General features: G+C 38.3%; 2 protein-coding genes and 1 long non-coding RNA gene across 3 annotated transcripts in view; all 3 read right to left on the minus strand.

The window, feature by feature from the left end:
* Window positions 1-247: 247 nt before the first annotated feature.
* LOC121244770 lies at window positions 248-1,195 on the minus strand. The gene has a single exon (XM_041142977.1). It carries the CDS (start codon window positions 1,193-1,195, stop codon window positions 248-250), a length of 948 nt encoding a protein of 315 aa, XP_040998911.1.
* A 37,297-nt stretch (window positions 1,196-38,492) lies between these two features.
* LOC121244771 (TMV resistance protein N-like) lies at window positions 38,493-60,362 on the minus strand (the record flags this gene model as incomplete). Its single annotated transcript, XM_041142979.1, has 12 exons — window positions 38,493-38,557; window positions 38,925-39,012; window positions 39,446-39,625; window positions 43,520-43,783; window positions 43,901-44,164; window positions 44,297-44,410; window positions 47,144-47,158; window positions 47,225-47,941; window positions 48,040-48,318; window positions 54,113-54,486; window positions 54,530-55,206; window positions 59,848-60,362. Coding segments are annotated over 12 exons (3,552 nt in total), but the record flags the coding sequence as incomplete, so codon positions are not given.
* A 2,579-nt stretch (window positions 60,363-62,941) lies between these two features.
* Window positions 62,942-72,089, minus strand: part of LOC121243981 — an 11,280-nt gene continuing 2,132 nt past the window's right edge. Inside the window, exons 2-3 of the long non-coding RNA XR_005936358.1 lie at window positions 66,446-66,448; window positions 62,942-62,952 (exon numbers count right to left, since the gene is read on the minus strand). This is a non-coding gene — a long non-coding RNA (uncharacterized LOC121243981). The remainder of the gene's footprint in view (window positions 62,953-66,445; window positions 66,449-72,089) is intronic.

Raw genomic sequence — 72,089 nt, forward strand, 5'->3', positions numbered from 1 at the left:
AATGTGTGACAGGCATGCAAGTGCCATTGGGCAACTTGACATTGTATGATACTTCTGTGGCTTTATATGTGAAAAATAAGGGGCTACAGATCATATGATCTGTAGCCTCCTGAATCAATAATCCAAGGAATGTTGCTTGGATTAGAAGAATTAGAAAGAAAAGAAGTGTAGCAAAAAGACTCGATACCAGACACTTTGGAAGCTTTAGGTGCTGTTGAAGTGGCTTTAAACATAGTTTGTGCCTGGTTCACTGAAGGAAGCGAGCTGGGAAGATCCTTGTGTTGGAGCAAGGTAATAAGTTGCTGATATTGCTCCTTAGTAAAATTAAACTTGTCCTCGTGTACTTCCTCCTCGATGCAAAAGTTGCTCTGATTTGCAAAAGTGTTTGATCCCTTGCCTTTGAACAGTTTGTGACTAGGGGGATATCCGTGGAGTTTGTAGCATTTTTCAACAACATGTTCTGCCATATTATAGTGGGTGCATAGGGGGCTGGTGCATTTCCAGCTTTGAAGCAATTCTCCAAGGTATGCCCCTGAGCTTGACAATGAGTGCAGTAGAGTCTATCCATTCTTTGAGTCATGAGGTTCTTTGTGTTGTTTTTAAAGGAAGTTTTAGTAGCCAATGCCATAGAGTCAGAAGTTGGAGAAAAATTTGTGAGTTGGTGATGTTGTTCTTGTTGTTGAATTAGGGAGAAAACTTTGTTAACAGTGGGTAGTGGTTCAATGAGCATTATCTGATCCCTGGCATTAGCATATTGGTCATTAAGGCCCATAAGAAATTGTATGACATGGTCTCTCTGGTGTCTATCATTCAGTATACTCAACTGACCACAAGTGCAAGCAGAAATAGGGTCATAAATGGCTATTTCATTCCAAAGAGTTTTGAGGTTACCGAAATAAGCACTCACTGAGTCTCTGTCTTGTCGAAGGCTGACCAAGTTCCTCTTGAGCTGAAAGATGCGAGGACCATTCTGTTGTGTAAATTGGTCGTTCAATTCTGTCCACACAGCTTGTGCATCATCAACGAATGCAATGCTGGATCTGATATCCATACTTATGGAGTTTTGAATCCAGGAAACCACCATGTCATTACATCTCTCCCATAGATCAAATAAAGGGTCATCTTCATCAGTAGGTTTAGAAATGTTCCCACTAATGAAACCCAGTTTATTTTTTGCTCTAAGTGCTCGACACATTGCTCGGGACCAAGTAGCGTAATTATCAGTGGTGAGGAGGTCTGTAACAAGAACAAATGTTGTGCTATCTGCATTTTCGACTCGGTAAGGGTTATTTGGATATGTGAGATTGAGGTAAGGGGAAATCTATTGTTGGTTATTTTGAGGTTTTTCCTTTTGAGGCTATTCTGCCATGTTTGAGAAAATGAAAGAAGGGGAAGAAGGTTATCAGATTCAACGAACCTGGCGCTCTGATACCATGTAACAAGGTAAAGAAAGAAAAAACAAAAGAAAAGAGAAGACAAAGATTCACACCATTGATGTGCAGAGAATTCTCTGTAAAAAGGTGTACTACTGAATTATCAAGAAGAGCTCATATATACAGCATGTCGTGCATAGCCTAGCTGACACTTTCTAAAACTAACCAACTATACAGCTCACTAATAAAACAAAATAGCAAAACAGAATGCTAAGAAGATTCTAGTATCAACAACTTGTAGCTACATCAGCTTGAGAGCAACTTGTAGCTGACTCTTTAGAGACCACACGACCTACAGCTTTAGTAGGCTGCAATAGGTACAAGGATGGGACTTGGAGTGGACTTGCTCTAGGCGCTTCTTTTGATGTCCTTGAGCATTCATCAACTAACATAGATGGCGATCCGAATACACAAGTTCCTAGTAAGTATCACCTTACTTTGTCTTTGAACACCGATATGGGTAGTCTGGAATGTTTCCAAACCTATTGCCTCACTGAAGAAGATCTTGCATTGTTACAATATTATTCCAGCATGTTGAAATGGGGATGGTTGTGTTATATGCCGCGTGGGTTGTTTCCAGATTGGTTGAGTGGGTGCTCTTTCATTGAGGCTTCAATTGGAACCAACTACCCCGGCTAAACGATGTACTAGTGTGGGTTCCGTCTTGTGTTCCAACATGACGTTTTGTTTCAAGAAATAGTACAAATTCTAGATGCATGCCCTGACAAACTCCGGCGGTTTATTAATCCTAAGGTTGTAGAGTTATTGTAACATTGATACATATTTGAAAACTTTATGACAAGCGTTACAATTACTCATAGCTGTCACAAATCTTGGAATGTATCAAACTTTATTACAGATATTATAGTACTCCAGTACTTATTACTCCAATTATTAGCGCACTTGCACAACATAGCCATGATTTCCATTAATTATATCGATATGTAATCGCAATGATCTGTGCAGTTTTAAAAGTATGTAAGTCATACATATTTTCTTTTAAAAAAAAGTTTGATAAATTTAAGTTCCACTCGAAAAAATCTATTTTTAATAGAAGGTATGCACGAAGATTTACATACTTAATATCTAGCATTGCTACTTATTGAGGAAAATATTTTCCACGCTTTGCAGTTTTGTGGACTGTCTTATTAATAGAGAAATACAAGTATACTGGCAGTAGGAAGCATAACAAACAGATAAGAGGAAATTCAAAACTAGATTACAATTGGATAACTAAGTCTACTAAATTTGAAACTCTAGTTTCCTACGGCTTCATCTTTATCTTCTATAACTGCCTTATCCTTAACATGCCCCTGCAAGCCCAATGAAGTGGAAACTACATTGAGCTTGGATCGAAGTGCTGCAAATCTGAATGAAGAAAGAGGTTTTGTAAAAATATCAGCTAGCTGTTCCTTTGAGAATAAAAACTTTACTTCAATAAGTTTCTTGGCTATCAAATCCTGCACAAAATGAAAATCAATTTCGATGTGCTTCGTGCGAGCATGAAAAACTGGATTGGATGATAGATATGTGGCTCCGATATTATCACACCATAAAATGGGAGGAGCTGAAGTTCTAAGACCAAGTTCCTGCAGCAAAGATTGAAGCCATTGGAGTTTAGCAGCTGTATTGGCAAGTGCTTTATATTCTGCTTCAGTACTTGATCGCTCAACTGTTGCTTGCTTTTTACAACTCCATGAGATAAGGTTTGGCCCGAGAAACACACAAAAACCTCCAGTTTAGCGTCGATCATCGCAAGAGCCAGCCCAGTCAGCATCTAAAAATGCTTGAAGAGTTTTGTTGCTTGACTTGCTAAATACAAGACCATGGTTAATAGTCTGTTTTAGATACCTAAGTAGTCGTTTAGCTGACTGCCAGTGAGCAAGTTTGGGTTTATGCATGAACTGAGATAATTTGTTAATAGTGAAAGCTATATCGGGCCTAGTGACTGACAAGTACTGAAAAGCACCAACTGTGTTACGAAAAAGTGTTGGGTCACTGAAATCTTCACTGTCAAAAGCACTGAGATTAGTAGAGGTAGCCATAGGGGTACTAATGGGTTTAGCTTCATGCATTTTTGTCTTTTGAAGTATATCCATGATATACCTATGTTGAGATAATATAAGCTGCCCATCAGACTTAATAGCTTCAATACCAAAAAAAAAAATTCAGACTTCCCAAATCCTTGATTGCAAAGTCACTCTGTAGTGATTTCAACAACTCATCAATAGCATGCTTGTCTGAGCAGGTGATCAAAATGTCATCCACATAAATGAGAATGTACATAGTGAACATGGATGTAGTATGAATAAATAGAGAAGTATCTGAACGGGAGCCATGAAAACCAAGGTCTAGAAGCCGATTACTGAGGAGCGAGAACCACGCTTGTGGGGCTTGTTTTAGGCCATACAAGGCCTTTTTCAATTTACAAACATGATTTGGAAATTGAGGATGTGTATATCCTTGAGGTTGTGTCATGAAAACTTCCTCTGTGAGTGTACCGTGTAAGAAAGCATTATGTACATCGATTTGTCTAATTTCCCAGCTTGAAGAAATAGCAATAGATAGAACGGTTCTTACTGTGGTGGGTTTAATCACCAGGCTGTAGGTTTATGAGAAATCCACTCCAGCTTGTTGAAGGTAGCCCTTGGCTACTAGACGTGCTTTGTAGCATTCCACCTCACCATTTGCTTTCCTTTTTATCCGATAGACCCATTTGGACCCAATTAGATTTCGGGCATCAGTAGGAGGTACAAGAATCCAGGTACCATTGCGGAGTAAGGCATCAAACTCCTGGTTCATAGCATGTTGCCAGTGAGGATGCTTAGCCGCGTTGGTGTAGCACGATGGTTCGACCATTAGAGACTCGGTTTCGGCAATTAGGGCTTTTGGAAGAGGATATCTGATGGTGCCATCGGCACGGGTTTTGGGTTTGGTGATGTTATGTTTTGAGCGGGTGGTCATAGGATGGTGGGATGGAAGGAAATTTGAGGTGGATTGGGTGCAGGGGTTTTCAGAAATATTCGGTGCAGAAGGATCGGGTGGTGGGGAGGAAGAAAGGTTAGAGGAGATGGGTTGGGAAGGTAAAGGACTCGGGTGGGCTGGAGCGGTTTGAGATTGTAAATTGTTTGAGCGGGCCAGAGAAGCTTGGGCTTGATTGGAAGGAACCGATACCAACGAGGCCTGCTCTGCTGCACGTGATGAGTAATCAGGGGACATTAAATTGGGTATCATGAAAGGTGTTGAGGGAAATTTTTGATAACTCAGAGGGGAGGACTGCGCTTGATACGGGAAGATTGACTCTTCAAAAATAACATCGCGAGAAATAATTATTTTTTCAGTGAGTTGGTTGAGACATTTGTAACCTTTGTGATTGGGACTATACCCAAGGAAGATACAATGTAATGCCCTGTTCCCGAGGGTCCGGAGAGTTAACTCATGTCACTTAAAAATCATTTTCCTTCCACATAGTACATATTCTAATTTTTCTCTATCACACAAAATACTCATATAAACCTTCTATGCTTAAACCATCATTGTTAACTCTTCTCACCCATGCTCCATATCCTTGATCCTCAACTGAAACATTCGAATCATCTGAAAAATATTGTGGAGATAAAGGGTGAGTTATCAACAACTCAGTAAGCAGAGAATATATACTAGTATGTAAACATGAGCCTTTTCAGAAAGTTCAGTATGCAGAAACAAAAAATTTTATTTTTATATGCAGATCTCAGAAAAACGTGTTATCAGAAAATCAGAGCGACTTTTCAATCTTTTCATACTCAATATCAACAATTCATATTTAAGGATCCATTTCATATTCAAAAGCGCTTTGGCATAACATAACTGAACATCTTGATTTTATCATATTATATCATATACCATGTTTAACCCCCGTGATAGGGTTGTGCTATCCCTGATAGCCAAACTAGGCATGTATCATGTGGTGAACTTCCCATTTTTCAATCTCGGAGTCCCAAGTGTGCACACAGGAAAGAACACGTAAAAAGACCACTTTATTTTCAAAGTGGGTGCACTCATATCATATCATATCATGGTGGTACCAACCATATCACGTGAACCAGTATCATCATATCAGAACCATATTCAGAACAGATAAGTATGCCAAAGTTTTATCATATCCATATCATATCAAAACACGTGCGAAACATATTCATATCATTTCCATTTGATAAAAAACAGATCCAAATCATTTCATATCACATGCATAAAAATGTCAATGATATCATATTCACTCTTTTGCATATTTTAGAAACATGTTAAATATTGTTCATGTCTACACAATGCATGTCAGAAAATATTTTCTTTTTTTCGTACAGGTTTCATGAGTGATGCAAATAAACGATCGTGGTTGACTTTTCTCAAGTTTTCATCTCATCACAAAATATGCAGAGTTTTTAAAAAGTCAACCTCAATCTCAATAGTCCGTATAAAAACCTAGCATAGGAACCCCGCTTACCTGGACGATTTAACTTTTCCAGAATTTTCCTCAATTATGTCGAGTCGACTATAAATCGTCACCTATAAAGATAATCACGTAATTTTCGTAAGTTTCCAATCAATCACGTATTTCGATATTTAAGCCTAAACTTAAAAAATAATCCATTTTAATTCCTTGAAACTTAAAACTCTCACTTTCTAAAATTATCAATATCCACCATAACCAAAGTGAAACTCAAAACACCAATATTTAAACTCGAAACTATCAATAAACCTCACATCATAAACCAATCACTCAAATAACTCCATAATCCAATCCAACCGACCCCCTTTACTCCTCGGACTCAGTCCGGCACAACCAACCAATTCACAGTAAATATGAGTTAGCACTAAAATACATTTAAATCTCAAAAGTTCTTTGGGAAAATACTTACAATACTATAATATAATTTTTGAAAGATCACGGAAGTGCTAGAAGCGGCAATGCAGCAACAAAACAGTGCCAAATGCACTGTGACCGTGGGTCTCAAAAACTCACTTTTGAACGGGTGCAAACGAAGACCCAAGATTAATAGGGCCTAGGGATATCGGTGAAGTTAATGGTGGTGGTGGTTGGCCGTGGGTGGCGGCGCAAAGGGTGGTTGAAGTGCAAAAATACCCAAAACGGAAATATTGTTGGTGGGGCTTCACCGGTGACAGATCGGAAGTGGGGTTGGGTCCATTGGGTTGCTAGGAGGTCGATGATGATGTGGTGAGAAGATGGTGGCTGGAGGTGGTGCAACGGCGGCACAGCGGTGCAAGGAGTGTCGCTGCTTAGTGATGTGCGTGGGAACTAACGGCGGCGCGGTTGGGGCTGAGATTACAGGGGGTGGTCGTCGGTGGCTGGGGAGGACGGTGGGCCGGGCGGTGTCACGCACGACGGCACGACGTGGCGGGGCTGGGTGGACAAAGAATGACGCACGGGAGAGAGGGAGGGGCTGGGTCACGCGGGAGAGAACCAGGAAAAGAGAAGAAAAGAAAGAAAAGAAGGAAGAAAAAGAAAAAGAAGAAAAAGAAAAGAGGAAAGAGAAAATGTGGGGAAAGAAATGAGATCCAATCCTCACATCTTGGGTCACAAAAATGATCCAATGGAAACGATTTTAAAACAGCAAGTGAAATAAAATAATTCAAACGCAGTGATTACAATGAAAATAAATAATTAAACCCAATAATAAGTTAATTTAATTTGAGAAGAAATTTAAACGCATAACAATAATTAATTTAAGGAAAGCACTTCAAAAAATTAATTTTCATAAACTAAAAATCATAAAATAACTCAATTAAAATCCAATAATTTTAAAACAAGAGAATAAATTTTGAATCAATAAAAATAATTTCTTCATTAAAAATACCCTAAAATACAGGGTGTTACATACAACGAGTGGACCGAGGTTGTAACTTGTGGCGATTATATGGTCGAATGTTAGGCCAACAAGCACAACCAAAGACACGAAGAAAAGAATAATCTGGATCACTGTGAAAAAGGCGAGTGAAAGGTGATTGATTTTGAGAGACAGGTGATGGCATCCGATTAATTAAATAGCATGCTATATCAAATGCATCATCCCAATATTTGAGATGAACTTGACTATGAGTTAAGAGAGCCAGACCAATTTCAACAATATGACAGTGTTTACGTTCAATACCACCGTTTTGTTGATGAGTGTGGGGACAAGATCTGCGATGAGAAATGCCAAGAGAGGCCAATAATGCGGATAGTGAACGAAATTCACCATCCCAGTCAGATTGAACAGATTTAATTTTGCAATTAAATTGTCGCTCTACATGAGGCTGAAATTTGCGAAAAATAGTAATGACATCACTTTTGCATGTTATTGGATAGAACCACGTGTATCGACTATATGAGTCTAAAAATGTAACATAATATCAAAAACCATTATGAGAAAGGATAGGAGACGGACCCCAAACATCACTATAAATTAATTCAAGTGGTGCCGAGGCACGAGTACATGACTCAAAAAATGGTAACTGATGACTCTTAGAACTTAAACATGCAGAACAAGATAGATTGGACTTAGACGCGGCGACTGGTAAAGAAAATTTTGACAAAACATGACGAACAATTTTAAAAGCTGGATGACCCATGCGAGAATGCCATTGAGGAAGTGAGACTCGTTCACCAATAAGTGCAGATGGAGGAGAAGTTTTATTGGACATGGAGACAGGAAAAAGTCCGTTCTTACTCGGCCCGTGTAGTAGAGTTTGCCCCGTTGCTCGATCCTTCACAAAAAAATAAGATGGATGAAATTCAAAGAAAGTATTAGTAACTGTAATGAATTTTTGAACATAAATTAAATTCTTGATAATTTGTGGCACATGAAGTACATTATGAAGTAAAAATGAAAGGGTAGGAGTAGATAATTTAGAAGTGCCGAGATGTGTAATGTTCAAACCAGTGCCATTGCCAACACGGACTGTATCTTGGCCAGTGTATGCTTCAGCAGTAATATTGAGATTGGAAAGATCTGAGGTCAAGTGATGAGTAGCACCCGTGTCTGGATACCAGTTCAAATCATTTTTTGAAGATGAACTAGTGTAATATGCTTGCATAGAGGATTGATCACGTTCGTAAGTTTCATCATAGCGATGATAACAACGTAAGGCAGTGTGTCCCGGTTTGTTGCATACTTGACAAACAGGGCAAGACTCAGATGAATTCTAGCTTCGACCACGACCCTGTTACGATTAAAACGACCATAACCACGTGCACCAGAACTGAAACCAGGGGCACACCCAGGGCTGCGTTGGCCACGAGACCCACGCGAATGAGATACAAAATTTGCACTGCCCAGAGTAAGATCAGTGGATGATTGATGATGGTCCAACCGGATTTCATGAGCTATCAGATGCCCATATAAATCCTCCAAGGACAGTGGGTCAACCCGTGTTGTTATAGAGGTAACAAAGGAATCATATTCCGATCCTAGACCCGCAAGTAAAAACGAGACCAACTCAAATTTATTGAGTGGTTGATCAGCAGCGGCTAATATTTCAGCAATGGTAGTAAATTTGTGAAAATAGTCTGAGATAGAGGAACCACCTTTCTTGAGTGTAGCTAATTGACAATGAAGGTTCATGGATCGAGCACGGGATGTAGAGGTAAACATTCTTTCCAGTGTCGACCAGACTTGATGAGAGGTTTGGCATTTAATAACGTGGGTAAGGAAAGTTTCGGAGAGGGATGAATTTAGAGCTGAAAGAATTAACTGGTCTTGCATAATCCATTGCATGAAGGCAGGGTTGGGTACGGTTTGATTGGTAGGAGTTGTGATCATGGGGGAAGGACAAACCAAGGATTTATCAACGAAGGAAAATAGGTGCTGACTTTTGAGATAGGGGACGACCTGCGCTTTCCATAGCAGGTAATTGTCTCTCGTAAGTTTAATGGGTGTAAAGTTGGGGAGGGATGTGGTGGGTGCAGGGAAGGTGTTTGTAAAAATGGGTGGGTGAACAAAAGGAGAAGAGACATGAGTCTCGGAAACAGGTGGAGTTGAATCTGCCATAGCTGACGTTAGTCTTAGGCTCTTGATACCATATTGAGGAAAATATTTTCCACGCTTTGCAGTTTTGTGGACTGTCTTATTAATAGAGAAATACAAGTATACTAGCAGTAGGAAGCATAACAAACAGATAAGAGGAAATTCAAAACTAGATTACAACTGGATAATTAAGTCTACTGAATTTGAAACTCTAGTTTCCTACGGCTTCATCTTTATCTTTTATAACTGCCTTATCCTTAACGTACATCCTGAGAACAAAGAACAAGACAAAGAGCACAAATACTTGACTTATGGAGTTTGAGATTTTTGGCGTATATGGTGTTGGATGCTAGTTAATGTCATATTCCCACAAAAAGCAACTTAGAAGGTTTCAAGTTTGCATGCGCTTGACTATGGTTTGTCTGTTTTTTTAGAATCTGAACTTTTTCGGTGTCCAATGGTTTGTATTAGCAATTGGCTCCCACCGTTTTCATCCTCTTCTTCTGAACCCATTTCATGGGACGTTTTCCTTTGTTTTAGAGGCGAAGATACTTGAAATAATTTTACTGATCATCTATTTGATGCTTTGGCTGAAAAAGGTATACACACCTTCAAGGATGATGAGAAACTTGGTATCGGAAAACCCACATGGTCAGAAATCTCGCATGTATGGGAAAGTGCTCGAGATAGACTGAAGGCCATTCCATCCAGAGATATTCAGAAAAAAATCTTATAGTAAGATTTGATGCGCTTGGAGATACGGAGAGTTGCTATTTTTAGATGGGGAGGAAATTGATCTCGAAATTCTTGTGGACAAATCTCTTATCACTATTTAGGAAAAAAAAATTGTGATGATGTTTGCCAAGTACTAAGTCAGAATACTTCAAGTTTATACTGGTCTTAATGACTGTTGAGGAATAAATCCCACATTGCATGTAGACAAGGTCTTTGGTATGTTTATAAGGTTGGAGCAAACCTCTCTTTTTGAACCGGTTTTACAAGATGAGTTAGGCCCGTGAATTTCTTCATAGTATTAGAGCCTACCGCAAGACGAATGGGAACCCACATTACTTACCCAGTGATAAGGACCAGAAAAAATACTGGCCTTCATATTAGGGAGGGCGTTGATGAATAAATCCTACATTGTCTGTAGACAAGATCTTAGGTATATTTATAACGTTGGGGCAAAACTCTATCTTTGAACCAGTTTTATGAGAGAGTTAGGTCAATGAATTTCTTCAATTACATAAATATAGAGAAGTACATGTCTATGTTACTTGTATATCTTTGCCATGTAGTTCCCCCTACTAATATCTTCTTGTTCTCTGTTCAAGGGAACACATGCAATTGAAGGAATAATGCTAAATGCAAATACCTCTTTCCATAAAGAACAGATGAATATGAAAGCCTCCTTAAATATGAAAAATCTAAAATTGCTTAAAATTTGTAACACTCACCTTCCTGCAGGCCTTCGTTTTCTTCCTTTGATCTCCAAGCCAATCAGTTTTCAGCCAGAGTTTCTATATTTGTTCTTTTTATTACAGAATTTGAACTGGCTAAAACTCTTCGACCTCAGTAACTCTCAAAACTTAATCACGACTCCCAACTTCTCTGGATTTTCAAATCTTGAGAGACTGATTTTTCAAGGCTGTACAAGACTTAATGAGGTTCACCAATCTGTTGGAAATCTCAACAGGCTGATTCTATTAAATCTGAGGGACTGCAAGTGTCTTCATAGCCTTCCAAGTGAGCTCAACCTAGAATCTTTGGAGGTCTTCATCTTATCTGGTTGCTCAAGGCTCAAAAATTTTACAAAGATTGGAAACAATATGAAATGTTTGTTGGAGCTTTATTTGGACGGGACTGCCATAGAAGAACCACCTTTATCAATTCAAAATCTAACAAGCCTAACTTTATTGAATCTTCAAAACTGCAAAAACTTTTCGAGCCCAACTATCATTTCTAGTTTGACATCTCTAAAGAGTGTCACTCTTTCAGAATGTAAGGGTCATCCATCTAAATCATGGCATTCGCAACTCTCCTTCATTTTATCTTCAATTGCCAAACATCCTGAATCAGTGGTCAAGAGCTTCTTGTTGCCTGAGTCATTCTTTGGGTTAACCTCTTTAGTTGCTCTAGATCTAAGTGACTGCGATCTTTTGGACGGAGTACTCCCCATGATCTTAGTTCCCTATCTTCACCGCAATCTCTAAATTTGAGCAGAAACAATTTTACAACCCTCCCTAACAGCATTTGTAAACTTTCAAATCTTGAATTTCTATACTTGGATAATTGTATAAAGCTTCAATCATTGCCAAGTCTTCCTGTAATACATAATTTGTAATGGCACGAGGATGTAATTCATTGGAAAGTTATTCAAATCAAATTGTAGTGTGGACTTCCAGCAAAACAGGATTCACAGTCATTAACTGCCTCAGTTTGGCCGACAATATAGACAAAGTCAGTGAGGTTTCTTTGCTGGATGTACACTTCTAGCCACTGTGGCGAGAACCAGCTGAGGTCTCTCTCTCTCTCTCTCTCTTTCATATACAAACACATTGAACCTTATTTCCTATTACATTTACCTTTTAAGATTTTGCAGATTTATCCATTTCGTCAGGAAATCAAATTCTATAGCGTTTTGCCTCAAACTGGAATTCCAAAGTGGTTCACATCAGAAATGTGGATGTATTATAAAATAGTTCTTGGAGAGGAATTGCATTGTATACTGTCTTTGGTGTCGACAAAAGTTTGAGCAGCATATCTCCTGGTCAGGATTCAAGTTATATTCATGAGCTGAAATATAAGTTGGACATGAATGGAGGTCTTGCAGATGGTACCATAGTTCTTAACGTCCATAAAGACCAAGTGCATGCGGATTCATATAGACTCTGTTTATAGATGTCCTTGCAGCTATTATTGGAATCATGAAGGTCCACCGATTGGAAGGTAGAGGCCCACGAAACAGTAACTAAAGGCCAGCATCCACTTTTGTGATTAGACGAGACTATTATTTTCCCTTGCCTTTACTTATACCACGTGTGTTTATCTTTTGGTTGTGGTGGGATGAACTTGTGGATGTTCTAATATACCTCGTTCACGATTCCCCATGTTGGAAAATGTTATTGGAATTATAATTCATACTGATACCAATCAATCCAGAAAGAAGGCTTCGGATCAATACTCGTACGTAACCTCTTTTTTTGAATACTTTTGTACAAGTATATTGCTTGTGGTTCAAATTTGTCTAGAATCAATGGGGATGCTTCATCTCTCAAGATTTTGTTGAACAATTCTTTTTTTTTTTTTTTTTTCATGATTTTTTTTTCCTTGAAATTAATATTTCTTTCATTTGATAGCACTTGATAATTCTTTTCCATTTAACATAGAGTCGAAAAATGGCAAACACAAAAATATCACCTTAGTTGATATTAAACTATGGTTTTTTATTATTGTAGTAGTACTATCTATGGAAAAGATATAGAAATATAAAGTAAGTTCGGCGATATTTAATATTCGACTACTACCTAAAAGATTTATGCTGAAAATAATAAAAATTGTTGATAGACCTTACACATCCATTTGAGATTATGAGGATTTTGCCAGAAAATGCAAAATTTCAATTATTGTATAAAAATAAAATATGTAATAAAATATTAATCTTGTCAAACATTTAGTATAAATCAGAACTAAAATCATCTTTAAAAGTGAAATCTAAGTATTCTCATAAAAGACAAAAAATAACTTGATGATTATAAGGAAAAATGATTGATTTTGGGGTCGAAACGTGAACTACTTGGCCTAGCGCACTAAAAAGATATTTCTGAATTGATATGCACAATTTTGATACACATAACCACAATTATGACTAAAATACGGTTTTCTCAATTCAAAAGATCATCATCGTTTCTCATTATAATATTTGTACTAATCTATTGTCTTGAAATAGTCCAATACTATCTACATAAAATATGACAAAATGGAGAATTGATGCGTTTAGGGCTTTGGCTCAACGTGCCTAATGGCTGCCATCGGGCCCATCATGGGCAACCCGGCCAAGCCTGGCCGGCCATGCTCCTTTGTGGATATGGTCTGTCAGACGCCAACGCCTCTCTCTGAGGTTGATGTTCCTTTGAGGCTGCCTAAGGCCCTGGAGGGAGAAATGTATGTCAGTTTCTCTAAGGAAGAAATTCTCAGATCTGCTTTGCCATTTAGATACTCTCTTGTGCTGAAGTTCCTTATTTGCCTAATATGTATTCCACATTGAGAGAGAGAGAGAAGTTTCAATATAGGAGGCATAAAATATATTGACTTTTAGTTGTAGAACTTTCAAATTGTAGAACGTCTTATTCGCCTTGGCATAAAATATATATATATATATATATATATATATGTTTCTTGAGATTTTTAGCTGTATAAAAAACAATAAATGGTAGTTGAATTCTCATGTGCACCTCCAGTACAAGATACCTACGTACCAATATTATGAGCTGTAGGTTTCCTCGTGTTTGACAGTGTCTTTTTTGTTTTTTAAATTATTATTATTATCTAATAAAAACGTGCGAACACATGGGTTGAAAATTGAAATTAGAACAGATTTTCACACGTGGAGATGATCTTGATCATGATCAGGACTAGATTTTCACAACAAAACTTTACGTACACAAACTATATATTAATTGAGGTCTTGCTTTTGCAGTGTATATCCTTGCCAATCACAACTAGATGGCTGGAAGATGCTTAATTAGCTAAGCCAAGTGTCCAATATGGCTTTCACCAGCAATATTCAAACAACCCCATCATCTCCTTCCTCTTGTTCCAACCACCAATGGAAATATGAAGTTTTCCTCAGTTTCAGAGGTGAAACCCGTGAGACATTTACAAGCCATCTATGCAATGAGTTGCGTGAGAAATTGATCTACACCTTTATGGATGATGTAAGACTGGAGATCGGAAGACCCATTAAGAAGGAAATCTTGGATGCAATAGAGAAGTCAAGAATGGCGGTCATCATTGTTTCAAAAGAGTATGCATCGTCCACATGGTGCTTGGAAGAACTTGCAAAGATTGTTGAATGCATGAAAGATAGAGAGTTGAAAGTTTTGCCCATTTTCTATCATGTAAATCCTAGTGATGCACGGAAACAGGAGGAGGGCACCTTAAGAGATGCCTTTGCTAAACACGAGAAGAATCCTGAAAACAAAGAAAAGGTGCAAACTTGGAGAAATGCTTGCCAATCTCTCTGGATACCATTTAAAGAACGGGGTACGATACACTGATTTTTCTCTAGTGTGAATCTTTTTTCTTTTATAACTTTTTTTCTCCCGTAAAATACACATTTATTACTCATGTATGACTATAATTACAAGATTTAAGGATTTTATAATTTCTCTCAAGATTCTTCTTACAAATAATCACTTTATTTTCTTCAAAATAAATAATCTAGACTATAACCCTTTTTATCTACAACCAAGAAGATCCAACTCTTCACTACTCAACTATATGCTACTATAATAAATAAATTTCACTAGTTTAAGGCAAACATGCAAAGAATCAACCCTTACATATCTCTTGCGAATTGTGTTGGTTTTGAGTTGACTCATCATTAATAAAATAAACAAATATTCTTTGTTTATTTTACAGGGATGAGTCGAAGTTTATCAAAAGCATTGTTAAAAGGATATCTATAGAATTGAGCAACACCAGCCCAAGTGTTCATGTACCGGACAACCTTGTTGGGATGGACTCTCGTGTTAAGGAAATGTATTTGCAATTAGGTATTGGATCGAATGATGTTCGATTTTTAGGGATATGTGGGATGAGTGGCATGGGCAAGACAACTCTTGCACGAGTTATTTTTCAAAAGTACAATCATCTATTCCGAGCTAGAAGCTTTCTTGAAAATGTTAGTTTGGTTTCTAAAAGAAATGGTATAGTTGCTTTACAAGAAAATCTCCTTTCTGATATGAAGTTGAAGGATGACCAAGAAAAATGGGATGTGCTTAAGGGAATTGATGTGATAAGGAATAGATTACGTTACACAAAAGTTCTTATTGTTCTTGATGATGTGGATGAAAAAGAACAATTAGAAACATTAGCTTGGAACTGCAATTGGTTTGGAGCAGGGAGTAGAATCATTGTGACCACTAAAGATAGACATTTGTTAATAAGACATGGAGTGCAAATTATATCCCCGATTAAAGGACTAGACAAAAAGGAGGCTTTACAGCTTTTTAGTCAACAAGCCTTTCATGACCCTGATCAATGTGAAGACCAAGACTTTTTGGATCTATGCAATGACTATGTGAATTATGCCGACGGTCATCCTCTAACTCTTAGGTTGTGTTTGAATGTTGAAGTGAGTTGAGTTGAGATGATAAAATATTGTTAGAATATTATTTTTTAATATTATTATTATTTTGGGATTTGAGAAAGTTGAATTGTTTATTATATTTTGTATTGAGATTTGAAAAAGTTGTAATGATGAATTGAGATGAATTGATATGACTTATAGTTCCAAACGAAGCCTTAAAGTTTTGGGTTCCTCCCTGTTTGGAAAAGGAAGAGAGGTATGGAGAAGTTCTTTGAGTAGATTACAAGTACTTCTTAATACAGATATTCAAAAGAAACTCAAAATTGGTTTTGATGCATTAGGGCAGACAGAGAAAAAAATGTTCTTAGATATTGCCTGTTTCTTCAACGGGGAAGACAAAGATCGAGTAGTAGATTTATTAGAAGGTTCTGATTGCTTCCCTAACATTGATATAGAAACTCTTGTAGACAAGTCTCTTATCACTATTTTGGGGAGAAAATTGTGGATGCATAGTTTACTACAAAGACTGCGTTGGGAATTGTTCGTTGTGAATACCCTCAAAAGCCTGGAAAACACAGCAGATTATGGCGTCGTGATGAGATCCTTGAAGTTCTACGGGAGAAATCTGTAAGTGTAATAGTATAATAGCTATACACTCACACACAATGCTTGTGACTGTTATTTATTTTGTTATTTTTTAATTACCAGGGAACATATAAAGTCGAAGGCATAATGTTAAGTACCTCGTCTCCACACCAAGAAGAAGACTTGAATCCTGAAGCCTTTTCAAAGATGAATAAACTTAGATTAATTAAAATATGTGATGTGAATCTTCCACGGGGCCTCAATTCTCTCTCTAACGGGTTACAACTAATCGACTGGCACGAATATCCTTTGAGGTCCATACCGGAGAGTTTTCATCCAATCAATCTTGTTGAACTCATTATGCATTGCAGCAGCTTTCTGCAATTACCAGTGGCTTTTCTTGTGAGATCTTTTTCCTAGATTAATAGCCTTTTTTCATTTTTTTTTTAAATTTGGAGTCATGTCTTAAAGACTTTCTCTATTTCTATATTGTTGCATTATAGAATTTAAACAAGTTGAAAGTCATGGACTTCAGTGGCTCTGAAAACTTGTTGATGACTCCTGACTTCTCTGGATGCCCAAGTCTTCAAATGTTAATTTTTGAAGGTTGCACAAGATTGTATGAAGTTCACCCATCTATTGGAGCTCTCAATCAGCTCATTCTATTAAATCTCAAAGATTGTAAATGTTTGAGTAGGCTTCCGCATGAGATCAACTTGGAATCATTGAATCTTTTAATCTTATCGGGTTGATCAAAATTAGAAAAGTTTCCAGAGATTGGGCAGAATATGAAGCATTTGTCCGAGCATTATTTGGATGGGACTGCCATTGAGGAACTCCCATTATCAATTCAGAATCTTGATGGCCTGACATTACTAAATCTTGAAGGGTGCAAAAAGCTTTTGATTTTTCCGAGTGTCATTTGTTGTTTACCTGCTCTTAAAACTCTCATTCTCTCTGGATGTAAAGGTCAACCTCCTTCCCCTGTTTTATTTTCAATTGGTGCGCCCCTCACCTTGTCATTGCCTAGCTTGTTTTCTGGGTTGACCTCTTTAGTAGCTCTTGATCTAAGTGACTGCAATCTTTTGGATGGAGCACTCCCCGACGATCTTAGTGGTTTATCCTCCTTGGAGTCTCTGAATTTGAACAGAAACAGTTTCACACGCTTGCCAGAGAGCATTTCTCAGCTTCCAAAGCTTAAATTTCTTTATTTGGATAATTGTAGAAGGCTCCAGTTATTGCCAAATCTTCCTTCAACTACACAATTTGTAATGGCTCAAGAATGTACTTCACTCCAAAATTACTCCAATCAAGTTGTAGTGTCAACTTCAGGTGGAGGAGAATTCACTGTTATTAACTGCCTTAGCTTGGCTGCCAGTGAAGAAGACATTCTCAGTGAGGTCTCTTTGCTAGATACACACTTTCAGCCACTGTGGATGGAGGTCTCTCTCTCTCTGTGTCTCTCTTTCTCATACTAAAAAGTTTTTTCCTTCTAATTTTTCGGTTCTATAATATTGTACAGGAGCAAATTCGTCAAAGTGAAGAATATCATGGCATGCCTCAGGCTGCTATTCAAAAGTGGTTCAATAAAAAACGTGGGTCATCCATATCGATCCCGTTACCATACAATCTCTCTAAAGATAGTAGTTGGAGAGGAATTGTGTTGCATACAGTGGTATGTACTAGAGTTCGTGGAGTTGAAACTTTGGCTGATGCCTCGAATAATGTTCACGAGTTGATATGTAGCTTGGACATAGATGGAGGTCTAGCAACTTGTTCCGTAGTCCTCCCTAAATTCCAATGTAGCCACGATGATCCATTTAGCCTTTGTCTATATTATCGAATGCAAGGCTTAGGAGCCACCTAGACCAGCGCAACTGCATCACTGCTCGGTTTACATCCAACAGCCCTAGTATTGTGATCGATGGTTGTGGCGCTCGTATCCTCTATGAGCAAGATATGATGGAGTTCGTACAAATCTTAAGCCAGAAAAATTTTGGATGCCGAAATCCTTCGTTATTTGTACAAGCGCGCTCGAGATCTCGCCCTGACAATAAATTATACTCAACTGGTCCACTGGTAAGGATTCATACCTTCACACTTAATTGGCTCTCTCTCTCTCCGCCTCTCTTATTTTAGGCTAATTAAATTTCCATTTTTATAGGACTTTGATCCCTTCACTACATATAGTTTTTGTTTCTCTCGGAGTAAAGTTCAAGACTGGTTCACTCATCAGAGCAGTGGGCTGTCGGTGGCAATTGACATACCCCCAACTTTGTTTAGTGATCATAATTGGATGGGACTTGTTCTATATGCTTCTTTTTCAATCCACAGGGATCCCGCAACCCTGCTTGACAATTGTCAATTTCGAATGGATACATTAAATGACCTGGATGATAAAATCTTTTCTTGCCACACCAGTAGACATGAAATCAAGCGGTTTATTACTCGAGGTGGCTTCTGTTGGATAGCCTACATACCAGGTAATCAATTGATGCATATGCGACAGTGTAACCATATTGCAGCATCATTTGTGAGTGATTGTCCAATCATTACAATGGAGAAATGTGGACTTCGTCTTTTATACCAGTATGATCAAGTACAATTCCAGCAAGAACTAAAACACTGCAATGACTTGCTTTCTGAGTATCGAGATTCCACGGGTCAATCTATGGTTGATCTGGAAAAAACAAATGAAACACCAGTACCTGATGATGAAGTAGGCCGACTGGGAGGAACTGTCCACTCTAATAAGGAACTCGAAATTGAAATATCGATAAGGCCCATTAATCTTGGTCAGGATAAAAATGAGGAAAGTAGGAGAAGTGACGGCCTTGAGGTAAGAAATTTTTATGAGTCATTGTTTTACTTCAATATACCATCAACGTTGTTGGGGAAATCAGCACAGCGGAAGGGATAAAAGCGGTAATAAAAGAGTACACTCTACGCACTCAGTGACACCAAGAATTTAACGTGGTTCGGCAACTGCCTACATCCACAGAAAAGAGCTTCACTATTAAATAGTGGTACACAAGAAAATATTACAGAGGAGGAGGATTACACTCTACTCAACTTAACTCTCTTCTTTTCTCTCAGAGCTCTCCAGGCTCTCTCTCTTTTCTCTTCTCTTCCTTAGGTGTGAATTGAAGCTCTCGCATGGAGCTTCAATTTATAGGCGAGGATTGTGTATGAATGCATTTAATTTTGCATTCATTTGCTGGACGTTGGGGCGTTGAGCGTTAGGGAGATGAGTGCTGAGCAGTCAACAATGACTGCTCAGGGCATGGACTTCAACAATTCTCCCCCTCCATGCCCATTTACCTAGATGCTATCCATTCTAGCTATGTCTCTACATAGCTCAAGCTTCTCACTTGTAACCACCTTCGTCAGCATGTCCGCTGGATTCTCTTTCGTATGGATCTTCACAAGCTTCAATAGTTGTTGTTCCATTGTTCGCGTATCCAATGATAGCGGATGTCAATATGCTTGGTGCGGGAGTGGTACATTGAATTCTTGCTCAAATCTAGAGCACTTTGACTATCACAATGTACCTTATAGTCTTCTTGACTAACCCCTAGTTCTTGGAGGAAACGCTTCATCCACAACATCTCTTTTCCAACTTCCGCTGCGGCAATGTACTCTGCCTCAGTTGTAGATAAAGCAACACACTTCTGCAATTTAGACTGCCAAGTGACAGCTCCTCCTACAAAAGTGAAGAGAAATCCTGAAGTAGATTTCCTGCTATCCAGATCCCCTGCCATATCTGACTCTGTATAACCTTCCAAAACTGGTTTAGCTCCCCCAAAACACAAGCACATCTTTGATGTACCTTTTAGGTACCTGAGAATCCACTTGACTGCTTCCCAATGATCATTTCCTGGATTTGAAAGGAATCTGCTCGCCATGCCTATAGCATGAGCAATATCTGGTCTGGTACAAACCATTGCATACATCAGGCTTCCTACTGCTGAAGAGTAAGGAATTACTTCCATTTCTTCAATCTCTTTCTTTGAAGAAGGACACGAGCTCTTGCTCAACTTGAAGTGGTTAGCAAGTGGAGTATTGACTGGCTTAGCATCTCCCATGTTGAAACATCTGATGACCCGTTCAACATATTTTTGTTGTGATAGCCACACCCTTTTGTCTTTCCTATCATGAACAATCTTCATGCCCAAAAGTTGCTGTGCTGGGCCTAAGTCCTTCATGTCAAAGGACTTGGATAGTTCCTTCTATAGCTTGTTAATCTTGGACCTATCCTCACCAACGATTAACATATCATCAACATAAAGAAGGAGTATGACAAACTTGGCATCCTGGAACCTTCGAACATAGACACACTGATCTGCAACAAGTCTCTTGTAACCATGACTCATCATGAATGAGTCGAACTTCTTGTACCATTGCCTTGGCGCTTGCTTGAGGCCATAGAGACTCTTATTTAGCTTGCAGACTAAGTGATCTTTCCCTGGAGCTTCAAACCCTTCTGGTTGCTCCATATAGATTTCCTCCTGCAAATCTCCATGGAGAAAGGTTGTCTTCACATCCATCTGTTCGAGTTCCAAATTCAAGCTTGCTACCAATCCGAGTATGACTCGGATTGACATCATTTTCACCACTGGGGAAAATATCTCGTCAAAGTCGATTCCGTTCTTCTGTTGGAATCCTTTGACAACCAATCTGGCCTTGTGCTTTATTAGCTTTCCTTGGCCATATTTCTTCAGCTTGAACACCCATTTGCTTTTTAGGACTTTCTTTCCTTTAGGAAGTTTCACCAACTCATAGGTCTGATTTTTCTGCAAAGAACTCATCTCTTCTTGCATTGCCTGCACCCATAGCTTCTATCAGCATGAGTTTGAACTTCCTGGAAGCTCTCCGGCTCCCCCTCATCAGTAAGCAGAATATAGTCTGATTCCGGATATCTCATCGACAGAATCAGTAGGCGGCCTCTTGCCGATCTTCTTGGTTGAGTTTCATCAACCAAATGAGGTTCATCACCATCTAACCCTTGTGGTGGTACACCAGCTGCTGGTGGAGAGGGTTCTTGCTCCCTCTGCTCAACACCCTGAGCTTCTTCTTCTGCTTCTAGATCTCGATCCTGCATATCCTCATTATCTGTGGCGGACTGTAATGGTGCAGGATGTGTATAGGAACTAAGCTCTACTGACATCGAGGAAGCTTCAGTTCCTATATGCTGGTTTTTATGGAACACAACGTCCCTACTTCTGACAATTCTCTTTGTCACTGGATCCCATAATTTGTATCCGAATTCTTCATCTCCATATCCAACAAAGATACATGGAGTTGACTTGACATCGAGCTTCTATCTCAGCTCCTTGGATACGTGTGCAAAGGCTTTGCACCCAAACACTCTCAGGTGAGAATAAGAGACATCTTTTCCAGACCAAACCTTCTCAGGAACTTCAAATTCCAGTGGTGCGGAAGGTGATCTGTTGATCAGGTAACAGGCAGCACGAACAGCTTCACCCCATAATGGCTTTGGTAACTTAGCCATACTGAGCATGCATCTTGTTCTTTCAATGATGGTCCGATTCATTCTTTCGGCTACACCATTGTGCTGAGGGGTATATGGGACCGTCTTCTCATGTCGAATACCGCGATCAGCGCAGTATGCAGTGAACCTTTTGGAAACATATTCTCCTCCATTGTCCGTTCGCAGGCACTTCAACTTCTTTCCTGTCTCTCTTTCCACTAGGGTGTGAAAATTCTTGAAGTGCTCGAAGACCTGATCCTTTGACTTCAAAACATATACCCAGACCTTTCGTGAAGCATCATCAATGAATGTCACGAAATATCTGTTACCTCCCAATGACTCTTCTTTTATGGGACTACATACATCAGAGTGTACCAGACTCAACAACTCTGATCTTCTCTTCGTAGAGGAATTGAACGAGACTCTGCGTTGTTTGCCAAACAAACAGTACTCACAAGGGTTTAACGCTATTCCTTTGACAACCTTGATGAGTGCCTTTTTCGCAAGCGTATCCAACCCTTTCTCACCCATGTGTCCGAGTCTCTTGTGCCACAGATTCGGTGATGCCTCGTCTTCTGCTGCATTGAGGCTATCAGTATCAATCTTCACATGGGTCTTGTACAACGTACCGCAAATATGTCCTCGGGCGACAACCATGGCACCTTGTGACAGCTTCCCAGTGCCATTGCTGAAGTAGCTGTCATAGCCCTGTCGATCAAGGATTGTTCCCGAAATCAGGTTGAGCCGAAGGTCAGGAATGTGTCGAACATTTTTCAACACCATGGTACAACCAACGTTGGTTTTTATCTGCACTTCGCCAACTCCCACGATCTTCGAGGAACTGGCGTTTCCCATCCTTACTGTACCAAAGTCTCTTGGTTTGTACTTAGTGAAAAATTCACTATGGGAAGTGGCATGGTATGATGCTGCTGTGTCTACCACCCACTCAACATCATGACTTGCAACGTGCAGACACGTCTCGTCACTGGTGGCGAGTATTGCCACATCTCCCCAAAGAGTGACAAGGGTTTCACCATCTTCTTTATTCAGCTTACTGCTTTGACCTTGCTTCCTTAAAAACTTGCGGCAGTTTTTCCTTATGTGGCCTTCTTTGCCACAATGGTAACATTTCATGTTACCCGTCTGCTGGTTCCTGCTACTGCTGGACCTTCCACGTGGTTGAGACTTCCCTCTGTTTCTGCCTCCACTTCTCCCTCTATCATCACCTCGAGGCCTTTCTCTACTCTCGATGACAAGGACATGAGTTTGATTCATGCTTGTCTCTTTTCGTCTGGCCTCCTCATTAAACAAGGCATCCTTAACCATCGTCATGGTAAGTTTGCCATCTGGAGTAGAGTTACTGAGGGAGACCACCAGCGTCTCCCAACTATCTGGTAACGAACTGAGAAGTAGCAGGGCTTGTTCTTCATCGCCAAGATTCAGGTTGACGGATCCGAGCTGGTTAACTAAGTTTTGAAACTCGCTAGTGTGCTCGGCAACAGAGGTGTCGCTCTTCAACTTCAAGTTAACAAGCCGTCTCATCAAGAGGGCCTTGTTTCGAGCAGTCTTAGCTTGATACATATCCTCCAACTTTTTCCAGAGGCTATATGCATCTGTCTCCTGGGCCACGTGGTGAAAAACACTATGGTCAATCCATTGTCTGATCTGACCGATAGTCTTCTTGTGCATCTTTCTCCACACTTGATCCGTAACTTCATCTGGCTTCTTCCCTTCATCTTCCAAAGGGTCAGACAGATCTTTACAGTTCAATAGATCCTCCATCCGAGGCCTCCAAAGACTGTAGTTTGAGGCAGTCAGCTTTATCATGGCGCCTGATGCTGAATCCTCCATGGATTTAGACTGATTCTAAATACAAAATGCAAGTACAGGATCTTTGAAGTAGAATATTGCAAAACGGACAGCACCGTTGTGTCCGGAATGCTTGATTTTGTTGGAAACGAGTCTTGTTTCTTCAAAATCGGACTCAGATAGCACAAGGAATGAGCAAAAGAACCAAAATAGGAACACTGTCGTGCGTGCATTACGTGGCGCGACTAACAGCGCGTAGGCGCGTGTTCTTCACGCGCCAGAACCTCACTGGAGAGCGTGGAACTCGTAGGAGCTTGTAACTCACACGGGTTCTGAGTCAATAGAGGCGTCAGGTGCGTGAACTTCACACGCAAGGGCCTCTCTGGAGCGCGTGCGGCGCGTGTCGAGAGTGGGTATCACGCGCTCGTGCCTCTCCTGGGCGTGTGCAGCGCGTGTCGAGAGTGGACTCACTCTCCGATCTTTAGACGGCGCGTGGGGGAGCGTGCGGCGTCCGTCCGGCCTCTGGTTTTCACCGCTTTTCTTGTCTCGATGAGACGAACACAGTGGTATGCTCAAATTTAAAAACTGAGCTACACATTAAAAACGAGTTTTCTAAAAAAAAACTCTTCCCAACAATCGCTCTGATACCACTTGTTGGGGAAATCAACACAGCAGAAGGGATAAAAGTGGTAATAAAAGAGTACACTCTACGCACTCAGTGACACCAAGAATTTAACGTGGTTCGGCAACTGCCTACATCCACGGAAAAGAGCTTCACTATTAAATAGTGGTACACAAGAAAATATTACAGAGGAGGAGGATCACACTCAACTCAACTCAACTCTCTTCTTTTCTCTCAGAGCTCTCCAGGCTCTCTCTCTTTTCTCTTCTCTTCCTTGGGTGTGAATTGAAGCTCTCGCATGGAGCTTCAATTTATAGGCGAGGATTGTGTATGAATGCATTTAATTTTGCAGTCATTTGCTGGACGTTGGGGCGTTGAGCGTTGGGGAGATGAGTGCTGAGCAGTCAACGATGACTGCTCAGGGCATGGACTTCAACAAACGTCTCTCCCTTAATTTGTAAATCTAATAATTCACTCCTTTTGAGTAAAGTTCATCATATTTTCTATCTTTTACACAGGATTGTGTATATGATAGGTGTTATCCTCCAAGTAAAATTCTGGAGTGGTTCACCCATCGGAGTGACGACTCCGTTGTAACAATACCTCTACCTCCAAATGATCGTACTTCTTGGATGGGACTTGCTATTTGTGCTTCTATTTCAGTGGCAGGGCATTCGAGTAACGCTACTGACAATCTTGGTTTCCAATTTCCTTCCAACCTCATTTGTTATCTGGAAACCGATATTGATACTGTAGAACATTTCCATACTTACTGCCTCAACGAATGTTATCTCAAGTCGTTGTTAAAGTTTGGTGGATTCACCTGGCTGTCTTATATACCACGCAGGTTGTTTCCAGATTTTCTGGATGAATGCAGGTGGATTGACGCTTCTATCTCAACCGATTGCCAAGGCTTAGCGGTGCAGAAGAGTGGATTCCGTGTTTTGTACAATGAAGACGAGTTAAATAACCAGTTTGAGGGAATAAAAGGCCATTTCCGGCCTTCGCTTGAGAACTTCTGTGATGTCTTGTAGGAATTTGAGGGTGACCAGTTCTTAGAACTCTTTACTCTCTACCTTTGATCCTTTGCAGCTAGCCAGACAAGGGCACGTACACGTACGAGTTGATGAAAAATCTCACCTGGCCTGTACGATGGAGTACTTGCTACTTCTATTACTTTACATCAGTCAATCCTCCCTCCACTCATTATTACTGCACAGATAAATCAGAAACGACTTATTACGTGGAATTGAGAATTTTTTCTTTTACAAATAAATATTGTAAAATTAGATTTATGAATTGACAATAGTTTGTTACGACACGTCGGATTATAATGTTTATTTTATTATAAGATAAATTCGATATATTACAGTGAGTCACGCAAGCTTATGAATTAACTTTTACGAGATCCTTAATCCCACACTTCCATCTCTTTGAAATAATATTGGGGTATGATGGGGTGACACCTGGAGGGGACATTTACATCTCTAAGGCCAAGTCCATCTGCGGGCCTGGAAGAATTGTGGATGGCTTAAGGCTAAAAGCCCTACAGGTAGAGGATTCATAACTATAATGACAGGAGAGATAACCCCGAGAAATTGGGGATGAGGCCCAGGATTGGGTACGAATATTCTGTGGGAGACAACTCCTACAAAACAGGAGATATCCTCTCCATTTAAAGAAGAGATCATAAAGGATAAGCACAAAGAAATGGTAATTAGAGTTGGTCACCATCACGCCACATTATGCTATAAATAACTCTGTAGAGGTAACGTCATCTTTATCTTCATCTTTTATATACTTATTATCATACTGTTACTGACTTAAGCATTGGAGTTTACACAGGACGACCAGCACCATCCCTTCATTGTAGCAAGTATCATCTGTGCGATTGGTGGTGTAAAACACGTCCTCAACAGTGGTGCCATTTGTGGAATTATTACAAACTTCATCGTGATTTTCATATGTCAACCGTCACAAGATTGCAAGTTGACAGAGATCCGGGACCGAGCATGACGAAGGCAGAAGGAAGGTTAGCGGAAGTAGAGGAAAGGCTAAAACAAGTGATGGCGGTTGTCAAACAACTGTAGAAAGAGAACGAGGAATTAAAGCCGCAGAGGGATAATCCCCCTGCCTAGAACAGGCAACCTATAGGGGATGCACACAATGCCAGAGGAGTTAATAGCGAAGAAGTGGAGAAGAAGAAGATACATGATGAACTACGCAGTTTAGTAGACAAATACGAGGCGATGGCTAAGAGGATGGGTGGCTCCTCTTCCGTGGAGCAACTCCTCACACTCACGGACCTCCCTTACAGCAAGGAGGTCATGGCGGTCCCCTACAAGCTAAATTCAAAGTGTTGCAGATTGACCTGTACGATGGGTCTAAAGATCCCATTGATCACCTCGAGAATTTTAAAGCACACATGACTCTCCATGACTTCCAGGGGAGGTGGCTTGCCGTTGTCAACCTCCTTCTCCTTCTCATTCTCTCATGATGCAAAGGTCAACCTCCTTCCCCTATTTTATTTTCAATTGGTGCACCCCTCACCTTGTGGTTGCCTAGCTTTTTTTTCATGGTTGACCTCTTTGATAGCTCTAGATCTAACTGGCTACAATCTATTGGATGGAGCACTCCCCGACAATCTTAGTAGCTTAACCTCCTTGGAGTCTCTGAATTTGAGGAGAAACAACTTCACACGCTTGCCAAAGAGCATTTCTCAGCTTCCAAAGCTCAAACTTCTTTATTTGGATATTTGTAGTAGGATTCAGTTATTGTCAAATCTTCTCTCGACTACACAATTTTTAATGGCTCGAGAATGTACTTCACTCCAAAATTATTCCAATCAAGTTGTAGTGTTGACTTCAAGTGGAGGAGAATTCACTGTTATTAACTGCCTTAGCTTGGTCTCCCGTGAAGAAGACATACTAAGTGAGGTTTCATTGCTAGATAAACACTTTCACCCATTGTAGATGGAGCTCTCTCTCTCTCTCTCTCTCTCTCTCATATATAAATTCACAAACATACTAAAACTATTCCATTCTATAATATTGTACAGGAGCAAATTCATGAAAGTGAAGAATATCATGGCATTTCTCAGGGTGGAATTCCAAAGTGGTTCAATAAAGAATATGGGTCATCAATATCGATCCTGTTACCATGCGATCTCTCGAAAGATAGTAGTTGGAGAGGAATTATGTTGCATACAGTATTGCTAGATGCTGATGTTTGTGGAGTCGAAACTTTGCTTGATGCCTCAAATAATGCGCACGAGTTGATCATGTGTAGCTTGGACATAGATGGAGGTCTTGCAACTTGTTCCGTAGTCCTCCATAAATACCAATGCAGCCACGATGGTTCATTTGGACTTTGTCTATATATATCGCATGCAAGGCTTAGGAACCAACTAGACCAGTGCAACTGCATCACCGCTTAGTTTACATCCAACAACCCTAGTATTGTGATCACTGGTTGTGGCGCTCATATCGGCCTCTAATAGCAAGATATGATGCAGTTCATACAAATCTTAAGCCAAAAAGATTATGGATGGAGCAATGTTTTGAATACTGTATCGGAAGCCGTACCGGTCAAGGCACTGGAACAAAATATTTCAATACCGGTACCGTTTTGTGTACCGTTTCGGGATAGTCGATATATGAATAAATTATATATACCAAAATAATAGTTTATATATGAATAAATTATATATAAATACATATATATATATAAAAATTATAAATAGCCTAGTCTGAATTGGGGGTCAAAAAATAAGTTTATAGTTTGAAAAAATAAAATAAAATAAAATTGGAAGGCCAAAATATCGGTCAGTACAGGCCGAAATTGAGGCCGGTACGAAACGTATGGAGCACCAGGTACGAAAAATTTTGATCGTACCAGCCGGTACAGTACAAAATTTAAAACAGTGGGATGGAGTCCCAATGTAGTGATATTACATGCTGGCCCTGGCCCTCGTGATGAATTCGACGCAACTGGCCCGTAGGTAAGAGTTTGTACCTCACACTTAGGGACAATTGGACAATGAGACATGAAATTCTCAAAATTTTTGAATTTCTCAAAATTTTTGAATTTCTTATAATTTCATTCTCAAATGTCACTCAAATACAAAATACTTTTCAATTTAAAATCTTTAAATTTTTCTTCAAATTATTATCTAATCATTATTCAAATGCAAAACCCAATACAAATTTGCCCCAATATTGAAGCTTGAGCCCCTCAATTTTGAAGTTTGAACCCCTCAATTTTTAGTTGCAAATGATGCCATGCATTTTGAAAGTCTATCAGATGCAGATATAGTTTTTTGATAGCACTAATTAACCATATCATATAAATTTCAACGCCTCAGCAAGCATAGAAAACATACCTGTTTTCTCACATGAGGACAAGATGGTGAGATTGTGCAACTGTAGTATCCCATGAGGGCATGGATTTCCTTTAGCTATCTTATGTTCGTATTTTCTCCATTGACAGCCATCGTTCATCTTTGTACAAGAAAAATCAGAAAAAAAAAAATTCATTAATTTTGTCTAAAGTACAAGTAAAATTCATCTTCACCACATTTTCACTAAAACAATTGTTTACAAACGTATCATCTTATACATAACAAATTTAATATTCGCTCTCTCTCTCTCTCTCTCTCTCTCTTATTTGACACTAAATTTCCATTTTTACAAGACTTTCATCCCTCCACTAGGTATAGTTATCGTTTCCCTCAGAGTAAAGTTCAAGACTGGTTCACTCATCAAAGCTGTGGACACTTAGTGTATAACGCCCCGTACCCGGAAGGGGTCGGAGAATTACTACCTGTCACTTACCAACCTGTCTCTCCAAACACCTAAAACCCCAAGGGTTTCATAAATAGCACACAATCTCGTATTATCCAAATAACCAAAATACAAACTCCATAAATCATCATTACAAAATATCATAAACCAAAGGGGTCCAAAATTTTCCAATAATCTCAACGAAACAGAACGATACATCTCTAAATCTCAATAGGTCCAAACAACTCTAAGTACTTCAATTACCCAAGTTATACCCTTCTACTAACAATGAAACTCGACCTTCTATCCATATTTAGACATGCTCCAATGTCTATTCCTGACCCCCAGCTGGGCAACCGATGTCATCTAAAAATATAAGAAGATAAGGAGATGAGTTATCCACAACTTAGTAAGCAGAGAACATATACTAGTATGTAAACATGAGCCATTTTTGGAAAGTTTGGTATGAAGAAATAAAACATTTCATTTTTCATATGCACATCTTAAAACATGTTAGCAAAAAAAAATCAAAGCGACTATTAAATCTTTTCGTACTCATAAGCCATTTTCATATTCCAAAACCATTTTGGCATAACATAATTGCACATCTTCATCTTGTTATATCATATCATATCGTATCATGTCATATACCATGTTTAACCTCTGTGGTAGGGTTGTGCCATTCCCGGTGGCCAAACCAGGCAGTATCATGTTGTGAAACTTCCCATTTTTAAATCTCGGAGCCCCGAGTGTGCACACAGAAAAGAACACATATAAGACCATTTTGTTTCCAAAGTAGGTGCACTCATATCTTATCATGTTGGTACCAAACATATCACGTGAGCCAGTATCATCATATCATAACCGTATTCAGAATCAGAATCAAAACAGATAAGTATGCCAAAGATTTTCATATCCATATCATATCAAACCATATACTGAACACATTCATATCATTTCCAAATGATCAATAATAGATCCAAAATATTTCATATCACAAGTATCAAAACCTAAATTTTCATATTCGCTCTTTTACTCATTTCAGAAACATGTCAAATATTGCTCATGTCTACACTTTTCATGTCAAAAGCATTTCTTTAATCTTTCATACATATTTCATGAGTGAATGCAAAACATATACTGAGTTTGTTTTTCACCTTTTTTTTTAAAAAACAACAACATGCACAATTTTACAAACCAACCTCAGTTCATTTCTTTTTATGCAAATCTAGCATAAGAACCTCCCTTACCTCGACTTTTTAGCTTTTCAAAAATTTCCTCAACAATGCCGAACAAAATTAATCGTCACTTATAAGATAATCACATAAATTTTCATAAATTTCCAATCAATCTCGTATTTTGATATTCAAGCCTAAAACTTCTAAAATAATCCATTTTTATTTCTCTCGAACCCAAAATTCTCATTATTCGAAAAATACCAACATCACTTTCTAAACTCATCAATATCCAACTTAATAACTTCGACTAAAACATTTAATTCTAACTTATTTACGATAGAGATCTTACTATAATTTATAATACTAAATAATATAACTTTATCGAAAACATTATAAGTGGAAACTCATTCATCTATTTAAATAATAAAAAAATATTATTTTAAAAGGATTAAAAAATAATATTTTGCACTTACTGATCATTCCGAAAATTTATTAGTATTTACTTAATAACCATTCCGAGAAAAATATCAGTCTCTTAAAAAAAATTACCAACTTAACAAAATAAACCTACATGTGCCTAAGTGTAAATAAACAAAAAATCACATGCGGCCCTCATTTCAAACACAAAATACACCATTAGTTGATGTATTGAAACAAAAAGAGGGCAAAAAGGGTAATAACCCCCCTTCATCCACCAAAATACCCGTGACACTTAGTTTCCTTTTTAAGCAACTACCAACACAACAAAAATAAAAACCAGCGGAGGCCAACAAGTGAGTGACAACAGGGACTAACCCACAGAAAACGAGGCAGTTACAGCACTCATGGAGATGGGGGAACGACGGCATGGAGCTGGCGGTTGGCTACGGCGGATGGGGGTGGCGCTTGGTCACTGGCTGCGAGAGAAAGAGAGAGTGACGAGCGAGAGAGGCACACGGTGAGAGAATGAGGGAGAGACCGAGAAAGAAAACCAACCAACTAGAAATGGCGTGAGCTTACCAGGGGACTGAGGTGACGTGCGGCGGACTGGGGTGATGGGAAGTCCTCGCCGGCAGTTTCAATGGGGGCACAGCGCGGTGGAGCTCTCGATGGAGGGTGATTGCAGCGGCTTGGACTCTGCTTTGTTTTAGACAACTAAAACAGTGGCTTAGTCAAGAGAAGACTAATATATCTAGCAGTGGAAGTAACCTTATGGTCAGAAATTTTATGAGTCTTTGTTTTGCTTCAATATACCAGATTTTAACTCTCCCTTTGTATATGTAATATTAATCCTCTCCTTTTGTGAAAAGTTCACCATATTTTCTGTCTTTTACATAGGATCGTGTATATCATAGGTGTTATCCTCCAAGTAAAATTTTGGAGTGGTTCACCCATCGGAGCGACGACTCCCTTGTGCTTCTCTTTCAGTGCCAGTGCATTCAAGTAACGCGGCTAACAATCTGGTTTTTCGACTTCCTTCCAACCTCATTTGTCATTTGGAAACCAATATTGGCGCTATGGAAGGTTTCCATACCTATTGCCTCGATGCACATAATGATCTCGAATTGTTGTTAAAGCTAGGCAGATTCATCTGGCTATCTTATATACTGTTGGATTTTGTTTTTAGTGAAGACGAAAAGCAAAGAATAAAGGATGCGAAGGAAAATGTACTCTGTATATTAAAATCTTCTTACGTACAGTGTGGTCACTAGCTCTATATATAGTAAGTATAGTAGGGCAAAACAAAGAATAATGCAAAAAAGGAATAAAGAATCTTTCTAACAAACTGTACATAAATTGCTAACAGAATGCTTAGCATTTTTTTTTTTTTTTTTACTTCTAGAATCATCTGGTGGTTGCATGATTGGCTAATTGTTTGGATGACTCGTGGCAGCTTGCTGTGATGAAGTGGCTTGCATGGTGTGTTGCTGTGATGACTGTATTGCTTGATTTAATATTCCCCCGCAAGATGGAGAGTGGAGGTCAGTAACTCCCATCTTGAGCAACAACGAGTAAAACATAGGGGAATGTAGAGCCTTAGTTAAGTGGTCTTCAAGCTAAGACTGTGATGGTGTGTATGCTGTTGTGAGAACTCCTTCGTGAATTTTGTCCCGAATTAGATGACAAATTAATTCAATGTGTTTGGTTCTTTCGTGGAAGACGGGACTGGAGGTGATGTATAAAGCTGATTGCTATCACAATAGAGTGTAGCTGGCTGAGAATGAGGGACCTGGAGATCAGCAAGAAGATACTTGATCCACATGATTTCACATGAAGCAGATGCCATGGAGCGGTATTCTGCTTCAGCAGAACTTCTTGATATAGTTGTCTGTTTCTTGCATTTTCAGGAGACAAGAGAGTGACCAAGGAAGACACAATAGCCTGTTGTGGAAAGCCTAGTGTCGGGACATAATGTCCATTCAGAATCGCAGTAGACAGTCAAGTGATACGAGGATGAAGATGGGAAGAACAAGCCCTGTCCTGGTGATTTCTTGAGATACCGCAACACTTTATAGGCAGCATAAAGATGAGGAACTCGTGGTGATGACATGTATTGACTCAGGATATTAACAGAGTAGGAGAGGTCAGGTCGTGTAATAGTGAGGTAGAGAAGTCTGCCAACCATTCGTCTGTATTCACTAGGATCGTCCAGCAATTGACCTTCATCTTTACACAATTTAATATTTGGATCCATGGGAATTAAACTTGGTTTACAACCAAGCAAACTAGCATCATTTAATATATCTAATGTATATTTCCGTTGACAAATCTGTATTCCAGTAGGATTTCGGGCAACCTCTAAATCCAGAAAATATTTTAGACAACCAAGATCCTTGATCTTGAACTTGGTAGCTAAAAATTCTTTTAAGTCAGAAATAGCCTTGAGATCATTAGAAGCCACAATAATATCATCAACGTAGACAAGTAATGCAAGGAATGAAGGGCCATTGCCTTTGGTAAAAAGAGTGTAATCAGCCCTAGATTGATTGAAACCATATTGAAGTAAAGATGAGGAAAATTTGGCATACCATTGCCGAGAAGCCTGCTTAAGGCCATACAAACTTTTCTTCAACTTGCAAACTTTTTCTTTGTTGGGAAGTGAGTATACAAGAGGCATCTTCATGTAGACTTCTTTGTGTAGTTCGCCATGTAAGAAGGCATTGTTTACATCAAATTGAAGCAACCAGCCTTTAATAGCAGCAATAGCCAAAAGTCAATAAAATTGAAGTTATTTGCATGGTTATTTGCATGGTATGTAGACGATTCAATTAACACTAGTCAATAAAATTAACTTTTATTGATGAGAGAACAATGACAAGCAGCTGCACCTGCAATTGTTACGTTTTCTTTTTCTTGATCACACTTACATAAACTGATAGCTATTTCTATCTTGGAATAATTGGAGTTCTTTTATCTAAAAAATTTCATATCTAAAAAATTTCATAAAGGAATTACAAATTAACTGCCAACGATCTTTAACGCTGCAAGGGATCGGTGTTTCCTCAGAGTTCTTCAGGTCAACATGATCATCTAATTTCCGCCTGACATCCCATTTACAGTACGAAGCCGAAAAATGGCTTTTTGTTTCCTCAAATTGATCATTTAAGTCGTCTTCATCATATAAAAGACGGACTCCACACTTCTACACTGTCAAGCTGCCTGGGCAATCGGTTGAGATAGAAGCGTCGATCCAACTACATTTATCCAGAAAATCTAGAAACAATCAACGTGGTATATATTAAATCAAGCAATACAGTCATCACAGCAGCACACCATGCAAGCCACTTCATCACAACAAGCTGCCATGAGTCATCCAAACAATTAGCCGATCATGCAACCACCAGATGATTCTAGAAGTTAAAAAAAAAAAAAAAATTCTATGCATTCTGTTAGCAATTTCTTTACAATTTTTTAGAAAGATTCTTTATTCCTTTTCTGCATTATTCTTTGTTTTGCCCTACTGTACTTACTATATATAGAGCTAGTGACCACACTGTACGTAAGAAGATTTTAATATACATAGTACATTTTCCTTCGCATCCTTTGTTCTTTGCTTTTCGTCTTCACTAAAAACAAAATCCAACATGGTACCAGAGCCATAATGGCTTCAAACGACAACAACCCTCCTCCTCCTCCTCCTCCTCCAACCAACAAAAACCCTAAAGACCACTCCAGCCCATACTTTCTTAATTCAAACGATGGACCTGCAACTTTGCTCACCAATCATCTGCTTACAGCAGATAATTACCATTCATGGGCACGCACAGTTCATCGCTCATTATGAATCAAAAAGAAGTTGGGTTTTAATGATGGCACTTTACAGGAACCTAAAATTCTAATGATCCATTGTTAGAACCATAACTTGAATGTAATGACATGGTGATAACTTGGCTTCAAAATGCAATGTCATTGGAGATAAAAAAACAGCGTCGTGTATGTTGATACCGCTCATGACCTATGGCTTGAGTTGGAACAACAATTTGCACAAAATAATGGTCCTTGAATTTATGAGCTCAAGCAGTCCATTAATTCTCTTGTTCAAGGTGATGATTCTGTAAGCTTGTATTTTTCCAAACTGAAAGGGCTTCTTGATGAACTTCTCAACTTTGAAGTCATTCCATCATGCACCTGTGGTGCCATGAAAAATGTCCTTGAGAACCAACAACGTGACTGGACTATGAAGTTTCTCATGGGGCTTCATGATTCATTTACCAATATCAAAGCTCAAATTATTTTGATTAAATCCATTCCAAGCCTCAGTGAAGTCTATGCCTTGGTTCAACAAGAAGAAAAATGAAAGCAACTTTCCAACCCTCCCAACTTACATGATACCCTTGCCTTAGCTGCAAAATCCACTTTCTTCTCTAACCGAGACAACCCCAAACCATATGGATCTCTAAGGCGAGAAAAATCCTTTTGCAGCCATTGTAAAATTCCTGGCCATTCCCTTGAAAAATGTTTTAAGGCTAACCCAACTCTTGAGAAACCAGTTTTTACTCACTGCAATTTAGTTGGTCACACTGCTGCACGGTGTTTTAAATTGCATGACTATCCACCTAGCCATAAACTATCCACTCGAGGCAAACCACCAGATTTATTTGCTAACCAAGTAAGCTCCTCCAACCAAGAACAGATCAATGAAGGATCCCAAGAAGTTCTCACCAAAGCACAATATCAACATCTTTTGACTTTGCTGCAATCACAAGCCTCACAACATTCTATTAATCAGGTTCAACTTGATTCCACACCCTCAGCTTCCACCATGACTGGTATGAATTTCTGTTTCATAGCTTTTCAATCCCCTTCTCCACTAACCACTGCCACGACTTGGATATCGACACAGGTGCAACAGATCACATGATCTATTGCCCCTCCCTTTACACCAGTTCACCCACTCACATGTCTCTCAATGTCAAATTTCCAAATGGTCATCTTACACAAGTCACCCACAAAGGCACTATCCATCTCAGTGACAAACTCATTCTTCATGATGTTTTATGCATTCCTACATTCACTTTTAATTTGATCTCAGCCAGAAAATTAACACAAGATATATCATGCTGCCTTCTCTTCTTCACTAATGAGTGCTTTTTACAGGACCTTTTCTCTTGGAGCACGATTGGGAAGGGTGAGATTCACAATGGTCTATACCACCTCAAGTTGACAACAGTTTCACCTACTACCCTCTCTGTTGCTTTTTCTACTTTACCATGTAATAAATTTCCTTTTTCCAACTCTGTTACTTCCCATCTTAATGACCAACAACTTTGGCATTATCGAATGGGTCATCTATCTAATTCACGGCTTTCCTTATTACAAAAGGACTTACCTAATCTTGCTATTATTAATGACAACACACCTTGTACTATCTGTCATTTTTCTAAGCACCACCGCCTACCATTTCAATCAAGTGAACATCGCACATCCAAGCCTTTTGATCTCATACATTGTGACATATGGGGGCCTTGCTCTCAAATAGCATACGATGGCTCTAGGTTTTTTCTAACCATTGTCGATGACTACACAAGATGTACTTGGTTGTATCGAATGAAAAATAAATCTCAAACTAGACCTCTTCTTCAATTCTTTTTTTTTTTTTTTTAAAGAAGAGGACAGTACCCCAATTTTATTAAAAAAACCCTCACTTGTGGCAGAGGAAAGCCGTAGTTACAAGCCAGAAGTCTGGGGGTTACACATATACAAAAAAGACGAAAACCCAGACCTCACAAAATCCCTAGACATCAAATTAAAATCCAAGCTTAACAGAAGATACATAAGACTCAGGACAACCAACCTAAAAAAATCAATTCAATTCAATTCAAAATCAAAATCATTTGCTCAGATAATGGAGTTGAATTTGCAAAGACAGATTTTTATTCAAAACAAGGAATAATTCATCAAAGAAGTTGTGTTGAGAGTCCCCAACAAAATGGTGTTGTTGAACGCAAACACCAACACATTCTTAATGTTGCCCGAGCATTGCAATTCCAATCTGGTATTTCACTTTCCTTTTGGAATGATCTTGTCTTAACTACCACATACCTTATGAACCATACCCCTCCCCCAATCTACAAAACAACACTCCATACCAATTACTTTTTCAAAAAATACCAACATATACCCACTTGAAGACCTTAAGCTGCATATGTTATGCATCAACTATTAAACAAAACAACCACAAATTTGATTCCTGAGCTAAACAATGCATTTTACTTGGATATCCTTTTGGAATCAAGGGTTACAAGTTACTAGAATTAGCCACCAATTCCATCTTTTATTCCCGTGATGTCATCTTATATGAGCACATTTTTCCTTATAATTTATCCTCCATTTCCAATAATCATAGCAGCCACTCACATTCCACACCATGCTTTCCTCTTCTTGGCCCAACCATTCCCATATTCCCCCTCCCTCCCTCGCTTCCACCTTTACCTTCCAGCCTCATCTCCCTGACACTCAATCCACCCCACAATCCCCCACCCCTCAAATTAATCCTCCTAACTCTTTATCTGTCCCTCGACGATCCACTCGACCCAAGAAACCTCCTTTCTACTTGCAAGATTATTCTTGTCAACAGGGCATTGTGACTCCCTTTTCACAGTCAAGCTTCAAGGTAAAAGGTAATGATTCTCTTTATCCTTTGTCATCTTATTTAACCAACAAAAACTTCTCTCCAAAACATGCTGCCTTTGTTGTTGCCATTCTTCAAATTTCTAAACCTACCACCTATTTTCAAACTGTGAAATCTTTTGAATGGCGCAATGCCATGGATGATGAGATTGATGCTTTACAATTGAATCATACTTGGGATATTGTTGATCTGCCTATTGAAAAGAAAACAATTGGTTCCAAATGGGTTTACCGCCTCAAATACAACTCTATTGGCTCTATAGAAAGACATAAGGCACAATTGGTTGCTAAAGGGTACACCCAAGAGGAAGGACTTGATTACAATGAAACTTTTTCACCCGTTGCCAAACTTGTCACAGTCAAATCTCTTTTGGCTATTGCTGCTATTAAAGGCTGGAGTTTGCATCAATTTGATGTAAACAATGCCTTCTTACATGGCGAACTACACAAAGAAGTCTACATGAAGATGCCTCTTGTATACTCACTTCCCAACAAAGAAAAAGTTTGCAAGTTGAAGAAAAGTTTGTATGGCCTTAAGCAGGCTTCTCGGCAATGGTATGCCAAATTTTCCTCATCTTTACTTCAATATGGTTTCAATCAATCTAGGGCTGATTACACTCTTTTTACCAAAGGCAATGGCCCTTCATTCCTTGCATTACTTGTCTACGTTGATGATATTATTGTGGCTTCTAATGATCTCAAGGTTGTTTCTGACTTACAAGAATTTTTAGCTACCAAGTTCAAGATCAAGGATCTTGGTTGTCTAAAATATTTTCTGGATTTAGAGGTTGCAATCCTACTGGAATACAGATTTGTCAACGGAAATATACATTAGATATATTAAATGATGCTGGTTTGCTTGGTTGTAAACCAAGTTTAATTCCCATGGATCCAAATATTAAATTGTGTAAAGATGAAGGTCAATTGCTGGACGATCCTAGTGAATACAGACGAATGGTTGGCAGACTTCTCTACCTCACTATTACACGACCTGACCTCTCCTACTCTGTTAATATCCTGAGTCAATACATGTCATCACCACGAGTTCCTCATCTTTATGCTGCCTATAAAGTGTTGCGGTATCTCAAGAAATCACCAGGACAGGGCTTGTTCTTCCCATCTTCATCCTTGTATCACTTGACTGTCTACTGCGATTCTGAATGGACATTATGTCCCGACACTAGGCATTCCACAACAGGCTATTGTGTCTTCCTTGGTCACTCTCTTGTCTCCTGAAAATGAAAGAAACAGACAACTATATCAAGAAGTTCTGCTGAAGCAGAATACCGCTCCATGGCATCTGCTTCATGTGAAATCATGTGGATCAAGTATCTTCTTGCTGATCTCCAGGTCCCTCATTCTCAGCCAGCTACACTCTATTGTGATAGCAAATCAGCTTTATACATCGCCTCTAATCCCGTCTTCCACGAAAGAACCAAACACATTGAATTAGATTGTCATCTAATTCGGGACAAAATTCACGAAGGAGTTCTCACAACAGCATACACACCATCACAGTCTTAGCTTGAAGACCACTTAACTAAGGCTCTACATTCCCCTATGTTTTACTCGTTGTTGCTCAAGATGGGAGTTACTAACCTCCACTCTCCATCTTGCGGGGGAATATTAAATCAAGCAATACAGTCATCACAGCAACACACCATGCAAGCCACTTCATCACAGCAAGCTGCCACAAGTCATCCAAACAATTAGCCAATCATGCAACCACCAGATGATTCTAGAAGTAAAAAAAAAAAAAAAAAAATGCTAAGCATTCTGTTAGCAATTTATGTACAGTTTGTTAGAAAGATTCTTTATTCCTTTTTTGCATTATTCTTTGTTTTGCCCTACTATACTTACTATATATAGAGCTAGTGACCACACTGTACGTAAGAAGATTTTAATATATAGAGTACATTTTCCTTCGCATCCTTTATTCTTTGCTTTTCGTCTTCACTAAAAACAAAATCCAACAGTATATAAGATAGCCAGATGAATCTGCCTAGCTTTAACAACAATTCGAGATCATTATGTTCATCGAGGCAATAGGTATGGAAACCTTCCATAGCGCCAATATTCATTTCCAAATGACAAATGAGGTTGGAAGGAAGTCAAAAAACCAGATTGTCAGCCGCGTTACTTGAATGCACTGGCACTAAAAGAGAAGCACAAAGAGCAAGTCCAATCCAAGAAGTACGATCATTTGGAGGTAGAGGGATTGTCACAAGGGAGTCGTCGCTCCGATGGGTGAACCACTCCAAAATTTTACTTGGAGGATAACACCTATGATATACACGATCCTATGTAAAAGACAGAAAATATGGTGAACTTTTCACAAAAGGAGAGGATTAATATTACATATACAAAGGGAGAGTTAAAATCTGGTATATTGAAGCAAAACAAAGACTCATAAAATTTCTGACCATAAGGTTACTTCCACTGCTAGATATATTAGTCTTCTCTTGACTAAGCCACTGTTTTAGTTGTCTAAAACAAAGCAGAGTCCAAGCTGCTGCAATCACCCTCCATCGAGAGCTCCACCGCGCTGTGCCCCCATTGAAACTGCCGGCGAGGACTTCCCATCACCCCAGTCCGCCGCACGTCACCTCAGTCCCCTGGTAAGCTCACGCCATTTCTAGTTGGTTGGTTTTCTTTCTCGGTCTCTCCCTCATTCTCTCACCGTGTGCCTCTCTCGCTCGTCACTCTCTCTTTCTCTCGCAGCCAGTGACCAAGCGCCACCCCCATCCGCCGTAGCCAACCGCCAGCTCCACGCCGTCGTTCCCCCATCTCCATGAGTGCTGTAACTGCCTCGTTTTCTGTGGGTTAGTCCCTGTTGTCGCTCACTTGTTGGCCTCCGCTGGTTTTTATTTTTGTTGTGTTGGTAGTTGCTTAAAAAGGAAACTAAGTGTCACGGGTATTTTGGTGGATGAAGGGGGGTTATTACCCTTTTTGCCCTCTTTTTGTTTGAATACATCAACTAATGGTGTATTTTGTGTTTGAAATGAGGGCTGCATGTGATTTTTTGTTTAATTTTGTTAAGTTGGTAATTTTTTTTAAGAGACTGATATTTTTCTCGGAATGGTTATTAAGTAAATACTAATAAATTTTCGGAATGATCAGTAAGTGCAAAATATTATTTTTTAATCCTTTTAAAATAATATTTTTTTATTATTTAAATAGATGAATGAGTTTCCACTTATAATGTTTTCGATAAAGTTATAGTATTTAGTATTATAAATTATAGTAAGATCTCTATCGTAAATAAGTTAGAATTAAATGTTTTAGTCGAAGTTATTAAGTTGGATATTGATGAGTTTAGAAAGTGATGTTGGTATTTTTCGAATAATGAGAATTTTGGGTTCGAGAGAAATAAAAATGGATTATTTTAGAAGTTTTAGGCTTGAATATCAAAATACGAGATTGATTGGAAATTTATGAAAATTTATGTGATTATCTTATAAGTGACGATTAATTTTGTTCGGCATTGTTGAGGAAATTTTTGAAAAGCTAAAAAGTTGAGGTAAGGGATGTTCCTATGCTAAATTTGCATAAAAAGAAATGAACTGAGGTTGGTTTGTAAAATTGTGCATGTTATTTTTTTTTTTTTAAAAAAAAGGTGAAAAACAAACTCAGTATATGTTTTGCATTCACTCATGAAATATGTATGAAAGATTAAAGAAATGTTTTTGACATGAAAAGTGTAGACATGAGCAATATTTGACATGTTTCTGAAATGAGCAAAAGAGCGAATATGAAAATTTAGGTTTTGATACTTGTGATATGAAATATTTTGGATCTATTATTGATCATTTGGAAATGATATGAATGTGTTCAGTATATGGTTTGATATGATATGGATATGAAAATCTTTGGCATACTTATCTGTTTTGATTCTGATTCTGAATACGGTTATGATATGATGATACTGGCTCACGTGATATGTTTGGTACCAACATGATAAGATATGAGTGCACCTACTTTGGAAACAAAATGGTCTTATATGTGTTCTTTTCTGTGTGCACACTCGGGGCTCCGAGATTTAAAAAGGGGAAGTTTCACAACATGATACTGCCTGGTTTGGCCACCGGGGATGGCACAACCCTACCACGGAGGTTAAACATGGTATATGACATGATACGATATGATATGATATAACAAGATGAAGATGTGCAATTATGTTATGCCAAAGTGGTTTTGGAATATGAAAATGGCTTATGAGTACGAAAAGATTTAATAGTCGCTTTGATTTTTTTTTGCTAACATGTTTTAAGATGTGCATATGAAAAATGAAATGTTTTATTTCTTAATACCAAACTTTCCAAAAATGGCTCATGTTTACATACTAGTATATGTTCTCTGCTTACTGAGTTGTGGATAACTCATCCCTTATCTTCTGATATTTTTAGATGCCATTGGTTGCCCAGCTGGGGGTCAGGAACAGACATTGGAGCTTGTCTAGATATGGATAGAAGGTCGAGTTCCATTGTTTGTAGAAGGGTATAACTTGGGTAATTGAAGTACGTAGAGTTGTTTGGACCTATTGGGATTTAGAGATGTATCGTTCTCTTTCGTTGAGATTATTGGAAAATTTTGGACCCCTTTGGTTTATGACATTTTGTAATGATGATTTATGGAGTTTGTATTTTGGTTATTTGGATAATATGAGATTGTGTGCTATTTATGAAACCCTTGGGGTTTTAGGTGTTTGGAGAGACAGGTTGGTAAGTGACAGATAGTAATTCTTCGACCCCTTCCGGGTACGGGGCGTTATACACTAAGTGTCCACAGCTTTGATGAGTGAACCAGTCTTGAACTTTACTCTGAGGGAAACGATAACTATACCTAGTGGAGGGATGAAAGTCTTGTAAAAATGGAAATTTAGTGTCAAATAAGAGAGAGAGAGAGAGAGAGAGAGAGAGAGAGAGCGAATATTAAATTTGTTATGTATAAGATGATACGTTTGTAAACAATTGTTTTAGTGAAAATGTGGTGAAGATGAACTTTACTTGTACTTTAGACAAAATTAATGTTTTTTTCGATTTTTCTTGTACAAAGATGAACGATGGCTGTCAATGCAGAAAATACGAACATAAGATAGCTAAAGGAAATCCATGCCCTCATGGGGATACTACAGTTGCACAGTCTCACCATCTTGTCCTCATGTGAGAAAACAGGTATGTTTTCTATGCTTGCTGAGGCGTTGAAATTTATATGATATGGTTAATTAGCGTTATCAAAAAACTATATCTGCATCTGATAGACTTTCAAAATGCATGGCATCATTTGCAACTAAAAATTGAGGGGTTCAAACTTCAAAATTGAGGGGCTCAAGCTTCAATATTGGGGCAAATTTGAATTGGGTTTTGCATTTGAATAATGATTAGATAATAATTTGAAGAAAAATTTAAAGATTTTAAATTGAAAAGTATTTTGTATTTGAGTGACATTTGAGAATGAAATTACAAGAAATTCAAAAATTTTGAGAATTTCATGTCTCATTGTCAAATTGTCCCTAAGTGTGAGGGTACAAACCCTTACCAACAGGCCAGTTGCGTCGAGTTCATCACGAGGGCCAGGACTAGCATGTAATATCACTACATTGGGACTCCATCCCATTGTTTTAAATTTTGTACTGTATCGGCTGGTACGATCAAAATTTTTCGTACCAATGCTCCATACGTTTCGTACCGGCCTCAATTTCGGCCTGTACTGACCGATATTTCAACCTTCCAATTTTATTTTATTTTATTTTTTCAAACTACAAACTTATTTTTTGACCTCCAATTCAGACTAGGCTATCTATAATTTATATATATGTATTTATATATAATTTATTCATATATAAACTATTATTTTGGTATATATAATTTATTCATATATCGACTATCCCGAAACGGTACCGGTATCGAAATATTTCGTTCCAGTGCCTTGACCGGTACGGCCTCCGATACGGTATTCAAAACATTGCTCCATCCATAATCTTTCTGGCTTAAGATTTGTATGAACTGCATCATATCTTGCTATTAGAGGCTGATATGAGCGCCACAACCAGTGATCACAATACTAGGGCTGTTGGATGTAAACTACGCGGTGATGCAGTTGCACTGGTCTAGTTGGTTCCTAAGCCTTGCATGCGATATATATAGGCAAAGTCCAAATGAACCATCGTGGCTGCATTGGTATTTGAGGACTACCGAACAAGTTGCAAGACCTCCATCTATGTCCAAGCTACACATGATCAACTCGTGCGCATTATTCGAGGCATCAAGCAAAGTTTCGACTCCACAAACATCAGCATCTAGCAGTACTGTATGCAACACAATTCCTCTCCAACTACTATCTTTCGAGAGATCGCATGGTAACAGGATCGATATTGATGACCCATATTCTTTATTGAACCATTTTGGAATTCCACCCCGAGAAATGCCATGATATTCTTCACTTTCATGAATTTGCTCCTGTACAATATTATAGAATGGAATAGTTTTAGTATGTTTGTGAATTTATATATGAGAGAGAGAGGGAGAGAGAGAGAGCTCCATCTACAATGGGTGAAAGTATTTATGGAGGACTACGGAACAAGTTGCAAGACCTCCATCTATGTCCAAGCTACACATGATCAACTCGTGCGCATTATTCGAGGCATCAAGCAAAGTTTCAACTCCACAAACATCAGCATCTAGCAGTACTGTATGCAACACAATTCCTCTCCAACTACTATCTTTCGAGAGATCGCATGGTAACAGGATCGATATTGATGACCCATATTCTTTATTGAACCACTTTGGAATTCCACCCTGAGAAATGCCATGATATTCTTCACTTTCATGAATTTGCTCCTGTACAATATTATAGAATGGAATAGTTTTAGTATGTTTGTGAATTTATATATGAGAGAGAGAGAGAGAGAGAGAGAGAGAGAGAGAGAGCTCCATCTACAATGGGTGAAAGTGTTTATCTAGCAATGAAACCTCACTTAGAATGTCTTCTTCACGGGAGACCAAGCTAAGGCAGTTAATAACAGTGAATTCTCCTCCACTTGAAGTCAACACTACAACTTGATTGGAATAATTTTGGAGTGAAGTACATTCTCGAGCCATTACAAATTGTGTAGTCGAGAGAAGATTTGACAATAACTGAAGCCTACTACAAATATCCAAATAAAGAAGTTTAAGCTTTGGAAGCTGAGAAATGCTCTTTGGCAAGCGTGTGAAGTTGTTTCTCCTCAAATTCAGAGACTCCAAGGAGGTTAAGCAACTAAGATTGTCGGGGAGTGCTCCATCCAATAGATTGTAGCCAGTTAGATCTAGAGCTATCAAAGAGGTCAACCATGAAAAAAAAGCTAGGCAACCACAAGGTGAGGGGTGCACCAATTGAAAATAAAATAGGGGAAGGAGGTTGACCTTTGCATCCAGAGAGAATGAGAAGGAGAAGGAGGTTGACAACGGCAAGCCACCTCCCCTGGAAGTCATGGAGAGTCATGTGTGTTTTAAAATTCTCGAGGTGATCAATGGGATCTTTAGACCCATCGTACAGGTCAATCTGCGACACTTTGAATTTAGCTTGTAGGGGACCGCCATGACCTCCTTGCTGTAAGGGAGGTCCGTGAGTGTGAGGAGTTGCTCCACGGAAGAGGAGCCACCCATCCTCTTAGCCATCGCCTCGTATTTGTCTACTAAACTGCGTAGTTCATCATGTATGTTCTTCTTCTCCACTTCTTCGCTATTAACTCCTCTGGCATTGTGTGCATCCCCTATAGGTTGCCTGTTCTAGGCAGGGGAATTATCCCTCTGCCGCTTTAATTCCTCGTTCTCTTTCTACAGTTGTTTGACAACTGCCATCACTTGTTTTAGCCTTTCCTCTACTTCCGCTAACCTTCCTTCTGCCTCCGTCATGCTCGGTCCCGGATCTCGGTCAACTTGCAATCTTGTGACGGTTGACATATGAAAATCACGATGAAGTTTGTAATAATTCAACAAATGGCACCACTGTTGAGGACGTGTTTTACTCCACCAATCGCACAGATGATACTTGCTACAATGAAGGGATGGTGCTGGTCGTCCTGTGTAAACTCCAATGCTTAAGTTAGTAACAGTATGATAATAAGTATATAAAAGATGAAGATAAAGATGACGTTACCTCTACCGAGTTATTTATAGCATAATGTGGCGTGATGGTGACCAACTCTAATTACCATTTCTTTGTGCTTATCCTTTATGATCTCTTCTTTAAATGGAGAGGATATCTCCTGTTTTGTAGGAGTTGTCTCCCACAAAATATTCGTACCCAATCCTGGGCCTCATCCCCAATTTCTCAGGGTTATCTCCCCTGTCATTATAGTTATGAATCCTCTACCTGTAGGGCTTTTAGCCGTAAGCCATCCACAATTCTTCGTACAGGCCAGGAGAGATTTTTCATCAACTCGTACGTGTACGTGCCCTTGTCTGGCTAGCTGCAAAGGATCAAAGGTAGAGAGTAAAGAGTTCTAAGAACTGGTCACCCTCAAATTCCTGCAAGACATCACAGAAGTTCTCAAGCGAAGGCCGGAAATGGCCTTTTATTCCCTCAAACTGGTTATTTAACTCGTCTTCATTGTACAAAACACGGAATCCACTCTTCTGCACCGCTAAGCCTTGGCAATCGGTTGAGATAGAAGCTTCAATCCACCTGCATTCATCCAGAAAATCTGGAAACAACCCGCGTGGTATATAAGACAGCCAGGTGAATCCACCAAACTTTAACAACGACTTGAGATAACGTTCGTTGAGGCAGTAAGTATGGAAATGTTCTACAGTATCAATATCGGTTTCCAAATGACAAATGAGGTTGAAAGGAAATTGGAAACCAAGATTGTCAGCAGCGTTACTCGAATGCCCTGCCACTGAAACAGAAGCACAAATAGCAAGTCCCATCCAAGAAGTACGATCATTTGGAGGTAGAGGTATTGTTAAAACGGAGTCGTCACTCCGATGGGTGAACCACTCCAGAATTTTACTTGGAGGATAACACCTATCATATACACAATCCTGTGTAAAAGATAGAAAATATGATTAACTTTACTCAAAAGGAGTGAATTATTAGATTTACAAATTAAGGGAGAGACGTTGATGGTATATTGAAGTAAAACAATGACTCATAAAAATTTCTTACCTCAAGGCCGTCACTTCTCCTACTTTCATCATTTTTATCCTGACCAAGATTAATGGGCCTTATCGATATTTCAATTTCGAGTTCCTTGTTAGAGTGGACAGTTCCTCCCAGTCGGCCTACTTCATCATCAGGTACTGGTGTTTCATTTGTTTTTTCCAGATCGACCATAGATTGACCCGTGGAATCTCGATACTCAGAAAACAAGTCATTGCAGTGTTTTAGTTCTTGCTCGAATTGTACTTGATCATGCTTATATAAAAGACGAAGTCCACATTTCTCCATTGTAATGATTGGAGAATCACTCACAAATGATGCTGCAATATGGCTGCACTGTCGCATAGGCATCAATTGATTACCTGGTATGTAGGCTATCCAACAGAAGCCACCTCGAGTAATAAACCGCTTGATTTCATGTCTACTGGTGTGGCAGGTTTGCGGGATCCCTGTGGATTGAGAAAGAAGCATATAGAGCAAGTCCCATCCAATTATGATCACTAAACAATGTTGGCGGCATGTCAATTGCCACCGACAGCCCATAGTGGCTGAAAGTGTGTATCTAGCAAAGAGACCTCACTAAGAATCTCTTCTTCACTAGCAGCCAAGCTAAGGCAGTTAATAACAGTGAATTCTCCTCCACCTGAAGTTGACACTACAACTTGATTGGAGTAATTTTGGAGTGAAGTACATTCTCGAGCCATTACAAATTGTGTAGTTGAAGGAAGATTTGGCAATAACTGGAGCCTTCTACAATTATCCAAATAAAGAAATTTAAGCTTTGGAAGCTGAGAAATGCTCTGTGGCAAGCGTGTGAAACTATTTCTGTTCAAATTCAGAGATTCCAAGGAGGATAAGCCACTAAGATCGTCGGGTAGTGCTCCATCCAAAAGATTGCAGTCACTTAGATCAAGAGCTACTAAAGAGGTCAACCCAAAAAACAAGCTAGGCAATGACAAGGTGAGGGGAGCACCAATTGAAAATAAAACAGGGGAAGGAGGTTGACCTTTGCATCCAGAGAGAATGAGAGTTTTAAGAGTAGGTAAACAACAAATGACACTCGGAAAAATCAAAAGCTTCTTGCACCCTTCAAGATTTAGTAATGTCTGGACATCAAGATTTTGAATTGAAAATGGGAGTTCCTCAATGGCAGTCCCATCCAAATAAAGCTCGGACAAATGCTTCATATTCTGTCCAATCTTTGGAAACTTATCAAATTTTGAACAACCCGATAAGATCAAAAGATTCAATGATTCCAAGTTGATCTCATGCGGAAGCCTAATCAGACATTTACAATCTTTGAGATTTAATAGAATGAGCTGATTGAGAGCTCCAATAGATGGGTGAACTTCATACAATCTTGTGCAACCTTCAAAAATTAACCTTTGAAGACTTGGGCATCCAGAGAAGTCAGGAGTCATCAACAAGTTTTCAGAGCCACTGAAGTCCATGACTTTCAACTTGTTTAAATTCTGTAATGCAACAATATAGAAATAGAGAAAGTCTTTAAGAAATGACTCCAAATTTTAAGAAATGAAAAAAGGTTATTAATCTAGGCAAAAGATCTCACAAGAAAAGCCACTGGTAATTGCAGAAAGTTGCTGCAATGCATAATGAGTTCAACAAGATTGATAGGTTGAAAACTCTCCGGTATGGACCTCAAAGGATATTTGTGCCAGTCGATTAGTTGTAGCCCGTTAGAGAGAGAATTGAGGCCCCGTGGAAGATTCGCATCACATATTTTAATTAATCTAAGTTTATTCATCTGTGAAAAGGCTTCAGGATTCAAGTCTTCTTCTTGGTGTGGAGACGAGGTACTTAACATTATGCCATCGACTTTATATGTTCCCTGTAATAAAAAAATAACAAAATAAATGAATGGAACTGTGCATGCAACAAACAGTCACAAGCATTGTGTGTGAGTGTATAGCTATTATACTATTACACTTACAGATTTCTCCCGTAGAACTTCAAGGATCTCATCACGACGCCATAATCTACTGCGTTTTCCAGGCTTCACAACGAACAATTCCCAACGCAGTCTTTGTAGTAAACTATGCATCCACAATTTTCTCCCCAAAATAGTGATAAGAGACTTGTCTACAAGAGTTTCTATATCAATGTTAGGGAAGCAATCAGAACCTTCCAATAAATCTACTACTCGATCTTTGTCTTCCCCGTTGAAGAAACATGCAATATCTAAGAACCTTTTTTTCTGTGTCTGCCCCAATGCAACAAAACCAATTTTGAGTTTCTTTTGAATATCTGTATTAAGAAGTACTTGTAATCTACTCAAAGAACTTCTCCATACCTCTCTTCCTTTTCCAATCAAGGAGGAACCCAAAACTTTAAGAGTTAAAGGATGACCGTCAGCATAATTCACATAGTCATTGCGTAGATCCAAAAAGTCTTGGTCTTCACATTGATCAGGGTCATGAAAGGCTTGTTGACTAAAAAGCTGTAAAGCCTCCTTTTTGTCTAGTCCTTTAATCGGGTATATAATTTGCACTCCATGTCTTATTAACAACTGTAGACACAGGAAAAACAAGCAATCACACACGACACAGTATTTACGTGGTTCGGCAAATTGCTTACGTCCACGGGAGCTGCAGAGGATTTTATTTCTTGAGGAATCACAATACAATAGTGTAGGACGGCTACTGTTCACTCTTATTCAGTACAAGTCAAAAACAAAACAATATATATATGTTGTACGGCGGAAACCCTAAATTCAGCAGAATTAATGATGTTCGCTCGAGCTGCGTGTCGAGCCCGCGTCGAGCGAACCTGTTTTCCGCAATCGCTCAAGCCGTGAGTCGAGCGGCTCCTTAAGTGAAGCTCTCTGACTTCCCTCTGCTCGAGCCGTGAGTCGAGCGGTCATCGAGCGAACCTCTCTGACTTGCTTTTGCTCGAGCGGTCTGTCGAGCTCTCTTCGAACGAAGCTCTCTGACTTGTATTCGCTCGAGCAGCTAGACTCTTCGCTCGAGCGGCGTGAACCAGACTCCAAATACTCAACAATTCTCCCACTTGGAGACTGGTACACCCACATTGTCGCCCCTGCCTCAAACATGATATCCTCCACCTCTGCAACTCACAGCTCCTGTCTTCATGCTAGAAGACCAAATGAAGTTGCGCACAACTTCAGTTTCTCAAGTGTAACACCCTTTGTCAACATATCAGAAGGGTTCTTACTTCCACAAATTTCTCAAGTAGCAACTGTCCATCATCCAACAATGATCGTATAAAGTGATACCTGATCTGAATGTGTTTAGTCCTGGAATGAAATGCTGGGTTCTTGGCAAGGAATATGGCACTCTGACTGTCACTATAGAGAGTGCTATTCTGATTCTTTTTACCCAATTCCTCCAAGAAGCCCTGTATCCAAACCATCTCTTTTGCAGCTTCTGAAACTGCAATATATTAAGCTTCTGTAGTAGACAAAGAAACTGTCTTCTGTAGATTAGAACCCCATGAAACTGCAGTACCACCCAGAGTGTAAACAAACCCTGTGGTACTTTTTCTGCTATCAATGTCTTCAGCTAAATCAGCATCAACATAGCCTTGCACCTCTAAGCCCTCTCCTGAAAAACACAAGCACGTTTCTGAAGAGCCTTTTAAGTACCTCAAAATCCACTTCACTGCTTCCCAATATTGTTTTCCAGGATTACTCATATATCTACTCACAACTCCCACTGCATGGGCAATATCTGGTCTAGTGCAAACCATAACATACATAAGTGACCCAATAGCTGAGGCATAAGGAACCTTACTCATATAGTCTTGTTCCTCTTCTGACTTTGATGCCTGATCCTTGCTGAGTCTGAAGTGACTTCCTAAGGGTGTGCCAACTGACTTGGCCTTGTCCATACTGAACCGGTTGAGTACCTTTTTCACATACTCAGCCTGTGAGAGTCTCAACGTGCCTCTGACTCTGTCTCTAACAATTCTCATGCCAAGGATTTGCTTTGCAGCTCCCAAATCCTTCATTGCAAAATGCTCTGACATCGGCTTCTTCAGACTGTTGATCTCATCAATACTAGCCCCTGCAATGAGCATGTCATCCACATATAGCAGCAAAATAATGTAAGAATTGTCAAACTGTCTGACATAGCAACAATGATCTGCCTGACATCTGCTGTACCCTGCACTACACATGAAACTATCAAATTTCTTGTACCACTGTCTGGGAGCTTGTTTCAGGCCATACAAGCTCTTCTTTAGTCTGCAAACTGAAGCTTCCTTTCCCTGTACCACAAACCCCTCAGGTTGGTGCATGTAGATGTCTTCTTCAAGATCTCCATGAAGAAAAGCTATCTTCACAGCTAACTGCTCAAGAAATAGATCTTCAGTAGCAACCATAGCCAAAACTACTTTGATAGTTGTGATCTTTACCACAGGAGAAAAGATCTCAGAATAGTCAATGCCCTGTTTCTGTTGAAAGCCTTTTACAACAAGTCTGGCCTTGTACCTCTTACTGCCATCATGCTCAGTTTTCACCCGGTACACCCACTTGTTGTGTAATGCCTTCTTCCCTGATGGAAGTTTTGTCAACTCCCATGTCTGATTCCCTAACAAGGAATCCATCTCATCCTTCATGGCCAACACCCACTTGCTAGAATTTTCATCTTGCAAGGTTTCTTGGTAACTATGTGGTTCTCCACCATCTGTCAACAAAATGTAATTCAAAGAATGTGAAAAACGCTGTGGAGGACGAATAGTCCTAACTGACTTGCGAACTGCAGCTATTGGAGTGGACGGTTCTGGATCTGACTGCGGAATAATGGGAATGGGTGTGCTGGACCCACTCTCCCCGTCACTCACATCTCTGCACTGCACTGTGACCTCTGGTAGATCATCCAAACTCACAAACTCAAACTCCTAAGAAGCTGCTTCAGCAACTGTACTAGACTTGTCTTTGTACACAATCTTCTCATTGAAGATCACATTTCTGCTTCTTATAATCTTCCGACCCTGATCATCCCAGAAACGATAGCCAAATGCCTCGTCTCCATAGCCAATGAAATAACATTTCCTTGACTTAGCCTCAAACTTATTATGAGCATCAGAATCAATAAGAACATAAGAAAGACAGCCAAATATTTTAAGATGAGAAAATTTGACCTCTTTCCCGCTCCAAGTCTCCTCAGGCAATCCACAATCCAAAGGAACTGATGGCCCTCTGTTTATCAAGTATACTGCAGTGCTAACTGCATCTGCCCAGAAAGTAGGTGGTAGCCCAGCATGCAGCCTCATACTTCTAGCACGCTCATTTATGGTTCTGTTCATACGTTCAGCAACTCCATTTTGCTGTGGTGTCCCAGGAATGGTCTTCTCCATTCTGATACCCTGAGTTGCACAGTAGTCCTTGAACCCACCATCAATATACTCACCACCATTATCAGACCTCAAGCATTTCAACTTCAAATCTGTTTCAGTCTCAACCATGGCTTTCCAATTTTTGAACACATTAAATACATCAGATTTATGTTTCAAAAAATAGACCCATACCTTCCTGCTGTGATCATCAATAAATGTAACATAGTAGCGAGAACCTCCAAGGGATGCCACTGGGGAAGGTCCCCACACATCAGTGTGCACAAGATCTAGTCTCTCTGACTTCAGTGTTCTACCACTCTTCAAGAAACTGACCTTCTTCTGTTTCCCCATAATACAGCTCTCACACATACTGAGATCAACTGACTTCAGTTCTGGTAGCTTGCCTCTAGACAGAAGTTCTTACATGCCCTTCTGACTCATATGGCCAAGCCTGCAATGCCACAAGTCTGCTGTGCTCTCTGCAACGGTAGTGGCAATAGTGTTATTTAAACCAGTAGTCATATAGAGTGTACCAGTTTTCTTACCCCGAGCCAGTACCAATGCCCCTTTGGTGACCTTCCAGGTGCTATCTGAGAACACCACTGAGTGACCACAATCATCAAGCTGCCCAACAGAGATAAGGTTCTTCTTTAACTCAGGAATGTGTCTGACCTTTTGCAAGGTCCATTTGTTCTTGTTAGGGAGTACAATGTCGATGTCTCCCATTCCAATTACATTCAAAGCTTCTCCATCAGCCAAATACACCTTTCCAAAGTTACCTGCAACATAGTTTTGCATTATCTCCCGATGGGAAAATGTATGGAAGGATGCCCCTGAATCAAGTATCCAGTCATCAACTGGACTCTGAACTGCAAGCAATAGTGCATCCTGTAATTCTTCAGTTACCACATTAGCACTATCATTCTCTGTCTTCTTGGGATTTCTGCAATTCTTCTTTATGTGGCCAGCTTTGCCACAATTCCAACAAATTGCCTGCTGACCAGGTCTTGACTTGCTCTTGCCCCTATTATTTGATTTTGATCTGCCTCTATTTGAGTTCCTGTCTTGTGCTCTCCCCCGAGAGTCGACATTCAGAGCTGAACTCGAACCTGAGGTCTCGCCTGAATCTCTCCTACGCACCTCCTCAGCCAAAATCAAATCACGGATGTCATCATATTTCAACTTTGACTTACTAGCAGAATTGCTAACAGCCATCCTCATGGCTTCCCAACTATTTGGCAGTGATGCCAATAGTATCAGTGCACGTATCTCATCATCAAATTCAATTTCAACAGACGACAATTGATTTGTGATAGTATTGAAATCATTTAGATGTTGTGCAACAGACGTACCATCCGACATCTTTAAGTTAAATAACTTCTTCATCAGATGTACCTTATTATTTGTTGACGACTTTTCATACATACCTGATAAAGCCGCTATGAGATCCGCAGTCATCTTCTCCTTGATGACGTTGTGTGCAACGGATCTCGACAGGGTTAGACGAATAACCCCCAGGACCTGTCGATCCAACAGAGTCCAATCAGCAACTAACATGCTGTCCGGCTTCTTCCCCAACAATGGAAGATGGAGTTTCTTCCCATAGAGGTAATCCTCTATCTGCATCCTCCAATACCCATAATCCGTGCCATCAAACTTCTCGATCCCCGATACTTTCACTTCTTCTCCAGCCATCGTATTTCTCAGACCCTAACCTTGGCTCTTGATACCAATTGTTGTGAAAAAACGATGACAATAAAGTAAATATAGACACAGGAAAAACAAGCAATCACACACGACACAGTATTTACGTGGTTCGGCAAATTGCCTACGTCCACGGGAGCTGCAGAGGATTTTATTTCTTGAGGAATCACAATACAATAGTGTAGGATGGCTACTGTTCACTCTTATTCAGTACAAGTCAAAAACAAAACAATATATATATGTTGTACGGCGGAAACCCTAAATTCAGCAGAATTAATGATGTTCGCTTGAGCGGCGTGTCGAGCCCTCGTCGAGCGAACCTGTTTCCCTCAATCGCTCGAGCCGTGAGTCGAGCGGCTCCTTAAGCGAAGCTCTCTGACTTCCCTCCGCTCGAGCCGTGAGTCGAGCGGTCATCGAGCGAACCTCTCTGACTTGCTTTTGCTCGAGCGGTCTGTCGAGCTCTCTTCGAGCGAAGCTCTCTGACTTGTATTCGCTCGAGCGGCTATACGCTTCGCTCGAGCGGCGTGAACCAGACTCCAAATATTCAACAATTAGCGTCTGAAAATGATGCTACAATAATTTTACAATAACCGCACAAATATATACTTCTCTATGACACTTACTGTATTTTCTTTTAGCACTTGAAGGATATCATCAGAAAGCCACAATCTACTCCATTTTCCGGGATTCTGACGGTGTTCACAACGAACAATTTCCCAACCCAATTTTTGTAGTAAATTATGCATCCACAATCTTTTTCCAGAACCAATAAGGAGAGATTTGTCAACAAGAGTTTCAATATCAATGGTAGGGTAGCAATCTAAACCTTCTAGTAGATCTATTACTCGATCTTTGTAATCACCATTAAAGAAACATGCAATATCCAAAAATAATTTTTTCTCTGTGTCCTCGAGTGCATCAAACCCAATCTGGAGTTTTTTCAGAATATCCTTATTAGGAATTGCTTCTAATTTAGCTCGAGCACTTTGCCATACGTCTCGTCGTTTTCCAAATAAAGAGGATCCCAAGACTTTAAGAACGTACAAAATCCTTGCATAGATCCAAAAAATCTATTCCACAATCGGGTTTGCCGAAGGCTTCTCGACAAAAGAGCTCCAAATCAAGATCATCACCATATTCATTCAATCCTTTAACCATGTATATATTTTCATTTGGAACTCCATGTCTTGTCAACAAATGCTTATCTTTTGTGGTTATTATAATTCTACTCCCCTTGCCGAACCAATTGCAGTTCCCTACTAATGTTTCTAATTGTTCTATTTTGTCAACATCATCAAGAACAATAAGAACGTTCTTGGAACGCAGTCTATTCTTTATCACCGCCCTTCCATCCCACTTTTCTTTTTCACTCCTCAACTTCATGTCAGAAAGGAGTTTTTCTAGCAAAGCATCCACATTACGTTCTGCACTGACATTATCGAGAAAGCTGCAAGCTTGAAATTTCAAACGGATTCTTTGAAATACAACTCGTGCAAGAGTTGTCTTGCCTATCCCACTCATCCCGCATAATCCTATAAAGCGCACTTCTTGATCTCCACATGTTTTTAGATGCGAATCCAATAATTCCTTAATTGGATATTTTATTCCAATAAGGCTATCCTCGTCAACAATCGAGAGTGTATCACTCAATTCACGAGATATACTATCAACAATGGTTTTGATAAACACCGACTCACGCCTGTAAGGATTGAAGAAAATTATTTCGAGAAATTATCAACTCAAAACGACAGTAAATGAAAGGAGATCATGTCAAAGTGTTGGTTTGTTGCTTGTTCATGTGGAAGGACTAACCAAGTCCAAAAAGAGTTGTGTTTGGATAAAAGAATTCGAAAAGCTTAAAGGCTTGTTATTTGGCCTTAGTGCAAATCCAAATCCAAATCCAAATTTTTAATATATATAACACATCGTATTTTAGTGTATTTTTAATTGAAGGATTATTTGTTATTAATTTAAAAATTGATTCTCTTGTTTTAAATTTTCATATTTTAGTGGGTTTATTTTTATGATTTTTAATTTGTGAAAATTAAATTTGACATGTTTCCTTAATATTAATAATTGTTATGCATTTAAATTTTCCTTTATTTTAAATTAATTTATTGTTGGGTTTAATTATTTTATTTTCATTTAATCACTACGTTTGATTTATTTTATTTAATTCGTTTCATTCGAAATTAAAAAGTGGGTTAAGAATTAAGTTATGGCATGAAGATGGTACGACTGAGAATGCTATTGTTATATTTAGTGTAGTAGGCTTGAACTTTTATCGACTTGGTTTGCTTTTATAATATGAAGGTTTGAAAGGAACGGTATGGTCTGGGTGATCTATTTGGGGAGTAGGACATTTGAAGTTTTCGATTTCGTGGATGTATGACACGAGGCTTTAGAATAGGAGGTTGTAAGTTCAACAAACTTTAATGATAGATTTACGGGAATTTCACCAAAAGTTTAAGGTTTTGCAGACTTTAGGAAATGATTTGTTATCATTTAATATTTTAGATTTTGAAAGCTTCAGGAGTCGATTGTTTTATTATTGGATATTAGTTCATCAATCTTACAGATTTCAGAAAATGATTCTGGTATAATTTAATGTTTTAGAATTACAGATTTGAAGACTGAATTGAAATAAGATTTAAGTTTTTAATTCTGCAGGCTTGGTGTGCTAGCTTGATTTATTTTGGAGACTGATTAGTATGTGACCATTAAAATGGGGTTGATTAGAGTTGAGTTATTGATATAGGGATTTTCAACGAGATTATTTCTTTGGAGATTGAAGGTATTGATCTAATTTGGATAATGATTGTTATTAGTTCGGGGTTATAGTGGCAGGTTTTGGGATTTGATCCATATCAAATTTAAGGATGATAGTTGGTGTAGATTCAGGAGGACATTCTTGGTGATTTTGAGATTAGCAATTTATTGTGTGAAGATAATAATCATCAAAAATTACTGAGTGTTTTGTGAAAGTGGAGATTTCGGATTACGTGGTTGCCCTAGGAGTACTAGACGGGAGGTGCCATTGGGAGACTAATGCGAATATAATAGAATCACCTATGGGAGTAGACTTGAGAGAACATTACTCATGCCTGTTTGGGAGTTTTTGATGGTGTGATTTTCTTAAGCGTGTTCTGAGTTGTATCTTGTAACTGCCTTAGAATTGATGTTTGACCTTGCAAATTTCGAAGACAAAATTTTTTTAAGGGGAGGATGTAACACCCCGTATTTTAGTGTATTTTTAATTGAAAGATTATTTGTTATTAATTTAAAAATTGATTCTCTTGTTTTAAATTTTCATATTTTAGTGGGTTTATTTTTATGATTTTTAATTTGTGAAAATTAAATTTGACATGTTTCCTTAATATTAATAATTGTTATGCATTTAAATTTCTCTTTATTTTGAATTAATTTATTGTTGGGTTTAATTATTTTATTTTCATTTAATCACTACGTTTGATTTATTTTATTTAACTTGCTGTTTTGAAATCGTTTCCGTTGGATCATTTGTGTGACTCAAGATATGAGGTTTGGACCTCATTTCTTTCCTTTCATTTTTTTTTTCTCTTTTTCTTTTCTTCCCCTCTTTTTCTTTTTCCCTCCATTTCTTTTTCTCCTCTCTCTCTCTCCTCTCCCGTGCGCTGCACCCCCTCTCCCCGTGCGATTTCTTCTCCTCCCCAGCCCGCCGTCGTGCGCCACCGTCCAGCGACATCGCCCAGCCCACGACCTTCCCCACCCACCGGCGACCTCCCCCTCCGGTTTTCAGCTCCTCACTCCCCGGCGTTCTCCTCCATGCACGGCTTGAAGCAACGGCATTCCTTGTGCTCGCGCGCCACCGTCACGCCACCTCTGGCCACCATTTCTTCACCACTTCATCCTCGACCTCCTAGCAACTCAATGCACCCAACCCCAGCTCCGATCCGCCACCGGTGAAGTACATCCAACTCCATTTCCGATTTGGGCTTTTTTTTGCACTTCTACCACCCTTTACTCCGCCACCCACGGCCAACTACCACCACCACTAGCTTCACCGACATCCCTAAGCCCTACCCTAGCAATCTCGGGTCTTGGTTTGTCCCCGTTCAAAAGTGAGTTTTTGAGACCCACAGCCATAGTGCATTTGGCACTGTTTTGTTGCTGCGTTGCCGCTTCTAGCACCTCCGTGATCTTTCAAAAACTATCATATAGCATTGTAAGTATTTTCTCAAAGAACTTTTGAGATTTAAATGTATTTTCGCGCTAACTCATATTTACTGTGAATTGGTTGGTTGTGCCGGACTGAGTCTGAGGAGTAAGAAAGTCGATTGAATTGGATGATGGAGTTGTTGGTGTGATTGGTTTATGCTATGAGATTTGTTGGCTATTTCGGATTTAAATATTGGTGTTTTGTGTTTGAAGTGGGTTATGGTGGATATTGGTGATTTTAGGAAGTGATGATATATTTTGGGATTATGAAAGTTTTAAGTTTTGAGGAATTAAAATAGGTTATTTAAGAAACTTAGGCTTAAATATCGAAATCCATGATTAATTGAAAACTTACGAAAATTACGTGACTATTTTTATAGGTGACGATTTATAGTCGACTCGACATTTTTGAAGAAAATTCTGAAAAGCTAAGTCGTCCAGGTAAGCGGGGTTCCTATGCTAGATTTTGCATAAAAATAAATAAAATGGGTTGAGGTTAATTTTTGGAAAAATATGCATGTTTTGTTATGAAAATAAATCTAAAATGACCTTAGTTATTTGTTCTGCATGACTCATGAAATTCTGTTTAAGAATAAAGTACTTTTTGTCATGACTGGTGTAGACATGAGCTTATTTTGACATTTTGTTTCCGAACTGTGCAAAAGAGAACGAATATGAAATTTTGTGCATAAATTATATTTTGTGAACTGATTCTGTTCTACTCTGAAAATGTTCTGTACTCCGATATGATAAGAAGAGATTTCTGAAACCTCTGGCATGACATTCTATTTCTGTTCTGACCTTACCACGGGTGTAAAAATGTGGCCTCTATTTGGGTTGGTACCAACTTTTCTGTTTCTGGTGCACCCACTTTTGAAACAAAGTGGTTTTTTGCGTGGTATTTTCTATGTGCACACTCGGGGGTCCTAGAATGATAAGGAGAAGATTCACATTCTGTTTCTACTCGGTTGGCCACCGGGGTTTGCACAACCCTACCACGAGGGTTAAACATGGAATTTTGTTCTGATATGATGTTTCAGTTATGTTGTGCCAAGGGAATTTTGAATAAGAATATTGTGAACTTTCGCTCTGATATTTTTGATAACATATTCTGACTCTGCATTCGGAAAATAAAAAGTGTTTTGTTCTGCATTATGAAATCTGTAAATGATCATGTTTGCATACTAGTATATGTTCTCTACTTACTGAGTTGTTGATAACTCACCCCCTCTTATCTCTAATATTTTCAGATGATTTTTAGATATTTCAACTAATGATCAGGACTACGAAGAATTTGGTGAGATGACTTAAGAATAGTGGATTAAGAATAGAAAACTTTCGATGAGTATTGGTGATTTTGATAATTATGTTGTTGAAATGTGAGTTTAAGTGACATGTAGATAAGTTGGTAATTTTTGGGGTTACTGTATTGAAGATTTTATATACGAGTATGTGTGGTTAATTAAATTTGAAGTGTTTACGTTTGATTTGAAGCTTTTGGAAGAATTTTAGAAATGTTGGAATTGATTGTCATATATTATGAGTTAACTCTCCGGACCCTCGGGGACGGAGCGTTACAATATATGATCCAAACATAGAGTTTGGGTTTTAAAGACCCGATCAACACATCTAGAGTGAAGATTTGTAGTTGTTCTTATGGTTTTCTTGCTATCAGGCTTCTCTCCTATACTGAAAAGATTAACATGCTGCTAAATACACGCATGCAGTACTCGTTTCATTCCTATCATAATTTTACGATGTTGTAATGAAATTAAGATCAGTTTATATATAAGGCATAACTCTTTTCGTAAGGTAGCCGTAATCGGCAGGTCACTAATTTGTTTGACAAGTTGTACAACGAGGGCGCACACCCTGATCTGGCCAATTAAATACATAGGGCATCCCTGTAATTTACAATATAATGAAGAAAATGAATTGTACGGTGCTGATTCTCAGTTAAATATCTCATTAACTTCCGGAACATATACCAATTTTCCATAAATTGAATCATGACACTACATATATAATTATATGAAAGCTTTTTAGCTAAGAGAAAGGGAACTTGCAATTACTTTGTATCACGTACAATAACAGTAATGAAAGCCGATTTTGCAGTTAAGAAGAAGAAAATGACTAAAAGAGGATAATTAGTAATTGTTACCCATTCTGTAAGTGGCATCCGGTGAGATTAGCCACTTCTCTCAAAGCATTACTCCATGTTCGCACCTTCTCTAAGTCCTTCTCAAAACGTATCTCATGTTCGGCAAAGCCATCGGCAAAAGTGCCCGTCTGATGTTGCACATCACTAGGATCCACATGGTAGAAAATGGGCAAAACTCTCATCTCCCACTCTTTCATGCATTCAATAAATGTTGCAAGTTCTTGTAAGCACCATGTCGAAGATGCATAATTTCTTGACAACACGATGACTGCCATGCTCGACCTCTCAATTGCAAGCAAGAGTTCCGGGGAAATGGGTTTTCCAATCCCAATTTTTTCATCATCCTTAAAGGTGCTAATCCCTTTATCAACCAAAGCCTGATATAGATGGTCGGTAAAAGTATTGCGGGTGTCTTCACCTCTAAAACTGAGGAATACATCGTGCTCCTTGGGTTCAGATTCAGAATAAGAAGAAGGAATATATGAATGGGTTGTTCGAAGCCTTTTGCAGTAAGACGTACATTAGAACGACTGGAAGCTAAAGCCTGTAGGTAGAGTTCAGATTCTAAGACATACAATGACATTTTGACCCCAGTAAAATAAATAAAAACAAGCAATGACATGTTGCGCCGTGGCAAGAAGACTATCCAGCATTGCGTAAAGCGTAAACGCATGAAACTCAAGCAAAAAACTACCGGTCAAACCGTGGCTCAAAGACTATTAGCCATTAGCCACACCAGCCTATATCATCAGACTCCAAGGAGAAAGTTTCAACGAAGACTGCATTTATAGTCTGGAAGCTGTTTCGATGACACTTTACGCGTAGAGCAATGCTAAATACGAAACAGAGCAAGTCGTTCAACTAGCATTGTCCTTTCATGTAGCGTGTCTGATGGAGTCGTTTCGTTGAAACTGGAGGCCTTGGAAGAAATCTCGCATCTGACATACTTCTGGAAGCAATGGAGCATTAATGTTTTGAACGTTGAGGAATAATCTAACGTTGCTCCTTTAGTTTATCTTGATACGGGGATTTATGATAATTTAGTCCTTCAGTTTATTTTGATACGGGGATTTATGATAATTTAGTTTTTTTTATGCCTAGGTTTTGGCACTTATGATTATTTGTATCTTCCACGTGTTCAGTTGTAACTACGGTTTCCTCCATCATAAGTGAGAATTATCAATCAGAGAAATGATAGTTTCAGTTGTGTATTTGCAAGCGCCATACAGTCACTTTCAAAAAAGTGAATAAATACAGATACGAGACCCACATGAAAAAATAATAATTTTTTAATAGTAGATCCTACTCTTTTTCAAAGCGACTGCATGACACTTGCACATTCTACGACTGCATGTAGCATTACTCTATTAATAAACTTGGGGTACCATCCAAAAAAAATTATTGGGTATGTTTATAAAGAATGAGCAATCATCTCTTGTAAAACTAATTTTATGATGAGTTAGGCTTATAAATTTTTTCATAGTATCAGAGTCTGTCATAGGACGAATACGGGCCCACACTACTTGAACCGTGACAAGGATTAGGAAAAATACTGGCCTGCCGTGATCAAGGAGGGAGTTGAAGATTAATCTCATATTGCATGTGGACAATGTCTTGGACATGTTTATAAGGAATGAGCAATCATCTCTTGTTGAACCAATTTTATGAGATAAGTTAAGTCCATGAATTTCTTCATTAAACAGTAAAATCAGACCAGGAAAAATATTGGCTTGCATGTCATCAAGGAGAGTGTCGGGGAATAATCGATCTCACATTGCATGTGGATTGTTGAGGATATTGCCGAAAATCCCTCTGTACCTGTAGAAGATAATTCTAATCTACTAGAACCTGATCCTAGTATGTTATAATCTATCATGTAAACCTGGAGGATAGCAAGTTTGTTAGTATTTTGAATAGTTTCCTCAACTTTCGGCTACTGTTACTAATGTGGCCTGACTTGTAAACTATTATATATACAGTTCAATATAACACTGTTTTGGTATGCTGCCAAAACATACTTTTCCATTTTCGTATCTTACTTTCTTTCATGGTATCATGAGCCAACAGCTTACACTATTTTTTTTGTTCAGATCTTGCTTCCGCGTTACTCATCATGGCTGAGTTTAGTTCCTCCTCCTCATCCAGTTTTGTTCTTCCCAACCCCACGCAACTTGTCTCCATCAAACTTGATGAGACAAACTACCTAGTGTAGACTTCACAATTCAAGCCTATTCTCAAAAGCCACAATCTCCTTGGTTTTATTGATGGCTTCTCCATTTGTCCTCCTATATTTCTTAATGACACTGCTAAGGAAAATGGGAATATTAATCCAGCCTATACTCGTTGGCAGAACCGTGACCAACTTCTCCTCAGTTGGATTATATCCTCTATTTCTCCTTCTCTAGTTGCATCTCTCTATGGTCTGCACACATCCTTTTTAGCCTGGCAGTCAGTCTCTTACTGCTCGCTATGCCTCTCAATCAAAATCTAGGATCTCCCATCTAAAACGTCAACTACAGAACCTCCAGCAAGGCTATATGACGTGTACCTTATATTTATCTGAAGCCAAATTTTTGGTTGATCAACTGTCTGCTACTAGAAAACCTGTGGATGATGATGACCTCATTTCATTCCTCATAGGTGGACTTAATCCTAGTTACACTCAATTTATAACTTCCTACTCTTTTCACACTAGAGAGGCCTCTATGCCTTTCTTTGATTTCAGGTCAGAGTTGCTGAATCATGAGATCATGTTGAACTGACATACTCAAGTGCATGCTGCTTCAGAGACTTCCTCATTTTCCCTCTACACCAATCAGAAGTTTTAGCTTGTGAAGCGCAAGCTGCCCTTCACAACATCTCCCACTACAAGTTCTACTGGTTCTACTCGACCAAACCAACCCTTAAAGCCCGTAGCTCATGGGTCTTCGAAGGCTGGTTCATCAACTTTTAATGCACGTATGGATTTCTCCTTTCAAGGACTACATCCCCCTGCCGACCTTGCTGCAGTGCTGGCTGATATAAACTTTAAATTTCTTAACAACCAGTGGCTTGCAGATAGTGGTGCCAATGCGCACGTGACCAATAATGCAGAAAACATTGATTCTAAGTGCAAGTTTGATGGTAATGAGACTGTTGGTGTAGGTAATGGTGCAAGTTTGTCCATCAAACATACTGGTTCATCTATTGTTCATTCCAATAACAATCAATTTCTTCTTGATCATATCATTCACTGTCCTCAAGCAGCCACCAACTTACTCTCTATCAACAAATTTTGTCTTGATAATAATGTTACTTTTCACCTAACTCATAATGCTTATTCTATTCAGGACAATCAGACGAGAATCACACTCCTTCAGGGTCCAAGTGAAAATGGACTTTATCCTATCAATCTGACCAACTTGTCGCATAATAAGCGCAGAGGGTTAATTGCTTTCATGGGAATCAAGGTATCTAGCACTCTTTTGCATAGTCGTTTAGATCATCCGTCTGAGTTTGTCCTAGGTCATGTTTTGAGAAATTATGATTTACCTCTTGATGGTTCGATGAGGAAGGGTGTTGTTTGTGAATCTTGCCAACTTGGCAAATCAAAACAATTACCTTTTTCTTCTTCCCATCGTGAGACATTGAGTCTTTTAGAGTTAGTACACTCTGATGTTTGGGTTGCACCTCTTTCTTCCAATTTTGGTTTTAAATTTTATGTTACATTTATAGACGATTTCAGTCGTTATACATGGTTGTATCCAATTGCAAAGAAATCTAATGTCTTTAGTTCTTTCATTCAATTTCGCCTCCTTATAAAAAAACAATTTTCATGCTCCATTAAACAGTTACAAACTGGTAATGGTGGTGAATACATTTCTTCAAATTTTACTAAATATCTTAGTGACAATGGTATCTTTCATAGGCGCACCTGTCCACATACGTCTCAACAAAATGGGACAGCCGAACGAAAACATCGCCACATAGTTGAAATAGGCTTAACATTACTTGCTCAATCTGGTCTTGCTAAGAAATTTTGGGTCGAATCCTTTCTCACTGCTGTGTATTTAATAAATCGATTACCAACCCCAATTTTGAATAATGATACACCCTTTACAAAACTATACAACACAATTCCAGATTCGAATTCAAATATTCCTGATCTCTTACCTATCTCAGCTCCTACTACCTCATCTACCTCTCATATTATCACACGATCACAAACTGATCACTCACGCCCTTGACAATTTCCTGACTATGTCACTCATTATTCATCCCGACATCCTCTTAAATTGTTTCATTCTAATGTCATTCCTCCTGAGCCTAAAACATTCACACAGGCAGTCTCTAAACCTGAGTGGCATGCAGCAATGGAATATGAGTTTAAAGCATTATTGGACAACGGCACGTGGTCACTTTGTCCACGGCCATCTGCTCATCACATTGTCCGCAACAAATGGGTTTACAAGATCAAACAGAAACCTGATGGTTTTGTTGCTCGTTACAAGGAGAGATTGGTATCCAGAGGGTTTGATCAGAGGCCTAGTATTGACTATTTTGAGACTTTTAGCCTGGTTATTAAACTGGCAACGGTTCACATTATTCTTGCTTTGGCTGTACAATTTCATTAGACTACATAGCAGCTAGATATCTCCAACGCTTTTCTTCAAGGGTACCTTGATAAAGAAGTTTATATGGAGCAACCGAAAGGATTTATAAGTGTTGAGCATCCTGAGTTTATCCGTTGATTAGATCGCTCTCTTTATGGTCTTAAGCAGGCACCACGAGCTTGGTTCACTCATCTCTCACAGGTACTTTTTGATCTTAGATTTTCTAGTTTGCCTTTTGAGTACTCTCTCTTCACCCTTCACAGAGATAAATTGCATATTTTTATTCTAATTTATGTTGATGATATCATTGTCACTGGCAATGATGATTCTACAATTTTCTCTATTATTTCACAATTGAAGACTGAGTTTGTGATGAAGGATTTAGGTGACTTGAGTTATTTTTTTAGGATAGAGGCTGCACGTGATGCTACTAGCCTGCATTTGCAGCAATCTAAATATATTGCCGATTTACTTGATCATGCCAATATGGTTGGTGCTCGACCTTACAAGGCTCCTTGCATTTCTGGTAGCAAAATGTCCAAGTTTGATGGTGACCTATTGGATAACCCCTCTGAATATCGGCATATAATCAGTGTCTTACAGTATGTTACTATTACACGACCTAATATTGCCTATTCTATAAATTAGTTGTGTCAACATATGCAGGCTCCAACTAGTACACATTGGACGCCCGCCAAGAGAGTTCTTCGTTATTCGAAGCTCATTGCTAATTTTTGTCTATATTATCAGCCAAGTACTATTGCTCTACATGCTTTCTATGATGTAGACTGGGCAGGTAATCCGAATGATCGGAGGTCCTCTAGTGGCTATGGGATTTTTCTTGGGAAATGCTTAATTTCTTGGTCTTCCAAGAAGCAGCCTGTGGTTTCTCGATCTAGCACTGAAGCGGAATATAGGAGTTTGGCCTTAACAACTACAAAAGTGTACTGGATTCGAATGCTTCTTCATGAATTGCGCATATTTTTACCTTCTCCTCTTACAGTTTGGTGTGATAATCTTAATGTTATATCACTAGCATCTAATCCTATTTTTCATGCTAGAACAAAACACATTGAGATTGATTACCATTTTGTTCGAGAAAAGGTAGTCAATAAGGATATCATTGTTCGTTACGTCAATACTAGCAATCAAATTGCCGACATCTTCACTAAAGGACACACAGCCGATCGATTCTGTTATTTACGTGACAAATTGTTGGTATGTTCCCTACCCTCCAATTTGCGGGAAGGTGTTAAGGATATTGCCGAAAATCCCTCTGTACCTGTAGAAGATAATCCTAATCTATTAGAACCTGATCCTAGTTTGTTGTAATCTATCATGTAAATCTAGAGGATAGCAAGTTTGTTAGTATTTTGAATAGTTTCCTAAACTTTCGGCTACTGCTACTGATGTGGTCTGACTTGTAAACTATTATATATACAGTTCAATATAATACTATTTTGGTATGCTGCCAAAACATACTTTTCAATTTTTGTATCTTAATTTCTTTTAATGGATAAGGTCTTAAAAATATTTATAAGGAATAAGTAATCATCTATTATTAAACCTATTTTATGAGATGATTTAAGTTGATAAGTTTTTTCACTAAACATTAAAATCACATAAAACAAGTCCCATCCAAGCAGGCTGCAGAACCATTGTACCAATTCTCGGGTATATCAAATGTCAACTAGCGATCTTTAATTTTTTTTTTTTTTTTTTTTTTTTTATGTGAGAAATCTTTAAATTGACTGGTACGTTCGGAGTTACTGTATAATTTCATTTTCAAATGAAAAATGCTATGCATCCCGATGGATGCTATCGACAATGGATCCGACTTATTATTATTATTTTTTACTTAATAATTAAAAAAATATTTTTCAATAATATTCTAAATTTAAAAAATATATATTTAAAGGTACAAAGAAATTGTGTGAAAACAAAAAAAGGCATTTAGGGAAGCATGTGTCCAGTTCGATAGGTGTAGCAGAACTCAATCCAAATACATTCTAACATAAAATATTTTTTAATATTAAAATTTTAATTTTTTTATCTAATTATTAGTTACACATTATTCAAAAATTTTAAATACAAAAATCAATATAATTTTAACAAAACTCAACAAAATACAAAAGTCAATACAATTTTTTAAATTTCAAAATAAAAATAATATTAAAACAATTTTGAATCTTATAATATGTTTATTTAAATTTTTTTCATTTTTCAAAACTTAATAAAACATCTTAATTTAAATTATTTCATTACTATTTACAGAATTATAAGATACTCCAAATGTCCTGATAAATCCTAAGATAAACTACAGAAACAACCAAATCATAGCTAAGAGCATCCCAGTGGAGGATGTAAAATATAATTATCTGTAAAATATGAAAACATTTGCTCAAACATGAGCTCCTTCTATTCATGTTCATTTTCTAGCTTATTACCGTGATGTCGTTACTTTTGGAGCACATTGTTCACATATGTAAAATATTTTTAATTTCTCTCTCTCTTTTGTATTTCCCCACAGTAGAGCTTCGAGGCTTATTTGAAATAACAAATTATCTTATCTCATTTAAAAAATTTACTATTATTCACTCTCCAAACATTACATACAAACACTTTTCATTTTCAAATTTTAAATTTTTTTTAATCATTATAATTTTTTCAAACTTTTAAAGAAAATATAAAAAGCAATACATTTTTTTCAAATTCTAAAAGAAAAATAATATTAAACAATAAAATTTTAACAATATTTAAACTTTATAATATTTTTATTCAAACTTTTTTCTCTCATTTTTCAAAACCCAATAAAATATCTTAACTCAAATAATTTTACTAATATTAACAAATTATTTCATTACTATTCACATAATTCTCATCCTATCTCATTCACCAAACATTTCTAAATGCAATTCTACTTGGTGTCATTTGGATAGTGAGTTGAGATGAGATGAGTTGAGATGAAAGTTGAAGATTGGATAAAATATTATTAGAATATTATTATTATTTTGAGATTTAAAAATATTAAATTATTTATTATATTTTATATAAAAATTTAAAAAAATTATAATAATAAAATAAAATATTTTTTATATCCAAACCGGCCCTAGCCTCTATTGTTTCTTTGGCGCAAGCTTTTTCTTTGTGTTTAGCGCATGCGAACTTAGACCTTTTTGTCGCTTTTTGTGGGAACATAACTAGCATTCAACACCATATGCAAAAAGCTCAAACTCCAAGGCTGCATTTCGACGTGGAGATAAGTTAAGTGGAGTTAAATTATAAATAATAGTATTGTATACATTTTATTGAGATAAGTTTAATTTTATTAAGTTGAGTTGAGTTTTATTTTTTAGGTTGAAATGTAAAAAATAGGTTGAAATGAGTTTAATTTTTTTTTTATAAAAAATTAAAAAATTAGTAAATCTCATCAATGATTAGTTTAAGCTGAGTTGAATTGAGTTTATCTTCTAAACACAGCACAAAAGTCATGTATTTGTGCTTCTTTTTTTTTTCTATTCCCAAGCGTTCGTCAATGCCAGATACAGTGTGATAGCTATGTAAATCACTAAAACGATTTAATTTTTTCAAAGGAAATATGTATTGTTGGATTTGTATACCTAAAATTATACAAATTCTCTCTATTATATAGCAATGAAATTAAAAATCATGTCTATAATATCTCTAATTTGGTACATGTAGCTTTTGTGTACATGTTTATTTGATACATTCGAACATTTGTAACAGCTATGAGTAATTGTAAAGCTTGGTGTTAATGTCAAATATTGCACAACATATCAGAAAGGGAGAAAGAGTAATTTCTGACCCATATGATTTGAGATTCGATACGATACTCTTTGCACTCATCCATCAAATAATAATAAATAATCAGATAGAAATAAATAAAGGGAGACACATAATTTATATGCTTCAGCATAAAAACCTATTTCCACGGGTTGGGGGCAAAATCCACTATAACATGTGATGATTTTATAATATCTCATGGTCTCATATATCGCTCAATACAATGAGAGAATTTAGTCTCAGAAAAGTGCATCTAGAGAATTGGGGAAGAGTGTATATAGAGAATTGACGGAGAGTGCATGGAGAGAGCCCCCTTCATTTGTAGAGATATCCTTATTTTATAAAGATATGTTTTCTTTTTTGAAGTGATAGAATTCAACTTACCTTGTAAAGTTTTTTTCCTTTTAAAAGTCTGAATTAACTTCTTTTAGTGTATTTCTTCCTTGCCTGAGATTTTCAACCCATAAATGCTTGATTAGCGCTTATATTTTCAGTATTTAAGTTCTAATTAATGTAAGATCAGTCAAATCCAACATTTCAGTACTGACCTCAATTCATTAGCTAGGCTGAAGCATAACTATTTCTGTCTCCCAATAAATAAATATATATATATATATATATAAGTTTCCTATAAAAAAGGAGTACTTTTGATTAATGACGATAAATGTTGAATGAACTTTCTGTATATCTATAATTTAACTGAACATCTACTATTAGTTATCCAATGAACTCTTTATCGTGGACTTGTGTATTTTTTCCGTTTCAAAGTTGTCATTGCCAACCCTAATTAAGCTCTTCCATGCTTTTTGAATGTTAGTCTTCAAATTTGACAAGGCAAGCTTCTCTTGTTTGCTCATTAATTTGTATCATAAGTTATGTACAATATTCCACTATGATAACCATACATACATACATATATATATGTATGTGTGTGTGTGTGTATTATGGTCCAAAAATCTCGATGGTTGAGGACTACAGACATAAGTATTGGACAAGGTTAAAGGATAATTTGAATAGATTATTTTTTTTTTTATTTATTTTGATAGGAAATAGACATCATTTCATTCCATAAGGAAGTTACATCTGTGACTCAAAATTACAAACTAAACTAAATTCCTATTGTAAGCTCTCCGTACACAAATATCTTTGCGACGGCATTGTCTAAACTTCAAAAACTCTCAAAAGAGAGAGTATTAATCTCTGATTCTCTGTATAAAACAGAGGTAGAACTAACCCGTAACCAAACTCCTTCCTCCAAAAGAGGAGAAGTAAACACTACAGTCACCCTCCTAACCGGAGGAGGGAGGAACCAACACTACTATGGACATAAGCCCAATAGCCTATTTCACTTTATTTTTCTAAAAAAACCAACAAACAAATACCAACAAAAACACACCGACATAAAGTCGGAAACCGCCAAACAATACCAACTAAACAGAATTGGGAAACACAAAAGAGAAGGCAGTCGGTGGCACGTGCAAGAGACGCACCACACTGGGAAGGAGTCGATCAGTCAGTCAAGACGTTGCCGGAGTCACTGGGCCCTGAGCTGCCATGCATGGCGTTGACAGAAGATGAATCACGGTGGTTGAGGGACCCACGAGTTTCCTTTGAAGCCGCTCGTCGGCGCAACGCACAGCTCCGAATGGCACCCAATTAGGTCGACGGCAAGATCGGCGGGTGAGACTTCTCCTGGTGGTGTGCGTGTCGGTCGTTGGTCACCGGAGAAGCTCGAGCCATCTACCCTCCCTTATTCGGCCGAAATCTGCAAAAACCAAAAAAACCAAAACAAAAACCACCGGAGACGAAAGGCCAGCGAGGAGAGGGAGGAGAAGAAGAGGAAAAATGAGCCAAAGCTTCCCTTCCCCCCAACTGGATCCGGACAAGAGGGTTTTAGAGAGGGAGGGTTTGGGTTTTTAGAGAGAGAGAGAATAGATTTTAATTATGCCAGTATTATATATAATTCAGAGAAGATCTCTTAATAATACTAGCTTGTAGATATGAAGTTGACGGCTTGAGAGACCCATCTTACCACCATATCATTTTCATATTATTTTTCTCTTCATTCTCAGAATATAATAATATATATATTGCTAATTGTTCATTCTCAGAATATAATAATCACCTTTCATAAATAGTTTTTTTAAAATTTTTTAGATTATCGATAAGGTGAAATACCCTCAAATTAAAGAACTCACCACAAGAAATCAGGTCATTTCCAGCGTTCAAAATCATCGCAAATACCTATAATAATCGCTGCATTTGATCATTTTTGGTGATTTATAAATTGTTGCAGGTTCACCAAAATCCTAAAGCCGTTTTTGATCAATTTCAACGATAAGCAAAAATCGTCACAAAAAACTACTATTTCCATTGATTTTAAGTCTGTCGCAAATGTTCAAAAAATCAACGGAAATGATCTTCTCATTTACAATTAAAATTGTGGAGAAAAGTTATTTCCGGCGATATGTATTGTTAGAAAAAGTTAATAAATCGCCGCAAATAACTCATTATTTTTTCCAACGATTTTAAATTATCATCGTCATTAGTATTGCCAGTGGGCAAGTTTTGCCACAAAAGAGTATTTGCGGCGATTTAATGTCCCTGCAAATATGTATCTGTAAAAAATTATTTCTTGTGAATTTTACTTGCCGGAAAAGGTGTTTCAGAAAATAAAAAAAATGCACAAAACATAATACAGAAAAAATATTATTCACATCCAAGTTTTGCAGGCTTCACAATTTTACCTTACACTATGGATTACACTAATATTCTTTTTACATACTCAAAAAAGATCCAAAGTATGAGCTACTAATATGACCAAAATTAGCATCGACTGTGTTTTACAATATACAGTTTCTAACCAACCAGAGAAAGCATTTTGCTTGATAGTTGTTCTCTCCAACATACACTATTTAGTATTTACCCTAATCCCCTTGTGTGATCTTGCTTTTAGAATTAGTATGCTCTACAAGACCTATTGATCTAAACCTCTATAGCTAAGACCATTACATGCTAACTGCAACTGCAATATACAATATCAAAGACAAATTTTGTTCTAGGATGCTTATATTTTGGAGGTGCTTGGAACTCATGGAGACTCTATGGCATGAAATGTGGAGAAGTCAATACAACATAATTAGTTCATTTTAAGCAACTTACAACATCTTCAATTCTGTCAACTCTCTAATATAAGCTGGGATTGAAGAAGTGATTAAGCAATTCCTAAGCAGCCTAAGAGCACAGAAATAAGAGAAACAATTCAATAAATTTAAGAAACAAAACAAAAACAAAAGGCACAGCTTATTATGATACGATTAATGTTTGCTTAAAAGTTTGAGCATTTATATATAACACAAATATCTTAACTTTTTCAGATCCTGCAAATGAGGGAATCCAATACTTGATCCTTTCAAATTAGATATCCTCCTGATAAACATGACAGATCAGTACAAATCAGATGTACCATCCTTCAAATTTCACATTTTTACTCAATTAATGATTGGGAAAGGAATATATACTCACAATTCTTCTAAGTTCGCCAACCTGGATATGTTAGAAGGAATGGGGCCTTCCATGTATGTGCCTCGCATATCACTGCCAAAAAAATATCCTCAGATAGGACAGAAAAAAAACTAAACTTTTATGACTCCAAGAAGGGAAAGATGGCAGAAAGAAGGAATGGAAGTACAAGACTCATAGTCTTGTAAGATTGATCCAATTCCCAACAAAATCAGGTATTTTCTTTGATATTCTGCTCTCATCTATCCTACTGCAGGCAGTAGCTCAAGTTTTAAGAATTTCTGAATTTAAAAGCTACATCTCTAAATAAAGTTTATAGAATGA

Source organism: Juglans microcarpa x Juglans regia, chromosome 8S (assembly GCF_004785595.1).
Source record: "Juglans microcarpa x Juglans regia isolate MS1-56 chromosome 8S, Jm3101_v1.0, whole genome shotgun sequence".
Classification (NCBI taxonomy): Eukaryota; Viridiplantae; Streptophyta; class Magnoliopsida; order Fagales; family Juglandaceae; genus Juglans; species Juglans microcarpa x Juglans regia.

What these genes read in the sequence shown, in the direction of transcription:
- LOC121244770 (XM_041142977.1), bottom strand. Translation starts at nt 1,195, where the DNA reads ATGTGTCGAGCACTTAGAGCAAAAAATAAACTGGGTTTCATTAGTGGG.